This window comes from Pteropus vampyrus, unplaced genomic scaffold, assembly GCF_000151845.1.
Source record: "Pteropus vampyrus isolate Shadow unplaced genomic scaffold, Pvam_2.0 Scaffold470, whole genome shotgun sequence".
NCBI classification, from domain to species: domain Eukaryota; kingdom Metazoa; phylum Chordata; class Mammalia; order Chiroptera; family Pteropodidae; genus Pteropus; species Pteropus vampyrus.
Genome location: NW_011889251.1, coordinates 293,644 through 365,732, shown reverse-complemented (window position 1 = coordinate 365,732; position 72,089 = coordinate 293,644). Strand labels below are relative to the sequence as shown.

The following is a 72,089-nucleotide window of genomic DNA, read 5'->3' as shown; positions in this document are numbered from 1 at the left end:
CACTAAGCTTCTTTGGGTTAATTCCTTGGATGCTTTATGGGGCAAGAAGCACAGAAGTCAAAGTGGAAAAATGAAAAGAAAATCCTTCTCATTCTAAGCTGGGACCCTAAAGGGCTATACGCTCTGAATAAGGGTAAACCAAAAGTAGCCCCCCACTCTTCATCAAGCAAATCAAGAGAAAAAGGTGGGAGGGTCCCACTATGGATGAGAGGAATAAATTCTCATCACCTGGGAAATCCAGAACATCCCAAGCCGTGAACTGAGTATGAAGCAGTCCTGTATTGGTAGTGTCCCCAGTGCCTAGTAAAAGCAAATGTTAAATTCCTTGGGAGGAAAGCATCTACATTCTAGGCTTTAAGGACCTCCACAAATAAGTTTTCAAGGGCAATGAATAGTATATGATTAAAGATAACCAAACCCAGAAGGAAAAAACAAGACACAATGAGCAAGAAGCAGTACAATTTACAGAAAGTATAATCAGACCATACCAGACTTCGAAATTGGGATAATGTAACTAACACAGATTAAAAAAAGACAAAGCTCAAAAATATCTTTGGAGAACAGCAAAGTATAAAGAGTACACAGCAGATTTGAAAAAGAGACAAACAAAATTTCTACATATATAGAAATCACAACAAATAAAAATGTAATAGTTTTGGTAGTAGATTAGATACAATAAAAACTAGAAAATAAACATGACAGAAAATATCAAAGAAAAAAAGAGAGAAAATTACAAAAAAGAATTCCGGCAATGTAAGGGGCACAGTGAGAACGACCAAGTTCCAGAAGAAAAAAAATGAGGCAGATGCAGGATCTGGATATTCTAGATCTGATGAAAGACATCAAGCAACATGTTTAAGAAGCCTGAGAATCTCGAAATAAGATAAACAGATACAAATCAAGATACATTACAGTCAAACTGCAGAATATTAAAGAGAATTCTTAAAAGCAAAAACAAACCAACAAAAGGACATTTTTAGAAAAGTGATAAGAAAAATCAGCTGGTTTTCAACAATGAAAAGCAAAAGATTACAATGAAAGAAAATAACTGCAACCCCAGAATGCTAGACCCTTGCAGAAAATAGCTTTCGAACATAAATAAACAAGAAAATTTCCATCTTTATATTCAGGAATAGTTTGAATAACAGAAATTATGTGATTTGATTCCTGAAGGTAAATGAATCTAAACTTACATGGCTTGGTAATAGTTAAACTACTACATCTTTAACAAGCTTTAATTTTGTTTTTTCTTGTTATGATTGGCCTATTCAGGTTTTCTACCTCTTTGGTTAACTATAATAATTTATATTTCACTACAATTTTATTTTCTCCAGAATTTCAATTCTGTTACATATAATGACAAAGAATGTAATTTGCACAGAATGTAACTTCTAATTTCTTCTGTGCCATAGCTAATTTGACTTTATGTTCCTCTTTTTCTCTATTAGGCCTACCAGGGATTTATCTTAGGGAAAAAAAATTCCAGTTTTGCGATTTGCAGAACAGTGTGTAATAAATTCATATATGTAAAAGAGGGGGATCTGTGTGTGTGTTCATGGTTTACAAAGGCACAGAATCTGAAAACATATAAAAGAAACTAAGCAGCAAATCGTATGATTAGAAGAATATATCTAGAATGTATAAAGAACTAAAAAGACAACCCAATTTAAAATGGGCACAGAACTTAAATAGATGGTTCTCCAAAGGACATACAAATGGCCAATACACATACAGAGGAGCTCAACATCATCAACTGTTAGGGAAATGCAAATCAAAATCACAATGAGACATCACTTTATACTAGAATGGCTAGAAAATATATAACTACACAAAAACTTGTACTATAATAGCCAAAAAGTGAAAACGCAAAAGTCCCTCAGCTGATAAATGAATAAATACAATGTGGTATGACCATACAATGGAATAGTACTCAACAATAAAAAGAAATACTTGATATATCATGGATGAACAATGAAAAGGCAAGTGAGAGAAGTCAGTCACAAAGGACCACACATTGTATGAAAGCTAAGGGGTACATGCTTTCTTTTTTGGGGTAATGAAAACGTACTAAAATTAACTGTGGTGATGAGTGCACAACTGTGAATATACTAAAAAAGTACTGCACATCTTTAAATGGGTAAATTGCATGGTTTGTGAATTATAATTCAATAAGAGCCGTTAAAAAAAACTGAGAATACTGGATGCCTACAGGGAGAATGAGGTGACTAGAGATATTTTTGTCATATCTTATGTTTTGAATAAATTATCTATTAAAAAATTCAACTTTAATAAACAAAACCCCTGCTTTTGGTCTTACTGATCTTTTCTACTTATTTTTATTTTATTAATTTCAGTTTTCACACTTTACTTTTTCTACTTAATTTCAGCCAAGTTTTGCTTTTTCAAGTTGACAAACATGTTCATTTTCAAACTTTCACAGAAAATTTGTATGTATAAGTTTCTCCTATAAGTTTTTATATAGAATATAGGTCTTACCAATTTTAGGCAATTACCAATTATTTAATTTATATTGACCCATAGATTCGGCACAATATTTTCCTTTATTTCCATGTTTATGTTCAAGTTCTTTTGGTTACCTTCTGATGTCCTGATTTCTTTCTATTATGTTATAAAATGCCAGAAAAACCTTTACTTTTGGGGATTTATTACAGTTTTGATTGCAGACAACTATGATTGATTTTTCCAAAATGTTCCATGGGCCTAAAGGGAAAAATGTGTTATTTCTAAGGTACAAAAATAAATTCTAAAAGTGATATACTCAAGCTCTCTGTTGATTATTTGACCCAATCTGTCTCATAGGGGATTCACATTTTTGATAACTGATGTTTGGTTTTACGTTTTCCATCATAATTTCACGTTTAGTTTCTTTTTATACTCTATTCCTGTAATGTTTATTTTCCTTTCTTAAATGGGTTAAAATACTTTCTGTGACAAACTGAAGAATTATAGTGTTTTTTTCCAGTTTGAGATGATTGATGTCAGAGCACTGTTTAAGGTATACAGCATAATGATTTGACTTGCATCTACTGTGAAATTAAAGTGATTTAAATACTTTCCCTGTCAATTAAAAATATACTTATATAGTATAAGTATATTTACACTCCTAACCCATTCAAGACATTCAAATGCTTTTCCTCCTTCAGTGTATGCAACTGGGTCCCTGCTCCCAGACAAGGCAAGACCTTTAGAGTGATTTTATTATCAGCTTCCTCCCGCACTACTGGATCTATAGTATTAGGTTTTCCCTATCAGTATATATCTCTTTAAACAAGTCTTAAAATTTAACACTTACAATTCACATTATCATCTATTTGTTTTACAAGATTTATTGCTGACCAGTTTCTTTTATTCATCATCTTCCCCTAACTTGACATCTGTTTTAATAGTTCTTCTACATGTTACTTAAGGATATCTAAGGTACTGCATGTCTGAAAATGTCTTTTGCCTTTGTAGTTTAATAATTCAATGGGGACAGACTTAGACTTCTGTCAATAATCTACAAACACTCCAGCTTTCACTGGTGCACAAAACTAATTTTCTTTTTTTGGTAAACATCTTGTTTACTGAAAGCATAATATGAGTGTTTAACACTTAAATTCAGAAATTTCACTAGATTTTGGTTAGGTGAGAGACTTTTTTTCCTATTAATGCTGTCTGGCACTTTCAATCTACAAACTCTATGTTCAGCTGTTTTTTACCCTCTTGAAATGCCTCTTACACATACTGGTTTCCAGCAGTATCCATTTTATATTCTCTACAGAATTTTAAAATATAGATATCTTTTAAGTTTTAGAAACTTTCCCTCCAGTTTCACCTCTTAAGAATGAATTCTCGTTAAAATTCAAATAAAGGTTTCTTTGGTCTCTTTCATTAATCTGACTCCACAGAGATAACCACCTTTTCTTATTCCTTTGGATTCTACTTTGAATTATTATGACTCCTTCACATTTTTGCATATATATGTGTGTGTATATATATATATATACATGTTTTTAGCAAACTAGTTGATTCTTTAGAAGTTAATGAGAAAAGATAAAGAATTTTTTGCATTAGCTTGTTTTCCACTCAAAAGTTTGTGAGCAGCATTGAATTTTTTGTTTTAATGTTTGGCAATATAAAGTAATGATTTAATATGAGCTTTGGATCCCTGTGTCTCAGGTTCTCGAGCTGTAAAATGAATCAGAATAGTAGTACCTAGGCAGAGAGCCTGGCACATAGTGGTATTATCTATCTTGGTGCTTATTAAACATTTAGAGCAATTAAATGTTGCCACTGCAAGGTATTAGGTAAAAAATCACTATACAAAAACCTGTAGGAGTGAAACAATGTCATAGAAAAATCCCAAAGACTATAACCCTAACCTCAACTGCTATAACAAGGGTGATCAGGTGAGAGTAAGGATCGCTCAGCACTACCTATCATCACTTCTGAGAAAAACTCAAAGCACATCAGAAACACCATCCAATGTAGTAACCACTATCTACATGACCATTTAAATTTAAACGAATTAAAATTCAATGCAATTAAAAATTTAGTTCTTCAGTTGCACCTGCCACATTTCAAGTGCTCGATAGACACAGGTGCTTAGTAGCTACCTTACTGGGTAACAACTGCTTTAAACAATGAGAAAATTAGGGGGGAAAAGACTGAATTACTGAAACTGAACATTAGGCTGTATCAAATGCAAACTATTAAGGCACCTGTGCAACACAGTGGTCCAGATTACAAAGGGAATAACTTGGGTAATTTTAATCTTAGACTAGGTTCAAATCCTAGATATGCCAATAACCACCTACAGTATCCTGGATATGCCACTAAATCACAGGCAGCCTAATATAATGGTTAAGAGCACATAATCTCTGGACTACTAGGATTTGAATTCCAGCTCTTACTAGCTGTGTAACATTGGGCAAGTTACTTCACATATCTCACTTGTTATCTTTAGTAGGTAGTATTTACCACATATGGACATCAGAGATTAAATACTTGTAAAAGCACTTAGAACAATACTTGGCATTTCTAAGTGCCACAGAAGTATGTGCCTAATAAAACAAAAATAATTTCTCAAATTTGTTTCTTTAATTTCAAAATGGGCAAGAAAAAACTTGCTCTGCCTATTTCAAGGTTGTTATAATAATGAATGTGGAAACAGTTTGTAAATTATAAGAATATGTAAAAGCACAAAAAGAAAGGGGCAAGCACCTTATTTTCCATCTTCTTTTAATTTCCACAATATCCATGAAATTGCTGTGCTAACAGAAGACATTTTACAAATGTTTATATTTTTTATTAAAACTGGAACATCATCTATGGCCAAGCCACCCTGAACAAGCCTGATCCTGTCTGATCTTGGAAGCTAAGCAGGGCTGGGCCTGGTTAGTACTTGGATGGGAGACCACCTAGGAAGACCAGGTGCTGTAGGCGTAAAAAGTAAAAAAATAAATAAAATAAGGGATTGTAAACTGACAAGGTTCTCGTAATCTGAGGTCAACCAAGGGTTGCCTCGCTTAAAAAATAAAAAACTGGAACATCACTCTCTAGGGTCTTAAAGAGTAAAGCTGAATAAGGTGCAGAGTGCTTAATGAAAAAAATAAAATAAAAAGCCTACTATAAACTTATTCTGTCCCAAATAGGGTAGAAATTACCTACGTCAATTTGAGCTCTTTAAGGAACAATATGCAACATACTATAATAAAAACAGCCAAGCTTCCAAGCCTTTAACCATTACAGTGAGTCTCCATCACCTAATTCCCATCCCTTAAAGAAACAAATAGGCTATAATTTTTGTAGTTAACCTATTTTTGTCACAGACACTTATTTGTGAGAAAAAAATAAGTTTTGTTCAAGCTTACAATTAACAAGTAGCATAAACAGGGTAATATGCCCCAAATTTCCTCTTTCATAACTGGAAACAGAAGCACTGGGTGGAGTCTCATTAAAAATCCTTTTTGCTTATTTGTAAACATAACCTGCAACGGATGAAATTTCGAGGCTATTTAATGAAAATGCAAACCAACACCTGATCAACTGCTCAAATGCAATTTGTGAAAAATTATGCCACCCAGGTACAAGACAAAATTAGCCAGCACACGCAAAATGGGAATTTGTCATCTGTTAAATACCCAAAGCTGTCAGCTGTTAGATCTTCTCCCATGGCAAATTGGAAGCCAAATGCTTTCTAGAGTTTGCGGTTTCTGTGAGGTGACGGGGCTGCAAAAGCTGGGACAAGACAACAAAAGGAAGCAGAAAAGCTTCCTTTTTGGTCACCGGAAAACACTATTGCTGGCCTCTTCAACAAATGTCTTCAAAAACAAACTTAACTACAAGCCATATATATATTTTGGTGGTGGTGGGGAGTAAGCACAAAGTAGTAGACAGAAATTAAAAGTAAGGTGACCAGAATCAAAGAATGTGAATTGGATGGGCCCTTAAAAGTTCATCTGGCTCAAAACCCTCCCGGGGAGTAGGGATTTCCAGTAACCCAAAGGCTCTCCGCTCTGGAGCATGGGATACAATACAACTAAAAATAAGGGGTAAGGGAGAAAGAAACAGGAAAAAGGGAATCACAAAGGTACAGGCCCGTGGTTAGTGGCAGAAAGCTCCCCGAGAACTCTCGTCAGCCCGACAGTCCCTCCGCCCCTTTCTCTTCCCCGGTCCCAGCTTCGGGAGAAGCGCGCACGCGCAGCAAGTAGAGGCTGCGCGTGGCGACGCGCAGGCGTAAAGTGGGGAGAAACAATGAGCTTTGTTGCCGAGGCGGCCGTGGGGGGCAGGGGAAAAGGGTACCGGAGGGGTGCGTGTGTGAAGGGACTGGAGAGAGGTGGGGACGCGAGAACGTGCCATCCCGGCAACCCTCGCGCGCCACCGAAGACCCGGATAAAGTCCTGCGAGATCCAAATCATAAATAATAATGACAATGAGAAAAAAGCGACGGCCATTTCTTAGAGAATAAAGAAACTAAAAAGGTCCATGATCATCTTTCAGACTCAGCTGAAAGAGGCAAGGAATAAAGAAGACCATATGGGGCTAAGTGGCCAACAACCCAGGGGACCCTCTAGGCCCCTCAGCCATCGCCGAGGTGCTGTCCCTCAACCGCCAGGGCCTTCACACCCTTCTTGCCGTTCCTCCCGGGGGAACCCCTCACCCAGTGCACGGCAGCGGGGACGGCAGCCAACGAATCCGGTCGGCCTCCGCGGATCTCCACAGGCAGCGCCGCTCCCCCGCTCGACGCGCGCTTCGCCCGCCGCCTCCCTTCTCCAGTCCAAACAAACACCCAGCCCGGAAGTGACTTCACTTCCGCCGTTGTCGGCCCCGCCCTCTCGTTCTGCGATGCTCTCCGAGGCCACTAGAGAGCGCGCGAGAGAACGTGCGACCTCAAAGTTCTCGTCTCCCAGGTGGCACAAGTGTGCATGCGCAACGGCCTTTTCAGCGTACCCGGGCGTCCGCGGATTATACTGGGAGTCCTATCGCGTTCTCTCTGGGAGACTTGAGCGGGGCTGAGCCAGTGTCTCTACACTCGCTCATTTTTCAAGAATGATGGGATGCAACGAGTTGGCAAGCTGGGAACTGAATAAGTCCCTGACAAGATACACGGACTTAGACTCAAAGACAGCAACGGTTTCTTCAAACACCCTGACACCAAGTAGGAACGTCTAGATAACGACAGCGCACTCAAACACCCACATACCAAACGTAATACAGGGTCACATTAACAGTGACATGCACTGAATCACATTCAGAGATCCTGACACAAACATAAACACAAACAACAAATTAATACAAATTCACAGAAGCATATTGATCTACAAGACCCGCAGTCTGACACGTGCAGGCACATTCATACTTTTTGAAGCTAGGTCTTTATACAGATGCAAATTATGAATACATGGGTCCCAAGCAGCCTGTGGAACTTTTCTGATGAGACGTCAGTGTCTAAGAATTTCCTAGTCCATGAACCTGGATGCATTGATCCCCAAACGCTACTCAATCCATGCTTTCTTGATATTATTGGCAAGCCCCAATATTTTTAGATACTAATCAAAGAACAGTGTACAGTATGTGTAAGAAATTGGATGTTTGAATATGTATATCTTATAGTTGAGACACACAGAAACTAGTAATTTCTGCCCTCTAAGGAAGGAAAATGACAAATTTACCCTTTTTAAAATTTTATTTAAAAAATGCTTTTGATATCTACTAAAAGTTAAAAAAAAAAAATTCTCTCCATGGGAAGCCTTGAATCCATGAAGGCTAGTCTTCTTTGAGGACATCTCATTCATTGTAAGTCTGTTTTGGTTCAATCCAAAGCTTCAAAAAAAATGACTAGTTTTTCTGCCATAGCCCGAATCAACCTCGTTAGCCACGTTTGCAGATCTGTATTCTAAACTGGGAGGGTCTGGCTTGTCTGCTGAAAAGACACCTCTGGGAAGACGACTGTGCTGTTTTACACATCTGGGGAGTGTAATTCATCCAAGGAACTTGGAAGATAAACTATCAACCTGAGGCTGGAAACCATGAAAACTAGGAACAAAATCAAAAATGGACTTTAGATAATCTGTAGTTGAGCTAGACATTTTTAGAAACTAATCATGAGATCAATTGAATTTGTTACTTAGTAACACAAACCACTTGATTCTATCAGTAATAATGAAAAATCTTTGATAAATCCTGGTTTACTTTAATCTGAACCATTTGAAAGATTATGGTTTCACATACACACACAAAGGGGTTAAAATTACAGATTCCAGCTCACAGTTAAGAGTTCACCACTGTAAATTAGGAAGTTTGATGGGCCCACAGTACTTCTTTGGTATTCTCTGGCTACCTTTACAAGGACCTTCTGCTCACTTGCAAAATGGGGTTCGTAATATGCCTAGATGGTGTTGGTGATGGTCTGTGAATGGAAAACGTTAGAGCAAAGGCTAAAAATGATCTGCCGATGAAGACAGACACTGCAAAGGGACCATCAGAAGTCCAGATTAAAGATGCTGCAGAAATTCATGTTTGGTTCAGGTAGTAATCCTAACTTGAAATGGAGGTTGACGTAGGAATCAGAAGAGGATGGTAATGAGGACACAAGATAGCTGTGAACAGGCTTCCCCTCTAAATTACCACCTTCCTGCAGACCTGAGTTGTCATAATGTAAAATGTGTGTCTGACCAAAGACACTGGACATATGTAAAGATGTAAGAATATTAACAGCTACGTTATAAACCATTAAAAAACCCCAAAGCCTATCAATAGGGAATTGGTTAAAAGAATTGCAAAGTTATTAAAAAGATGACATATTCATTGGTGTGGAATACCCTTTTGTAAAAGCAGGCTGCAAAACAGGACATATAATCTTCTAAACTCATACATGTAAACATTGGTATGTGAGTATAAATGCAACTATCTGATAGAGTAGCAATATCTGTAACATCTCTAGGTGATCAGATTTTGAAGGATTTGGGGTCTTGTTTTTTGTCTGAATCTCTATGAAAGCTTGAATTGCATTTATAAACAGGAACGAAATCATACCTGAAATGAAGCCTGACATACGTTTCTATAGTTTAGTAATGGCCTTGTCCCTATGCTCACTTGTATCATGTGGAAATTGCAGAATCTGTAAAACTTAGCATTACTGTCTTGGGTAAACATCTAGCTAGCACTGTGGAGGTAAGAGGTGGTGTCTGCTCTAAATGTTTTTAATTCAAGTGAGACAGCATCATTCAACAAACCTCAAATGCCTATGTACCAACACTGTTATAGACAATAAGACACAAAGCAGTAACTGGCACCTTTTCCTAGAAATTATTTCAGTGAATTTTAAATACTTCACTCATTAGGGTGGCTATCAAATAAAAACGTTGGCAAGAATGTGAAATTGGAACCCCTGTGCACTGTTGGTGGGAATATAAAATGGTATAACCGATATGGAAAACAGTATGGGGTTTGTAAGAAAATTAAAAGTAGAATCACCATATGATCCAGCAATTCTACTTCTGGGTACATATCCAAAAGAACTGGAAATAGGGAATCAAAAGAGGTCATTTGTACACCCACGTTCATAACAGCATTACTGACAAAAAATGGAAGAGCCAAGTATTCAGCAATAGCTGCATGGATAAGCAAACTGTGGCATATACATACAATGGAGTATTAATCAGCCTTTGAGGAAATTCTGCAACATGCGACATATATGAAATGAGTATTAAATAAGCGCGTTACAAAAGGCAAATATTGACTTCACTTACATGAGGTAGGCAAAATCATAAGCATATAATGGTGGTTGTGAGGGGCTGAAGAGAATGAATGATGCTTAATATAGTTCACAAGATAACTTGTGGGGATGGGTAATAGTGATGGTTGCACGATTGTAATACTGTTGAACATACACTGAAAAAACGGTTGTGTATTTTACCAAACAAAAAACCCTAGCCTGACTTAAAAGGTGGGTCAGATTTGTGTAGGCAAGATTTAGAAAATAAGTAGATGAGGAATAGGCAATTTCTGCAGAAAAGTAGTGTACGCCTACATGTGTGGAACACCGAAGGGCAGAAGCAATTCCATTTCTCCAGCCTGGGCCAAGAACTTTTTTGGTTTTGTGCAGCTCAGCTGCTGCTTAGAGAAATGGGTCAGAAACACATTCTACTTGTGAGAAGCAGCCACAACCAGGAAAATGAATTAGGTGGTCTCTAATACTAGTTTCACCTTTTGTTTTATCAAGAATCATTTAAACTGCAATCCCTTTCCACGGGCTCTCAGGACACTACAAAATAAATCAGAAGGCAGTTTCTATGGGAAAACCTTTAAGAGTCAAAGAAATGGCATCCAAGATTATAAAATATTAGACATTCTGCTACTGAGTTGGGCATGTTCGACTTTTGTCTACTGTACCCAATAGATTGTCTTTCTTTTCACATACCCTATAGTACACTTGGTTTTTACAGAACTTTTAAATTGTATGGAAATCATAAAACTTTTTAAGGCTGTAACTATTAAGTTCCAGAAAAGGTCAGAGCTAAAAATTTTGACATTCTTTAATGTTTTTAAAAATTACTCACATAGTACCTTCTCACTCAGAATTTTCAGTCTAATCTCATTTTGGCATGTCATGTATTTAATTAGTACTTTTGAGCTCTAGCCAACTAGTTTATCAGCAGTGATGATAGATATTTCCACTTTTGCTATTTACTTGAAATTTCAACCGTTATCAAGCCGTTTCATTAGTTCCTATGTTGTGATTAAGAATGGTAACAGTAAAAAGAAACATGGAAAAGAAAAAACTCTCTGGCAAAATAAATTCCAAAGACTGTTTCTGCTCCACTAACCTTCCTTAAAACATCTGATTGCACCAGGTCCCCAGAAAATTACAAGATTTTAATGTTCCGAGCAAAAAATACACTCGGGAAAGCAGTTTTCTAGGGTTCTGAAATGAGGTGTCTCTCACTAAAAACAAAACAAAACAAAACAAAACAAAACAGCTTTGCACAGGCCCCCAAATGGTGATTATTTACCAGCGTTTCCCTCACTTTTAGGTTTTGAACAGTAGCAAAACTTGCAGTACTCCAAAAAATATCTAATCCATGCATCTGATTACAATTATCTAGCAAAAACACTTCCTCAGCTACAAGTAATCTTTCTCAAATATCGTCTCCACACTTGACATCACTACCACCCGATTTGTTAGAAATGCAAAAGACTTAACCAAAGCTCAGCACATCATAAAAATCTAGGAGGGCCCAGCAATGTTTCAACTCAATCTCCAGGTAATTTTGATGCATGTAAACATTTGAGAACCACTAATCTAAAGGAAAAGTATCTTGGCCTTACCTCTGACATTCATTGAACTTGTATCAGAGTGAAGTGGCACTTTAAGCCCAGGTTCAATAAACAGCTAAGGGTCTCTGCCAGGGACTACAATCTCAAACTCGTTGCCATTCAATATTTGAGCTTTCAGCTATACTGTTATATTCTATGGAGAGCAAGAGAGTTCACAAAGCTGCTTGGAGCATTATTGCAAATTATCTTAAACAGCCCACAGACCCTACCAATTGTTACTGATTTTTAAAAAATGTTCTGCAGTGTTCCTGCAAGATTTCTCCTACACACCATGAACCTCTCATTTTTACGTGGTAATGTATTTTACTGTTCAAAGACACCAAAAATTTGTGGTGAACTAAGCCAGGCAAAAAATGTGTATTCTTAATACCTGCCGTAATATTTAGTAGTGCATTATTTCCTTTTGTCCCCATCACCGTTAAAAAAAAAAAATTTCAGAAGATATAATCTTAAAAAGTTCCTTAGAATCATACCGCTTAAAATCTTTACAGGAGATAGTATTATATTCTATGGGTAGAAATCCTTCTTTATAAATAAATTTTAAATGAAATTATACATAGGATACCCCAATACGCTGATCCTAAATTTTTCAGTAATGTTTAAAAAAGAAAAAAGGCTGCAAAACAAACTCAAGGTGTTTATAAAGTTTCCCCCACAGGATGAATGTAAGATTAAACTAAAGGCTAAAATGGAGGTGAGAAAAATGTTAAAACTTTACAGCAGGTTTAAGTAGAAACATTCTTACTAAATAAAGGTTTGCCATAATCTGGGAATAAGCTGTTACAGGTTTATTTATGAGAATTTCTGCTTTCTAAATGCTATCGGATGAAGCTATATCTTTTCTACAGCTTGGTACATCCAACAAAGTAGGGCCTATGGGAAAAAAGCTATCATTGACATGAAACAATTAGGAATTCCATTATACACATAATGCTTTGTGTAGTTGTTGTTAGTTAAAAGTTGGAATTAAACAAAAGTGGGTAATTAGTATAGGCCAAAATTAAACTGAAGAAACTGGCAAAATTTTTTTGTTCATGTTACATTAAAAAATATCATGACCTGCAGAGGTATACCATAAAATTTTATTGAAATATTTGAAATATCCTTTAATACACTTGGAACTAAGAGTTTCAAAAAGAATTCCTGTAAGTTCTTATTAAATTAAAAAAAATTTGAGAACTGATACTCCCTTATACTAAGACCCCCAACATTTTGAAAGGCTGCTAGAATTCTTACTATTCCACCATGTTACTTTCAATTTTACTGTTAACTACTTCGACATGTCTAAACATTAGCATTTGCTATTTGTCTTTAGCATTTATAACTCCTGAGGTTTAAAAAAACCAATAGTCCCACTTTTGTTATGTAACAGGAACAAGAAATCCACCAGCACCAAAAACTTTAAAATTCATATCTTTAGTAGCAATCTTCAGAACACTCTAGATTGAAAATGTAAAAATTTGTTAAAGCATGCAAAAGTGTAACAGTGAATAAAAACCACAACTGACAATATATTGGTTAACATTCCAAACATGTATAACCAATGAACATGGCCTAGGTTTTTTTTTTATTGGTATTCACTTCAGAAACTTGAATCCACAGATATAAGCAGTATATAACCAGAAAGTTACAAGTAAACACAGATTATACATGCAAATTTCTGTTCACAAAGATCACATGTGCAGGTATATGAATTAGAAGCGTGCGTCTAGCTTATGGCCAAACTTTTTAAAATGCAGAAATGTAAAATTACATCTTGAAAATATGAAGAGATGGTCTACGCACTTCAAAAATCAAACGTTGCTTATACCAGATGTATGACAGCTATAGGATTCAAGTGACAAGCAATAAGGTTTCAAGAAATTAATACTGGTCAAAGAGAATGGGAGTATTTTTACATTTCACTGAAAATACATTGACTACTAGAATACGAAATCTAGCAGGAACTTAGGGGAAAAAATTACAAAATCTAAAGCCAATTACTTAATATTTCTTATTACCTAAGCAACAGCATAACATTAAAAGAAAACTGCACCTGCATTTTAATTGCTAATCACACATTAATGAAGTTCTCCGAAAATGAAATGTAACCAAAAAAGCTTCAAACTCCAAATGAGAAGTCTACAAGGCTCAGATTAAAATGTGGAATGTTTCAGATGAAAGTAATAAAAATACAATTGGTTTTGTTCTTTATTGAATGGAATCAAAAGTTGTGACATTTCTTTGAAGCTTAGAACTACTAAATTTCATTTCTTTGAATAGTTCTATGTATCTTTTTCTTAGTGGTGCAAGTTGTCTTAAGTAGTTTACGAAGTCAGTCTCTACAAGTACTTCTGTCTGTTACCATTTCGATAAAACAAAAACAATTTTTCATTAACTTAACCGTATATGCATTTTTGCTATAACACTTAACACATGAACAGACATCTATTATTTTTCCACTAAAACAAAAGAGTACAATAGTTTTCTTCTAACTATCAGTATTGTATTTTAAAAAAGTTAACATTAAAAACAAAGAACCATTATTTTCTTTTGAAATCATTAAGATTCTTGTACATCTTAAGCTTCCTTCTTCTGCCTGCGTTCTTCTGCCAATTTATTCAGAAATTTCTGAAAAAAAAAAAAAATTACAGGAATTGTTACTTAAGAAAAACATAAATGGATATTAACTCTAAAATAAAATATTTTATTCATGTTTGACGACTGGAGTGCAATTTAACTATATAACCTTACCACTATTTTAAAGATTCAGTTATTCCTATTAAGGTACAAAACTAAACCGGTTCAGGACACAATAACGCATTGGAAGAAAATGGTCAAATGTGAAAAATGGTTATTTGAATGTGCAATTAACCCTAACTTATATAGATAAGAAAATAAGACCAGTCACAGAGAGGAACTGCCACTACTCTTTAAGAATGTATGATTAAAATGACATGCAATTATTGGATGCTTTTTCTACTAAAAGAGGGCAAAATTTTCTTCAAGAGCTTATAGTAAATATTTGAGGTTTGTGGGCCATTTAGTCTTTATTTACACTCCTCAATTCTGTTATAGCAATAAAAGTAGCCATAGGCAATACTTAACCCATTTCCTGTATAGGGGAAAAAAGTACAGCTCACTGCCAGCATTAATTTAATTTTACATAAACACGTTCTTTGAGGCTGAAGCAAACCTGACTGGTTTTCCATGAGAAAGTAAAATATAAAAACTGTTCTTGGAGTTATTTCTAAACAGAACTTGTCTCTAATTCTAATGTGACAGAAGCATACACAGAAATCAGATTCATCAAATGAATCTTCAGCTAACTGTCCGAGAACAATGTTAACATCATGTATAGGAATGCTACGTTTTCTAAGATTTGACATTTTTGTGATCAAGAATTATTATATTTTGTAAATGGTAATACCACTACTAATAACAGAATGCTATAAACAGACTGTCATTTGTTTCCAAAGACTATTAATATACTCAAGTGGTGCGAAAACAATAGATATTTCATGGCAAACTTGGGGGATAAGGTTAGGACTGTAACTTGCGAGTTATCTTGGGGTAAATGCTGCAATGTCTTGGGGTAAATGCTGCAACCGCAAGCGCTGCTGGTGAGTATTCTCAGTGCAAACAGGAAATGGGTTAAATAAATAATCATGGCTGTGCTCCAAGAAAACTTTATTTACAGACGGCAGCAGCTGGGCCACAAGTGTAGCTTGCTGACCTTTGTATTAGACCTGTAACTTCTACAGTTCCTGGACACCAGAGATCTGTTAGGACCTTAATGAAAGCACCAAAAAATAAATAAATAAATAAATAAATAAATAAATAAATAAATAAATAAAAATAAAATAAAAAAAATAAAATTTAAATGTAATCTAAACATGAAAAGTTTCGTCGCTCTTGGTTGAAGTTTATCAACTGTATAGTTATTACAAATTAATGAGAATTAAAAGCCATCATATCCTTAAAAAGAAAAAAAACCTCCCAGTTAGAAAAACATTGCGTTACTATTAGGCAAGATATTGTACTACATTAATAATAAAGTTGACTAAGTTCCTTTAAAACAAGAATAGAGCCACTCCCAATGGAACAAATATCTAGAAAATTAAAATAGCTAGAAAATCTTAGCTAATACTCTCTATGAAGTATATCAAGCACCCAGAGACCACTTTTATATTTATCTAAGTAATAGACATAGTTTCTGCCTGGCACCAAACAGCTTGATATCAAATCAAATCAGATCTATTAAATTGTTTCTACCTCTGAGAATAACTACCATTCCTTTTCCATATCCATGATGGTTAAGATAGGTATAAGCAGCAAACACTTATATTTAAAACAAATGATTCAGCTAAGTATTGGATTTCCTAAATTCAATGCTATCTTTATCTAGTCAATGCAAAGAACATGTTTGAATATTTTGTATTATAAAGCAGTGTGGAAAACCAAGTTATCTACAATTATGAGGTTTTTAACTCAAATCTTTCAAGTTTTCCCCCATTATTTATTTCAATGCTTAGTCCTTAAAGAAGCCACTAACTAAAATACGGAATTTTAAAATATCCAAAAAGGAATTTGTTATTGTTATGCTTTATTCATTTATCCCAATATTTTTATTTGCTGTTGGTCATAAGACTTACTAAAGTGTCATTCCTAATAAATAATAATTTAAAGTCAATGCAAAAATGATGAGACATGGCACTTTACAAAGTTGGAAAAGCTCTATATTATGCCGCTTGGTCTTCAGGCCTCCAGTATTTTCCAAATTAGAGAAATTACAGTCTAATACTCATTTGAGAACACTTTCATTTTATCACAGAATTTATAACATGGTTGGAAATTACCAAATTATCATTTAACTAGAGTGTACTTTAGAAAGAGGCTGAACAGATGTTTCTAGAATTGATTTAACTGCATTAGGCTCACCAAAAGAAAACTGTTATCTCTCAGTCCACAGACAGTATTACACACATTTTACTCTCTATAAACTTACATGATTTGTTAGTTTTCACAAAAGAACTCTTCCTCTTTAGGATTTAGCCTTACCTTTAATTTCTGATAATGAGGAAGGCTGCTGCAATGAGTATTCTTTGCAACTTCTTCATTTGTATAAAAGAGTGAACACAGCTTACAGTAAAACCCTGTTTTAGGTATCACATAGTCTATACCTAGAACACAAACATACATTCTTACAAATTAAGTAAACTGAGTATTTTAATTAGTGTTCTCAAATCTTTTTTTCCTGTCAGTATAATCTGAATGAGATAACATTTATGAGAAGTCCAGTATAGCCTAAGGTAAAACAAAATCAAACAAAAAAACAGCATTAGTTAACAGAATTGTGTTTAATTGTTGTGTAAGGTTCCACCTATTTTATAGTCTTAAAAAGGCAGAAATATAACAGATAAACAAAATAAAAGGCAATGTGAAATTCTCAGAAACCTTTATGAGGGAAAAAGAGAACATATTGTGTAATGATAAAAGATAATACAAAATCAGGAGACTTGGGTAAGAAAAGAGAATGCATCACTCAAGATTTACAAATTGTTTTGTACAGAAATAAATTTAAAACACTATCAGAACTCATGTTAAGACCAATTTAAAAATCTTATTTAATAAGAGTTTGGGGAGGGTGCGAGGGGAAGAACAAAGCCTTAAAGCTCACCAACAGGAACATTGGGCTGATACGGTCCAATTCTATACTCATCTGGGATTGTATAGTCCTCCTTGTTTTCGTCACTTTGGCCATCTGCATTTTCACTTGTATCTTTGTTGGGATCATCAGCATTCTCAGCAGATTCAGCGCCTGGTTCTGTATTTTCCTCATTTTTAATTCCATTTTCCAACGCTGCTTCATTTTCTTGATCAAGTTCCTCGATCTTGTCCACCTTAATTTCAACCAAACCATCATCATTTCTGTCACCAGATTTAAATGCCATGCCCGATTTACGAAGTTTCTGAAGTTCCGAATCTTCCTCATCACCAACCTCATCTAGAGTGACAAAACCTTCCATACTCCCTGGGAAACGACGCTGTTAAGAAAGACAAATTTACTCTGCAACAATTATCCTGCAGCATCCCTTCCATTTGCTTTACTTGAAGGGAAAGGGATAGCGTCTTTGTCTTTATTCATTTTCTCGAAATACTTTTTCCTCCCCCCCGCCAAATTTACTGACTTTTTTAAAACAAGCTTGTTTTAAAACTAAAGGCTTGCCTCACACAAAGAACAGAAAATAAATGATATGAGGATACTCATATTCAAATGTCTACACTTTCTTAGAATTTTATGCTTCTAGGGAATGTATCAAAGAACTGACTTAAAATAATTGAGTGATGTCCTTTGGAAAACAGTATCTTATAATACAACTGTTGTTTAGAGAACACTTAGTCTAGAACAGTATAGCAGTTAAAAAAAAAAAATCAAGTACTGGAGCACCACTACCTAGGTTTAAATTTTGGCTCTGCCACTTATAAGCACCATGACCATGGACAATTGAATTTCCAATGCCTCAATTTCCTCATTTCATGAAATGGGAATAACAAAGGTATCTACCGCACATCGTTATCATGAGGATTAAGTTAATTATCACACAGAGCTCAGAAAAATTTCGTTTTCTCATAGTTGAATGTTTCTTAAAAGAAACAAATAGAATAAAAATTTCATTTCAAAAGCCGTTTTAATGCTCTAATCCTTAATGTAATCATTAAGAGCTGGTATACCATGGCTCTTTTACTTTTCTTTATACTATGAATGTATTTTTATATTCATATTCACCTGACATGCTCTTATTTATAACATATGTTCTAGAAAAAATGTTTTTAAAAGCTATTAAAATATATGATCACGCTTAATATTTCTCAAATAAAAAAAATTCTTCAAGTTCAATAATACTGGAATGATTGGCAAAATATTTTAAGTATCTTCGGTCAGTTAACTTATTGCAAACTCATACCCCATCTTTTTACAAACAAGCTCAACTATACAGCTTCCTACAAGTACTTAAGTACTTATATACTACCACTACAATATAGAATTATGTAATAGTTGTAAGTATTTCTCCTTCATTACTAAAAAGTTCTTTGGGAGTTGATTTTTGCCAACTATAATAAGAGTCCTATTTAATGTTTATTGCAGAGTTTAGATTTAAATGTTTATATTATGGTTCATATCTGATTTTTTCTAATATAAATGACTAATTCTCTCTGATCTGACCCTGCTATGGTAATTAATTTGAAAACTTTTATTTGATCTAGTTTTCTATTAAAACAGGCCAATATACAATCTTTCTTTACCTTTTTAAGCTTTTTCTTCGCAGCTGCTGAAGCACTTGCATCTTTTTTCACAGCTTTGTCTGAAGGTTCCTTTTTCCCATCAGAAGTCACATCGCCTAAATTAGCAAGATCTGTTTCATCTCCCACTGAACTGCCACTTTCTAGCAGTGCTGCTGCTTCTTCTTCATCTACGAGTAATTCATCTTCGGATTCAAGAAGCATGCTAGGTTCTTGTTCTGTCTGGTCATCCTTTGTATCTTTTTCACCATCTTCACCTGACTTCTCTTCTTGTTCTTTACCTTCATTTGTACTTTCAGTCTTCTGAGAACCATCAGTTTTGGATTTCTTATCACTAGGAGATTCTTTGCCATCTGGAGAATAAGATCTTTTTCTGAAATCAAAAAGATATACCTCATTAACTCTCTTGAGTTGGAAAACAAGTTTAATATACCAGTGTGTTTTCTCTCTTTCTCTTTCTCTCTCTCTCTTTCTCTCTCTCTCTCTCTCTCTCTCTCTCTCTCTCTCTCTCTCACACACACACACACACACACACACACACACACACACAACATTACCGGGATTTATCTTTTTTCAGTAAGTCAATGCCTCTGTTGGGAATCTAAAAGACAAAATTTTGCATTAGTTAAATAAATGTATTAAAATATTTACAGAATATGTAACTGCCCAATTAATAATTGATAATCATCTTTTATATAATCAACTAATGAGCTTATTAATCCCTATAACCATACCTAAGATTTTAAGCTGCCTATAGGCAGCAGTTCATCACAATATTTTGATGGAAGAGTGGATAATTAATATTTTGGTAGAACACTGTTCAAATAAAATCTAAAATATAGTAGATAAAAGCAATAAAGATGCTTTTACAGAACACCAGATAAAAAACTTCTTCTGAGGAAAACCAGAAAAAGAAAAAAGGTTGCTGTCTTTCAGTAACTAAACCTTTCAATAAGAATGTGGTGACTTGAATTATGTGGAAATAAGCTTTACAATGACTGCAAATGAAGTACTACATACCCTTAGTACCAATTTTTTATATTTTTCAGACAGGTCAACTTTCACACATCTCCCCTGGAACCAAAGGGCCTTTTTCAAACAGTGGTCAACCATTGCCATTGCATCTTCTCTGGTCTCCATCTCTATAAATGCCTTAGGGGGAAAAAAAAAAAGTTAGAAAGGACATTATTTTTCTGAGAACTGTATAGAATTCTTGTGCTTATTATTTTTTCTAAAAAGTTATTAAGAGTTAAAAATTCATTGAATAAAATAAGGAGTACCTGTCAGATTTACAAAGTAGTACCAATTAAACTACCTATATGTAAGGCTTTCTGCCAAAAAAAAAAAAAAAAAAAAAAAACCTTAGAAGATATTACTCAAAATACCCTAAAAACAAAAAATTAATAATTTAAAAAAATCTGGAACAGACAAAATCTCAGAATGCTGTTAAAGCAAATTGCATTAAAAAAAAAAAATCACGTATAATGTGGAAAGCAATACAATAATCCCAGTTGAAGCAAGAATAAATAACAACTATATACATACACATAGGAAGATCTTGGAAGCAAACCCTGGAAACAAAACTGTCACTATCCTGAGCAAGAGACGACACTTTTATTTCCCACTTTAAACTTTTCAGTATTTATTCAATGCTTTACTTGGATCATCTATGACAACATAAAATTATTGCTTGGCTAAGAAATTTATCTATGAGAAGATAAAAAAACACATTCCTGCTTTCTTTACTAAAAATTATGCACAAAAAAGTCTTAAAGCACTTAATCCTTTTTACAACCTCTACATGTATATTACCTGACTTTTCATCCTCATCAGTATATAATTCTTTATTTTCCCATAAGGCTCAGCAAGCTTAAGGACAGCACTGTCAGAATATCCAGAATGAGGTAAATTGCTGAGATGTATCACTCGTCCAAGCTCTTGCTTTTGATCAAACTTCTGATCTGGCTTCCCTTCAGGTTTCTTTAATAACACGGGAAAAAAAGGCGCAAGTCAAATGTTGGTAGGTATGCTATAATTATTAGTTAATAGTATTATCCTAGTTATTAGCAGCAATTTTAAATATCTAAAGTTAATAAATATTAAAATGATGTATTAAATGACAATACAAATTTGGAAAAATAAATATTACCTTTATTCTTTTATACTTCTGGGATAAATGAACTCTCACTGGCTTGCCAAATACTAATGCCGGTGTGGTTGTATAGTAATCCACTGCAGCCTGAGCATCTTCTGTGGTTGCCATTTCAATAAATGCCTGAAATCGCACACAAAAAAACTATTTCAAACAAACAAACATTGCTCAGTCTTTCCAGACATATTTAATCATTAAATAAAAAGCACTTCGAAAACTCAACATTGCCAACTTGCTGTTTTATTAAAGGTCATCATAGATTTTTTATTATCTTCACACTACTAAAGCTATCATTTATGCCCACTAGATTAGAAATGATTTGGTACCATTTTGGTAAAAGTCTGAAATGGTTTTCCAAGGATCTTTTACAGCCTTTCTCGTAATATAGTGATAATGACAATTTACTACTTAAGAACCAATTTATAGTTACTAATTATTCGTTAGCACCAGAATTTAGTTATTATAGCAAGTCCTTAAATAACATCTTTTCATTATAAAGTTTATGAAATGCCGAATCAACTTTAATTTACAATTAGCACGTGGCAAAAATGGTTTCATCATACATTGTTTTATTTAAAAAATCTATTGACAACATAAGTGAGGACTCATATATTATCACACTTCAACTACTGGCTTTTCTCCTATACTTCATTCCATATGGATGACTTAAGATTACATTGAGTGGTTTTTCTATACAAAGCCATGTAATCCCTCTAGGAAATAAAAGGAATTACATCACTAAAGAAAATAAATCCCTTTAGTGATGAATAAATACTATACTTATTTCAACTCATACCTCATTGATTTTATTTAAAATCAGATGATTGGAAATTACTCCAAATGGTTCCACCAGCTGTAATAATTGATATCTTAAGTTTTTCCCTCGCTGAAAATCCATGATGTGAACAACTCGGCTAGTTTCCTATACATTAGGAAAAAATTCATGTCAGTAAGGCTCTTTAAAAGCAATATGAAACAGGTTATACATTAAAACTTTTATAGTCTAATAGTAACCAGAGAACATTTTAAGTATTTAAAATAACAACTCATAACAAACATTCTAGAGAATTTAAAAACTACACAGGAAATATAATGTCGGTAGGGTAAATCTCGAGTTTCAAAAAAACAGTCTGCACTGAATTTAAAATTGAATACTGTGTACATTACTGGATAGCAAAGTTCTTAAGACTCTGAATCAAGGTGAGAGATATATTGACTATGGGCAAATGAAAATTAAAGTTTTAACGCTTATCAAAGTCACAGGAAATACTGATGGCTTTCAAACTATAGTGGTCTTCCTATAGAAAAGACTGATGCAGATTCGATCAGTAAAGATTTAAGTCAAACCGCATTCCCCCAAAACAGCAGAGAGTAAAAACAAGAGCCGCATTACTGACCACTCTGCCTTTCTGCATGTGTCTTGGTCCTTGCAGGTTCCCATTTCCAGCACCTTTATGCGGGGAAAACATACTTTTTCAGTACTGTAATAACTATATTTGCTATAATAGGTATTTCAACTGAAGAATGAACACCTTTCAAACACTAATAAAAGGATATTATAAATATCATGAGTACCATGTTGTCTCATGCAAAATGTATATAGTACCATGTTATTTTCAAATAATATTTTAATGAGCCTTCTTTTGCCCATAATCACTGCGTTTTATATTTACATAAATTTTATAATCACCTAGATTTCCTCTTGGTCCAACTGCTGGTCCCCCAAGATGAAACGAGGGAGGTGGAGGTCCCAGAATTCCTGGTGCTGGGTTTGTAGACTGCTGCAACATGAACGGATCACCCCTAGTAATGTGAGAACATAAAACATGAGCATCATAAAGATATCCATCAGAAATAATTAAGATTCATTGTTAAAGCACCCCTTATATGACTATGATTTTAATCTTTGGGGGCATTTATGTGTGAAGCAATTAGGAAAACATCTATGATAATAGCATTAAAGCAAAAATTACTGCATAAGCCCCCCCCAATTCTTTCAACCCAATGACTTTTTACCGAACCCTCAGATTCAATAAAAATGAATTCAGAAACTACTTTATGAAATGTTGAAAGTTTAACCTGAATTCCTTACATTGATCTCCTTTACAAACAGCAGCTTAAAATTTTTAACTTACATTGTGTGTCCTGTATCATTGTCAGGATTCCATTCTGGGTAGCTTTAAAAAGACCAGAAAATTAACTTTAAAATAAAACTGTCCTTTTCACAAATTAGCTTTGTTTGGCCCTTAAAATAGAGATTATTAGTAAAATTATTTAAGAGTCTAAGTGTTAGAAATATTAGTTTAAAACATGTCATCTGAATTTTTCCAAAGAAAAATTTCAGAACTCCAAATCAATCCAAACAAATGAAAAACAACTTGTTCTGCACAGTTTGAAAATGTAGGTAATGTTGAAAATAATTTTTTTTTCTGTATTTGTTAAGTCATAGGAAAAGTGCTGCACAAGGGATTGGAAATATGGGCTATACAGGGAAACAAGGACAATAGGTTTTCTTTCTCCAATATTAAGTACCAAGAGGATAGCTGAGTTGTAGACTAGAAAGCAAAGGCAGCACCAATAGAGCAATTGCCATTCCAGTGAAAAATGGGGATTATGTGTTCAATTTCATTCTGGCAGCTTAAACTCAGAACCAAAAGTATCTCAAAAGCAAAAAATTACATCCCGAAGGATATTGCTTGACAGCTAATTTGTAACTTCTAACGACTTTCCCCCTTTTCTGTATACTCAATATTTTTGGAGCATGTATTGAAAATGTTCTTATAAATCTATTCTATGTATCAAAAGCTATCTTTAAGTCTATTAAAAATTCTTGTAATTTGTATAAAAAGCCAATGTTTATTTACCCTAAAAATATCAAATAACAAAGTACCACTATCATTGAATCTAATATTCCATGTAAGATTCCAGATCTAAACATTTTATTTGTAATTAGTATGAACTATGCAGCAATAACAGTGGATATTACGAGTAAATGATGAACTCCCCAAAACCAATCAATGGCTGTTTGATTCACGATAAGGATGCTTTAGAGGTATTTCAAACTCCTACATTTCAAGAAGAAGCTGGCATCGACGACTGTGACTTGCTCCATTGATATGTTGACTCCACTCCTGCAGCAAAGTAAATTAGTAGAATTAACAAAAACAAAATGAAAATATTTTAATTTGAACCATTCAAACTCTAGGATGTTAATCTATATATGCAATATCATAGGGTGTACAAACACCTGCCATTCACTGATACTGAATTAATTTTAAAACCATTTCTCTAAATCCTTGTAGCTTGATCCTGCCCTCAAATACTCCATGCACATTCTTGGAAAAACTGGACAAAACTTGGTTAACATACTAATAGACCTGACAGGGAAAAGATATAGAGTTAATAAAGATCAAGAATAGTAACTGACTTTGAGATCAGCTAGACATTAATTTCTGTTGTAGACCAAACTAAATTATTCATGTTATATTATTAGCATTGCTTTTTTGTAGTACTCTAAATATGACAAAATATCCATGCTTACCTACTTTTCTAGAAAAATATATGCTATAAATGTGAACAATTAGTTAAAAATAGACTCTTTAAGTAATCCAGCCTTTTGAGGTATGCTCCAAATATACTACAGACATAAAAAGCTAAGCTGATTCAACAGGAATGGCTTTTCTAGAAAATGTTCCCCATTTATCAAAAAATTAAGCTCCCATTATACTTCCCCAAAATAAGCCAATTTCAGGATGCCTGTTTCCAACTTTCAAGGGAGAAAAACATTTCATTTGGTCAATACTTGCTCCGTGATTATTTTAAATTTGAAGGAATTAACTTTTTTCTATTTTGTGCAAATAAAATTTCCTTTCTTTACTTGAAAATCCACATATAAATGATTGATGTTTTAGGTAATATAAGAAAGTTGTTAGGAAAAGTAGGCTCTGCCACACTGCCTGGGTTCCATTCTCAAAGTGCCACTTACTAGACGTGAATCTCTGGTAGAAAATATTTAAATTCACTGTGAGTCAATATTATCCTAGGGTTTTGTGAAAAGTAAATGAATAAAGGTAGACTGCTTATCATAACATTGCCCGGCACATAGTAAGTGCTCAAAAAAAAAAAAAAAAAAAAGTGATTATTACACTGCTTATAAAGTTATCTTGTTTTACAATTCCCGCTTTACAAGTATTATTCTTTTACAAATTCCCACAAAATGAGGCAACTTTTGTGACATCCACACTACCTAACAATTATATTTGGAATATGAAACATGGTCAGGCAATGTTGTTAAAAGGGTCTCACTTCAAGCTGAACTAAAACAAGCAAATTACAAGAGATACCTTTTTAAAATGTTTTAGATTTATATTTTATAAATGGGACCCTAATTTTTAAAAACTGCTTTATAGTACAAGTTTACATACATTCCTATGCCATAATAGAATTAATTAAAACCCCATAAGAGAATTAAGATGGAACACATCCAAACAGAATGGCACTTCTCAGAACTTGAAGAGCGCTCTCTTAAAGCTAGATTGTCTTTTGAAAATAATGGCTAATAGCTAAGGAACTCAAAGAGATCTCTCCAGCTGGCTCTACAATCAGATATCTGGGATATAAAAAGGTTTTACTTGCAAAGCAACAGACCATTGACTTGTTGAAGGCCACTTTTAAAATGGCTGTAAGCAAGAGGCGCCATAGGTAAAGTTCACAAAATCCAGAAGACGGATTAAACAATTAACTCAGAATTTTCTGAACTAAAAATATTCTCAGATTTTATTTATAAAATATCCTTGAGAAGCAGTGTGTTGGGAGAGAACACTATATAGTAAGTTACCTTATTAGGAATGCTTCTAATTTACAGGCGATGAAAAGGGTATCTACTTGAACGGAAATTATTTATATCCAATTCCTATGCCCTTTAAAAGTTCAAACTTATGGTAAAACTGTAGCTGATCTTTCAAAGTACTAGAAGGAAGGCTAAGATCAAAGAATCATTTACAAACCTCCCAAGCTCACCCATTACTAATTTGTACTACCACGCCTAACCTTTTACTGTTTGGTGTAAGGTGAGAATTAAGAGTCAAAGGTTTTTTTTAAAAAACTATATCCTTGGAGTCTACACTGAGGTAACTCTAACATCAGAATAAAGAAAAAGAATTCAGCTTTTGAATTTAGAAATTCTGTAGGAAAACTACATTCACCTTGACGTCTTTGAAATACCTAAGTTATATTAAGAAAGGATAATTTGGAGAAATAATTCTAGAATGGCAGAATAAAGAATAACATAAGGGCCTCTAGAATAATACTAAAAGGAAAAATATGAACTCAAGTGACAAGACAACAAAAGGGCAGTTTTCTCTAGTGAAAGGAATTTGAAGTTGTATAGAAAAGCAACCTGACATTCAAAAGTGACCTAGAAAGAAAAGCAACACCACTGAAAGTCACTTAAAATGTCAAAAATAATGATGACAAATTAGATGTTTTTCACTTAAAAGTTCCTTAAGAAGTTTTGATCATGTAGGTTATTTAATGTTACCACTAAGTGAAAAGAACAGATTTTCCAAGTTATGCAGCAATACCAGAGAGCAGGATGAAATGTTTTAAAAAATTTTCATTACCTACTTGCACCACAGAAATTTTCTCTGAAGTCACTGTATCTACATCAACTACAAAATGAGTAAGGACCACTACTAAACATGAATATCTCTTCCCCCCTCCCCCAATAATGCAGGTACCTGGAAAACATCAGCTATGTTAAAGAAATGAAGCCAGGTACTTAAACTTAAAATTGGTCCAATTTACAAATAGAAATTTTGTAAATTAAACAAAGGGCCTCTAAAATAGTTCTTAAATGTTCCCAACATTCTGACAGAACACCAACACTAGCTAGGTACCTCACTCTTGAATCCAGTTTCATTGAATATTTTTAAATTGTTTTAATTTAGATCCATTTACTATCATTATTTATTAATATTGTTCAGAATCTCGAAGGTAACAAAATTTGGAGAAAAAATAATCATACATAAAATAAAAACTTTTCTGATTAAAGTCCTCTCAGTTTCCTTTTATGTTCCTTTACTCAATGATTTTTCTATGTGCAAACAACAAGGTTAAATTACTGCTCAAAGTCAGGATAAAGAGACTTCCAAAAGGTTTTGATTCATAATGACTGCAGTAATAAAGATTTTAAGTTCCTTACAATCACTTTCACTTGAGACACTGTAACTAGCGATTTTCCTTGGAATTCAGAGACCTTTTCTGAGAACACTGATCAATATTGCCATTACTGCAAATAGGCAAGAAGTAACAGAAAAAATGGAGCCACTAAAGTTTAATGGACCTTTTCAGTACTGAACAAAAACTAACTTCCATGATATACTTGGTATATCCAACAAATATGAAAAAAGACAACCCCAAAAATACCAAACAAAATTTTCTAATTTCTACGAGTTTGGGGTTCTATGTCTTAAATGGAAATTAATTTATGAATTTAAATTTAGCATTTGCTGTTTATTTTGGTATGGATTAAAGATTAAAATATTCCTTGTTTGTATACTTAAATTATGTTTACATTAATTCAAAAGGTTTTTGTATTATAGAAATACATATTTAGCTAAGAATTACTTTTTAAAGACATTTTTCAAAATACTCTTAATTCAAATAACAAGCCTTTTCTCTTAATCATGAGATCCAAACAGATTAAAAAACAAAATCTAACAATCTGATTTAGTTTATTTAAAAATTAACTCACTAAAAAATGCATTTAAAAGGGATAAATATGAAAAGAAAATGACCTTTCCAGGTGTTACTGCAAATAAAAAACCCTGTAACATTAACCATCAAGTCAATTTCATGGCAGCAACAGGTTCCAGTTAAACAGAATTAACTACACAGCACATCAGGAAAAATGGATGGTCATAGATTATAGATCCAAACTAGCAGAGTGCTATAATGTTGACTTTAAGTCAACTGCACTGTTTTTTTTTGGGGGTGGGGGTGGGGGGCGGAATCAGAGAATGAGTAAAATTGAAACACTAAAAGAGAAAGGACAACATATTTAAAAGAACTTTTTGATAAAGTTCCCATTTTGCCAGATGTGATAATTAAAGCAAAGGAGAATTCACTACATCTTTGTTTTGTTTTGTTGCTCAAATGACTATACCAGAAGTCTAAGCCTAAGTCAGAAAAAGAATATGCTTATGAGGAAACACAGAGCAGGATACTGCAGTAGTTGATTTTTCCAAGTCTCTAAAGGGATAGATGTAATATGGGACAATAAAAAGTGAGTTCTGAAGTATGTTTAAGAAAGTTGTGGAAAAGGAGAAAAAAAATGATGAAAAATTTCAGTCACAGTATGAGAGTTTGTGTTAAAGGGAAATCAAAAAAGGAAGAATGAACTAATCTAAAATATGAAACATACTGAAACAAACACCAGGGCTCTACATTAACTCTTTCCCTGTAGCCACAGATAAGGAAAAAAAAAGAGAATTGTTCAAGAATCCATCTTTACTACATACAAATCAGCAATCAAGACAGATGGAGATCTGAAATCTAGCATCCTGAATAGCACATTGACTGAAAAAATAAAAATAAAAAAAATGCTTAATTCAACAAAGCAGACAAAAAACTGCTTAAATATGATTAAGAAGAACATATTGATGCCAAAAACCAACAAGAAATCCCAGTGGATGACAGCTTTGTGGCCAGAAGCAATCTAGGCAGATTGTATTAATGTAAAGCCCTGGTTTAAAATGCTCAAAAAACAATTACCTTCCAAATAAAGTGTTCTCAAAGCATAAAAATTCTTGATCAACTCAGTGTCATCAGACTACAGAATCAGAGTAAAAGATAGGTAAATACAGAATAGACACTACAATGTAAAAGAAATTAGAAGCATCTGTTGCATTAACTCACCTTATTAGAATGAACTGGCAAATCACATATAGAGCACAGATGGGGATAACCCTTCGGTAAGAGTCCATGGAAGTCTTCAATATTGCTACTTGGAGGAGCGCCCCTCTTTTTCTCAAAGAGAGATCTCTCTTGTAAGGGGCCAGGACCACGTCCCATTCTCTCATACTCACTGTCAAATTTATGATAGTTATGCGAGGTCTCACCAAAAAAAGAATCATCCCTACACCTTTCTCCATCTCTTAATCTGTCATCTTCATAATCCATTCTGTCATAATAACCAGATTCTTGAGAACGACTTCCATGGTCATAATCAAGCACTGGGTTGAGACTAGGACCACGATCATCAAAACTATCTCTTCTAAAGTGCCTTTTTTCTTCCCAATCATCCCTAGGTACTCTGTATGGTGGCTCCCGTGTAGCAGATCTGCCATCTCTACCATAACTCAATGTAGGGCCTTCTTCAGTTCTCCTCCTTTTAAGCTGTAGAAGGATTTGGGGCAAATTCTCAGGAGTAATCTTGTCCTCTGGATAACGACTCAGTTCATCTAAGTCTCTAGCAGACAGACCAAAGCTGGCCAAAATGTTACTGGCCTGGTCTGCATCTCCACGGTGTTGAGAAGACAAAGGGAGTGGACCTCTACTTCCAATGTTAAATATAGACTGCAAATTATGGGAAGAAGTACTAGCAGAAGACAGTGCACTATGAGCTCCTTGTTGATTCAATGAAGAACTCATTCCAAGATTCATTAAACTAGCAAGGCGTGCAGTACCCTGGTTCATCCTTCCAAGAGATGCTGGCATACTTAAAGACTGGGTAGCAGCAGCAAGAAGGCCTATTCCTGCTGCAGACAGGTCACGCCCATGACCCTGCGAGTCCCTACCGAGAGATGACTGCTGGAATGACTTGGACATTGTAGAACTATCTCTTGGCTAATTTATAGATTACCAAAAAAATTTTCTTAAAAGATGGCCAAAAAGAAAGCTCAAACTACAAAACTAGGTCAACTTTGCTTCAAAAAAATGGTAACGCCAAGAAAAAGGATCAATAAGGACTGTAGAATCTTCTTCAAGCTGAGAACCAGCAGACAACTCTGTAGAAAAATAAGCAATTTTAGTCATAAATCCCTTTAAGTAGATGCCGTTTTTTTAAAGAAAAAAAACTTATGCATCATGTTGATTAAAAAAAAAAAAACATTTAAGATCTCAAACTTACAAGGAATTTATTATATATCTTAAACAGATTCCAGATGTATGCAGAGCCTGCATATAGATATTTAAAAAGTGGTCTTTCATGCTAAAGTTTTAACTGTTAAAGGGAATTTCATACTAAATTTAAAAACATTTCAATTGAAGGGTTGGATGTCTGAGTACATCAAAATTTCAGTAAAAATATAGATGGGTCTTTTCTTTCAGAAGAATAAAAATACACCCTATAGTATGATGCTTAAGTTCCAGAAGACTAAAAACAAAACAAAACAAAAAATCAATGTCAGCAAGTCAAAGATGAATCAGTTGTATTCTGCTTTAGAAAATGAGACCTATTATAACTATCAGAAAGAACCAAGTAAAATAACAAATGAAGTTTAGGTGTCAAGTACCTACTGTAAGATCTAAGACCAAACACAATAGCTGAGATCTTTATGTAGCAAAATCATAAGGTGAAGACAGATGTGAAGAAAAACAAGTGACTTCTGACAGTTTAAGGATTTCTGCACAAATTTAAGCCATATAACTAACTGCTTTCTTACTGTCCACCTTCTATCAGGCAGTGCTTATTCCATTTCTAGTATTATAAAGTAAGGAGAACTAAATATGGTCAGTATAGAAATAAGAGACCTCCCAAGAAAAAACCCAGGTACAGGAAGTGTAGGTGATTTAAAGAAGTGAAACTCCCCAAGTTAGCATCCACCAACACTCATCTAATTTCAGGGCTTCAGAACCTCTAAAACTCAAGTAAGGTAAAAATGAAAATGAGATCTTGTATAGATTTGTGTAAACTTTTCACAAGAATAGCCACAATCACTTGGAAAATTTTGGTTTTGAATACAATTACCCAAGATGTGTTTCTAGATGAAATTATTTTTTCTTTCAAGTTGTTTTACCTCAGAAATGGTTATGTAAGAATTTCCAAAGCATTTACATATGATTCTCACAAAATATTAAATGATGTACATAACAAATGTCCTTGATGAAAACACCTTTTTATAATCACGACGACATAGGGAAGTCTTAAATTGTTTGTTACAGAATTCTATTTGGAGGCTTTGCTAAGTCTTATACGTTTGATCACCCATACATACACCTAGGCATTGATGATAGTTCAACACATTAAACTTTATTACAGTAAAAACCAGGCAATATTCAATAGTTACAAGTCTATTATGGGACCAAGCCCACCAAGGACAGGATAAAGCAAGGGAACATTGGACGAATATAGTGGCAGAGGAAGTATTAAAAAAAAAACCACAGGCAGGACTAGATTTTACAAAAAGATGTGACAAAGTTAAAAAGACACAGAAATGCCATCAGAGGTGACTGGAATTATAGATGTTTTTGCACACCAAGAAAGATGAATTTGAGAAAAGACACCAAAGAAACTAGTTCTGGATCACATCCACTATATAAACTACTTAGACTTTAAGATTAATAAAATAAAGACGAGAGTCAGGTGGACTTTGGATGAGTTTCTTTGATATCTTATAAATGTTATACAGAATGGCAGCTGAAATACTGTGTATAAACACTGGCAGGACCCTCTAAATTTTCATGTATACTTTATATTTTAAAAGACAAAAACTTTGAGGGTTTTTCAAAATCAGTATTTCAAACTACCAAAGTTATTATTAATTGCAGTTTTGCTCTTCATGTAATAGCCAAAGCTCAGTATTATTGAAAAACCAGTTTTTTGAAAGAACTACTCTTTTCCTTCAGGGAAATTATACAACAGTATTATGTATAAAATCTTTATTGATCATATTTTAAGGAAATGATTATCACATTGCAGAGATCTCAATTATTTTCTTTGTATGGTACAATGAAAACGGTGTATCTGCAAAAAGAAAGGTTAAGAGAAGTAAAGGTAAGATGATAACCTTAAGACAAAACAAAAAATGAACTTCAGAAAAAGGGCAAGACAATGTTTATATCTCATGACGACTTGTAATTTAATTAAAAATAACCTTAATATTCTTGACCCAGTTTCAACTTAAATGCAGCCAGATCGACACAAGAATTTGAGAGTAATATTACTGAATAGGAACTTAAGTCAGACCTTTGAAATACAAACAAAATTCTTACAAAAAATTTTAAATTAAAATGAATTGAAAAATCTGACGTGACACCACCATTTAAAGAGCATTTATGAATACAATTCCTTTAGTATCTTTGGTAATTGGTAAACATAAGACAAATAAGCCATTTGTTAAAAGGCTCATTTAAGTGAGACTTACTGCCTATTAAAGTTAAGCACAATACTGAAACGTTTACTAAATTATTAGATTTTTAAAAGATTAATAGCTTATTTTGTTTTACTTCCATAATTATAAAGTTGCTTTTTCGCAATACATTATACTAGAGGTTTAATAAAATTTGAAAATAGTTCCTTTGACATTAACCTAAAATGTAACATCAAAATCTAATTTACCCACTTAAAACCTTTATGAAGCAAATTCTAAATGCCCATCAACACAGAACCTTTCACTTTCAAAAAAGTACCTCCATCTCTCCCAATCAGAAAAATAAAAGAACGACTAACATTATCCATAACTGGGCTTCACAAATGCATTTATAACTTGATAAGCAAATTCTTAACAGGCATTTTTACAGACAATTCTACTAAACAATTTACCTAGAATTAAAGCTGGTTTATGATCTAATTGCAAATGCTACTAAATGTAAAACCTTACAAACAGCTAGAAAACTGTAGTTTATAAAATTCTCTTCTGAATTAAAAACAAACAGGGCAAGAAATTTTCAGATTTTCCAAATGTTCTATCAAGGTCAAACTTGTGACTTGTTAGCTTCCCAAATATGTGTAAGGTAGCAACCAACGATACCAACACAGTAAAAATGTCCTAATTATACATCAATAGATGGCACGTATAGCTCACTACTAATTTCAAAGTGTCGTCATTTGGAAAGGCAGTTCCTTAATTTTTGTCATTGTCACACAAAAGCATTGACTTCTGTGATCAGATCTTTTAAACTAAGCACCAACTCATTTCTAATTAAAGTATGAAGTTAGGTTAATAAGTCCCTATTTAAAAACTTCTCATTTATTAATTTGATAATGGTTTTCCAAATAACTTATCAACATAGCTTTATATTTTTTTATATATTTATATATTATATACTTTAATATTTTTTAACTTGTATTTCATTTAAGGGTTTGATTTTTTAAAATGATTATATCTCAGGAACTACTCAATTTTTCATACAGAGCTTGAGCCATTTTGAAACCTTATACTTTAAAAAAGTGAAGGAATTAAGTACAAAGTGGTAGTTATCAAATAGTCATGGGAATGTAAAGCATAGGAAATACAGTCAATATGGTAATAACAATGTATAGTGCCAGGTGGGTACTAGACTAGCCAGGGGGATTACTTTGTAAATTATATAAATGTCTAACCACTATGCTGTACACCTGAAACTAATATAGTATTGAATGTCAACTGTAATTGAAAAAATCAAAAGGAGCGGGGGAGGTAAAGGGGAACAAGAGGCTGAAATTTCCACGCATAAAACAAGTCAGTCATGGGGATGTGATGTACAGCATAAGGAATATAGTCAATAATATTGTGATAGTGTTATACAGTGTCAGATGGTCGCTGGACTTATCGTGATCACTTCCTTAGGTATATAAAGGTTGAATAATTATGATGTATATCAAAAACTAATACAAGTGTATATTAACTATATTTTGATAAAAATCTTTTAAAAATAAAAAAATCCTTATACTTTAATGTGTATTCTTCAGTATCATGATCTCATCTCACTTTGGCATACCTATAAGGGGCTTAAAAGGCTTTTGAAAATAAACTACTGATTCTCGGAAGCTAAGCAAGGTCGGGCCTGGTTAGTACTTGGATGGGAGACTAGGAATATCAGGTGCTGTAAGCATTTAAAAAAATTTTTTTCCTGGCTACTTTCAATTAGACGTTAAACATTTTTCAAATTAAAGCAGCACAGGAATGATAAGCCCGTACTACAGGATAGCAACTTATTCCATTTACTCAACAATTTGGACTCTTGATTTTAATCTATGATACTAACTTTGCTCTTTTCTCTACTTTAAAGCAAAAGCAGTGGTTTTTATCAATGCCCCATTCTGCACCTTAAGATTTCCCCCTCAACTCATTTTATGTTCTACTCTTGGCTTCCACAAACTTATACAACTTTGATTTGGTATATACTGAAATTTTTGGAGCCCAAATGCCTTGACTTGTATCCTGTTTCTATTACACAGTAGCTGTAGGACCTTGGGCAAATTACTTAACATCTGTTTGTTTCCTCATATGTAAAATGGGAATAAAAGCGAAACCTATTTCATGAGGTTGTAAAGACTTAATAAAATGACACATATAAAACACTTAGACTGGTGTCCAGCACATGGTAAGAAACAGTAAACTACTTTTATGTAATCTGATCCTCACAATGAGAAAGCAAACTTTAGAGATAAAATGACTGATCCAGAGACTTATGCATATAAACCTTTCACTGTACTGTACACCCTTATTTCATACATCAACTTCAATGTCCCATCCGCTTCTATTCATAGCCAGAATTCATATTTAAATTGTTACCAAACCAGAAGTCAGCTTTAAAAGACTAGTAGTAACCTAGACAACTAAAATTGAAGAAAAGAAGTGGATCTTAGTGAAAGTGGACAAATTAAACCTCTTCTTTCTTCACTCTCTATTGCTGGTCTACCTTTAAGTTACCTTCTTATCCTCCAGAACAAAAAGTCTTTACCTCTCTATTTCCTCTGCCATAGTCTTACCAGAGATCTTAAGTTCTCCAGCCTTTTGGCTGGTTTCCTTGCATCCACGTTTGCAGATTCCAATATAGATGTCCTAAAACATCACCCATCTTACATTCTACTGCTCCAAAACATACTACTCACTAAATAAAGTCCACACTATGGTTTTCAATATCTTTCATATGTTAGTTGTATCCTACTTATCTAAACCCACTTTCCACTATACACCAACACCTTATGAGAGAGATCATTTTATAATAAGTTGAGACTGCTCAGCACTTGAGCAAATTAGCTGAAATGTCTCTTCTCCTCTCTTCATTTAATACTAACATTTCTCTTAAGGCCCAGCACACCCCCACTTCATATAATGTATACAAACCAGTGTGTGTACATTCAAGTTTAGAAATAAAACAAGACCTTAAATACTTTCTACCTACCAATTTCTAATGCATCTCTTCTGCAGTTCCTTATCTTCAAGTTTTACCTATTCATATCCTCAAAAACACATTAATTTTGCACATCTAATTTTTTTTACAAATTGACAATATGTACATATCATTATTTGCTTTAAAAAACTGATTTATACAGGAATTAAACCTACATTTTAACTGCAATATAGATACCATTATGGCACATACACTTATCTATTCTGCATATGATGAACATTTAGGCTGTTTTAAATCTCTTGCGTTATCAAGAATGCGGCTACGAATATTTCTTGGTGTCTCCTGATGCTTAAGTGTAAAACTCCCTCCTCCATGGTGCCTTTCCAGAATACCATCATCCACACAAGGGTCCACAGTTAAGCATTAAATTGTTCTGATGTCTCACACCTCACAGCAAGATCATTTTAAGCACAAATGTTTGTATTTCTTCTATATTGCTTTTCCGTTCTCAATTACTGCATGAGTCAGGTGCTCAACCACTTCACTTTCAAATTTCAAATATGGTATTGGTGGTTCTCCTGTAAGTTACTATACCAAATGAAGATGTTTAATAGCATAGTAATCCCCACAAATGGGGGAAAAAAACATACAAAACTTAAAAGATCAGAAAGTTCTGTATCTTCATTAGCAACCTATGATACGGCAAATCAAAGATCCTTTTAAGACCCTAATATCAATCACTTTGTAACTTGCTGCATTTACTGCTTGCCCCCTATGACGTCTACCATAGGCGTTTTTCCCCTTTGCTCTTATCCAGCACATCCAAAAGGGATTCTGCCATAAGATATGTACCAACAACCATAAGCTACAAGGACTCTAGATCGGCCAATGTCAAAGATATGTCATTTAAAAATTTTTCTAGAAAAGAGCAAGTATTTTATATAAATTAGCTTTTAAACTTTAGCCTCTTAAATTTTTAATTGAGCTAACAAATAAGCTCACTACATACCTAAGAATTATAAATTACAGCGTTTTATATCCCTGACAGTGAAGACATTGTAATAACCACATATATACATATATAAAAACAAAACTACACTGTCTACAAACCTTCCACCCCACATCCAGTGAACTTGGTATTGTCTATTCCAAAGTTAAGTCAGTTGAGTGCACTAAGAACTGTTGCAGCAAATGTGGGACAGTTTTAATGCAATTCTAACTAAAATAGGTATATTTAAACAAAGTACTTTTACCTAAAAGATGTGCTAAGAACATCAAATAAACCATTATCCAATTCTTTGGTTTTGCTTATTCTTGAAATAGTTAATGACTGCAGTTCATATGGTAACCTAGTTAGCATTAGTCTTGATAATGGCAAACTTAAGATTTTTACATAAGACTGTGTTCAGATCCCTATGTTTGTCTACATATAACAAGTGACAACTTTTTGTCACTTTCGGAAAAAACTGCACTTCAGACCTCAAGAAGGGCTCACTTCTACCTCAATTCCTCTAAAAAAACAACATGCATGAGATTCTGGTTTTTTAAGCGGCCCTAACATTTACAAAAAAGTCTCTCTCCATTACAAAAGTAAATATAATTTCTTGTGGAAATCTCAGAAAAACACGAGGAAAGAAATGCAAATAATCCATTAACTCCAACATCTATACTTTTTTTGGTATGTTTCTATTTTTATGCTTATTTACACGTTCCTTTAAACGAAATATTAAAATTGGCACCAGCAGTTTTTTACATTCTTTCCAATACTATATTCTATTGTCATTTTCCCATCATCACTCTCTTCTTAAAACACTGTTTTAAGAAGCTGTAGATTTCCATTTGATGGCCGCACCAAATTTGTGAACCACCAAATGTTGATTGAACCTTTTAGACTTTTAATATGCTTAATAACCCAGATTAACATACACGTAGACAAATTTTTTTGGCACAGAAATCTTTAACACACTATTCCCTTAAGATGAATTCTTGTAAGAGAGTTCTACCACTTTTAAGTCTATTTATTAAAATATGAAGAGTCTAAATGAAGTATCCAATCAAGACGTAAGCATTCTAGAACGCCACTGGTTAACCAGATAATCATCACCTCCTTGGGCTTTAATCTTCTCTTCTATAAAATAGAGATTTGAACTACATTTTATTTCTAAAATTATGTAAGACATTTTCTTTGTATTCCTCAGTTGTTAAAATTTGTTACCTACCATTAACTGACTTGTAATATTAGTTAACATTTCCCTAAAAGCGTTCAAAAAATTAGTACGTTTAAAGACTCCTTTAATATATACAACGTTCAGATCAAGAGTAGTTAAATCCTTCCCAATTAGTTTAAAATGCTATGTAAAAGCAGCACCGCTTACACGGCTGGGAAGGGAGATATGTAATGATAAACTGAAAACTTCCCCCGGGTAGAGTATACACTTGTTATAATCATATAATGTTAAATGGAAAGGAAGAAATGTAAATATAAAGCACTTCAACACAAACATCTTCTGGCTAAGGAGCGTTTTTCCAAATCTTACGTAACAAGCCAGAAAAATCTTAAATGTAGTATGTAAATTGTGTTTGATTTCAAGTTTGCAAAAACATACCACGGAGCGTTTTTGCAACAAAAACCTGTCCTTCCTCGCCTTCTAGATTACTAAAATTCTAATGCTGAAAAATTATTTTGACTGTGTAGATGACTGAATCACTGAGTTTTTAAAAAGAAATCTTATTTTGAAAATTTAAGCCTAAAATATTATTTTTGCCCGCAGAGAACTGTTAACTGAGAAGAAAACTGTGTCTTATTACTTAAAAATCTTAAACCAAGCTCTCTGTTCAATAAGCAAAACGCAACATCAATACAAAAATCTCATGACTACGACATGGGAAATCAACGATTCTCATTATTTCAGCGCGCTTCAAAGACTAGAAATTTCGGAAACGCCATAACCGTTCTAGAAATATCTAGCTGGAAAACTAACTGATCCAATAGGAATATTATACAGAATAGTGCGACAGAGCAGTATAAACATCTGCGAGATATTCCTCCACAGTAAGCAGAGAAAGTCCCTGTGTAACACAGAACATGGCACAGAGCTAGCAATAAAAAGAACAACGATGCGACTACATCACGGTACTCCAAACCCTTTGTTTGGAAACCGGAAGGTCCCACATCACACGATCCTCTCTGGAGGAACCTACTGACAATATTTTAATAAAGGGAAAAGGAATGTGAGGTGACTCTTTAAACAGAAACTAATCTCCTGCCTAGCAGCATACTGTAGAAGGCTTTATCCACGACGCAATACGAAAAACAAGCGTTAACGTTTCATTTTCGGCCATTTTTAAGCGACGGGGGGGTGGGGGTGGGGAGGAATTGTTTCTGAGGTCCGGCTAAAATCGCGCGCGCGTGTGGGCGGGGGACGGGGGAGTCTTAGAGGGCGCTATGAAGCGATGGGCGAGGAGCAGAGCGAAGGCCTTGACACCAAGAAATTCTGCTCAAGCGGCAAAGCTTTTGAGTCTGCGAAATCCTCCATTTTAGGGCACATTTTCAAGCGCAAAGGGGAAAAAAAAAAGCCAACAAGTATGTGGGACTGGCACTATCCAAGAACTTCGCTAACTTAACTATCCTCCCCAAACGGCAGGCCCCCTATGGACAGTCGGTCCCTCAGGCCTCCGGCGCTCCTCCCTTCCTTTCAGCGCGGCAGCTCGCGTGTAACGGGTTCATCGTCCCGCCCCCGCCCGCAGCAAGCCCAGGACGCGGGAAGCTCGGCTCATCGGCTGCCCTCAGAGCCCCCCGACTCTCTCGCCGCACCCCAGGCTCTTGGCTGACCGAGTGTCTCCCTCCGGGACCGCTCACCTCCAACGCCCGAGGAGGCTGGCTGCGCCGCCACTGCGCTCCTAACATGGCGGCCGCCGATCAGGCGGCTCACATACGCAGCGCGGAGGGAGGCAGAGCGGACGAGCGGGAGCGAGCAAGAGAGGCGCGCCGCCGGCTCCCTACAGCCCCTGTCGCCATCGCTGCCTCCTCCCGGCGGACGCAGAGAGCCCCCGACCACCCCACCCCGATTCTTACCCGCTTCACGCCTACCTTAAGGAAAGGGAAAGGGAAAAGGAGAGGTACCTCTCTCCTAGCGAACAGGACGCGAAGGATCCCACAATCCCCCGCAGCAACGGCGCTGGTAAGAGGTGGCAGCAGCGGCTGCAGACCAAGAACAAACCCACTCTCGCGAGAGAGCCTGCCCCCACCCACCTCGGTTCTTGTTTCTGCGCGCGCCAGGCCCCTCCCCCTACTCCGAGCGCGCACTTTGCTCGCGTCCTCGGCGGCGATCGTTGTTCTCTAACCCGGGAGCCCGCGTGTGGCGGGAAATGGAGAGAGCAAGAGCCTATGAGTTCGAGTCCCACTCCCCCAAAAGCTTTTTCCCCGACCCCTAAATTGCCTGGTGTAAAATTTAAATAGAGTATGCGTTGGAAGTGAGTCGCGGGAATCCCTGGCTTAAACCGGATTTCTATCCTCTCAGACTATTCTCTGATTATTTGCCGAGGCGTGGTAGGAAGCGCCAGGAAGTGGGAACCGATACGATTTCGGTTATTTTTTAATCTCAGGAATTGTGTTTAGGAAGGTCATTGAGGCGGAAGACAGCAAACCTATCCAACCGAAAAGACCACTTCCGCCATTTGGCGAATTTGAATGTAAAACTCTTGAGACTGGTACAGGTTCTATATGAGCAAAGCAATAGCACGTGTGAAAAACCTGAGGCGGACTTTGATAAATTGGAGATAAGGCTGGAGAAAATGGCCATTTCCCTGGGGTTGCAAATGCAGAAGGACAGGCAGTCACCTGAAGTCTGAGGTACATCAGCGAATACAAATCCTGATTAATAGCACGCAAATTTTTAGAATAAGTGTGCTGAATCGGATTCGCATCTTTAAAAATTATTCTGAGTCCACTGTGAAGATAGTGGAGGGGGCAAAGATGAAGACGACTAGAGACCAATAGAAAACTGAAGAGATCATTTAAGAAAAATCCTAATTTGATTGAATATGGAAGATAAGACGTATCATAGGTGAATGACAACTCTAAGGTTAACAGTGCTATTAAGGAGCACTGGATGATGTTTCGGCTGGAGAGACAAAGCCAGTTCAGTTTAGCATCAACTTTAAAGAAGTATTTATGGGTCTTGAGCTCGGGGCGGCGGGTGGGAGAGGCGGGTGTGCGTCAGTGGCAACTTTGAGTTGATATAAATGAAGCAATAGGAGTTGAAAGTATAGTGAATAGGAATGCCTTAGAACCAAGCCTTGGGAAACTACTCAAAGCCGAATGGCAAAGGAAACTGAATATGGAGGTGAGGGGCGGGCACGGGGGTATTAAGGGGATGAGGGAGTAGGGGGAAGCAAAAAAAAAAAAAATGATATGGGAAAAGGGAGGCACAGAAATTGTGCTGCCTTGATAGCCAGAATATTTAAAGGAAAAAATAATTAACTGGGTTAAATGCTATTAAGGTCATGACTAGGACTAAAACCATCTACAAAAGATTTAGCAACATGGACATTATTAATATTGAATTGCACCTTTCCTTGTATGCTATATAATTTTCTATAGGTTCTGAGAAGGAATTTAGTAGAATTCAAGGCCTAGGCCTCCCTTGAATAAGTGATGTTTAAACCTACTTTGGAATGAAATTTTGAGGATCCTAATTCTTCTGTGAATCTTAGTTCTTCCTTCCGTTCAAAACCACGTCTGCCTTCTACTCTGTGAGCCTTTGATTCCAACTGATCTTGGCTAAGACTTCCCATTATGTTGTCCCCAGTTCTTAGATGACACAAGTGGCTCAGCTCCTCTGGAGACAGAAACATGAATGCATCTTAGTTCAGATATGCACTTACCCATGCTTTTGTATAAAGCTGTAATGCCACCTGGTGATCATAAGGATAAGAAAAGTCAAACTTTTTCAATTGAGTAATTAATTATTGAGGATCTGCTTGATGGCTTATCAACAAAAATACACACTGGAAATCAAAGTTAATACAAGATTTCAGTCATCAAATGCCTATTTCTTGATGGATAATATAGAAGGGTGGGGGTGAGAGGTGGGGGACATAATGAGCAGTAAGGTAAATCACCAGCCTAAAGGTGGGCCTGGCTGTGAACAGAGATGGGGTTGCTCGGGAGTCAGTATGGTGTACACCAGGTATGTTAAAGAATGGGGCTATGAAACAATGTCTGCTGAGACTTGAAAGGTCTAAGTTAGTGGTCCCCCACCATTTTAGCACCAGGGACCAGTGCTCCTATGAGAATATAATGCCTGATGATCTGAAGTGGAGCTGAGGCGGCAATGCTAGCTCTGGGAAGCAGATGCAAATACAGATGAAGCTTCCTTTGCTCACTCACCTCCTGCTGTGTGGCCCGGTTCCTAACAGGCCACGGCCCAGGGGTTGGGCACCCCTGCTTTAGACTATTAAAAACCAGAAAGTTGTAAAACAGTGGCTCTTTTACCGGTGGCATGGGGGTGGAGGTGGGGAAGGAGGCTTAAAAGGTTTTCCCCAACTTCTATTTCCATACGTAAAGGCAACCACTACCAACTATTTCTTGTGTATTCTAGGATTTTCTAAAAATAAATATTTTATATGTGTGAGCACATACATCTACTTGTGGTGAATTAAAGATAACCACAAATTCTACTCTTCTCATAGAAGAGTGGAACCAATTTCCCCTCTATCTGCATTTGGAAGGGCCTCATAACACACTTTGACCAACAGAATGCAGAAATGGCTTTTAAGATCTGCTTTCCTCCACTTAGAACCCAGTTGCCATGCTGTGAGAATCCCAACCAATATGAAAGGCCACATCAAAATAAACAAGGCCCATCAGTCTGCAACCCCAGTGGAGCTCCTAGGTAACAGCCAGGGCCAAATGCCAGCCAAAGCGAAGCCTCCAGATAGCTGTAGCCCTAGCCAAGCCCATGTGGAATGCAACCACCCAGCTAAGCCCAATCAACCCACAGAATGTTAATACTTGTTTGAACCAGTACTGAGTTTTAAGGAGATTTGTTATGCAGTAATATAAAACAAAGCCTTAAGATTATACATCGTTCTTGTTTTACTTCTTTGGGATATCTTCCAATAACACTGAGTAGTATTCTATTTACATGGATGGTACAAAATGTAACTGATATTCTTCCAATTTACAATTTAGGTATTTTCCTATTTTCTGCTCTTCAAAACACTGATATAAAAAACTTCAGTACATATTACTTCATACATGTAAAAGCATATATGTAATTTAAAATAAACCCCGTTTTCTAGAGCTACACTGTCCACTATCTAATAGCCATAAGCTACACTCACTTTCTGAACCTTACTATATACATCTAGCTAGTGGACAGCTGGGAGAACATTTCTGCCATTGCAGAAATTTTTATTATAAAGTGCTGTTCTAGAGCCAGGATCAGGCAAAATTTCTGTAGAGGGACAAATGATATTTTAGGCTGTGGGCCATATGGTCTCTGTCAGAAATATTCTGCAATTATAGTGCAAAAGCAGTAACAACCAATAAATGAGCATGACTGTATTCTTAACATTAAAATTGGAATATCATAATTTTCACGTCACAAAATATTCTTTTGGTTGCATTGGAATTGCTTAGTCAGAGTATACATCCTAAAATTTAAAAATTAGATTGTCCTCCTTAAAGATTATACCAATTTTCTCTGAACAAATGAGTGCCGGTTCCCTTGTTCCTTTGATAACTGTTATCCAAATCTATTTGAAAATCTGATTGCTAGAAAATGGAATCTCAACAATGGATTTTATTTGCTTTAACTGGGATTAAGCATCATGTTTCAACTGTTTGTATCTTTTGCCCACTTATCTATTGGGTTGTTGTTTTTACTTTTTGACTTATAAAAATTGTATTAAAGAAAAAATTAACCATTGGCAAACATCTTTTACCAGTTGGGGTTTTTGTTGTTGTTCACAGTGTTTTTCTATACAGAATTTAATCTAGTCACATCATCCATTCTTTTCAAGTATTCTTTTGTTTTTAACTTAGAAGGCAGAGCCACTACACAAAGAAAAACTACTTTTGTTTTTTCTTCTTGTATTTTTAAATTTTAATATAGTTCAGGATCCATATCTGGACTTAACTGTTCCATTCATTGAGTAATGTGCTAGTACAATCCTGTTTTATTCTTTTTGTAATATTTTAACACTGGTAGAGTTCGTTTTTCCCTTATGACTCTAATTTTTGCACAATATTATGGTTACTTATTTTCCGAAATGAATGTTAGAATCAACTTGTCTAGTTCCAAAAACAGTCCTGTTATTTTTATTCAGATTTTAAAGAACTTATTTTTCTTTAGAATTATTTTTATGCTCAATTTCTTAGTCGTGGTATAATTTACCATTTAAGGTCTCATTTGTGTCCTGTCAATATTTTAATAGTTTTCTTCATATATAACTTATACGTCTCCTTAAATATTCCTAGCTTTATTTTCCTTCCAATTTATCTTCAGACTTACTCGCTACTTCAATGAACCATCTTCAGTTGACATAGTATTTAAGTACACTTACCATCTACAAGTGATTTTTACCTCTTTCCTCACTTGTACATTTTTCTTCTCTTGCCTAATTGCCTTTAACGGTACCTTTGAACAAAGCTTTTTAATAAACACTTCTAGGGCTAATGTTTCCCTTTTAAACATCACATAGGTTTTGGGATTAAGATACATTTTACTAAGAATCTGGACTGTCAGCAGTTTTAGCAAATGCCATTTTAGCATGTAGGGAGATTATGTAATTTTTGAGATAAATTGCAAATATTCTCAATGTATTCTTAAATAAACTAAGAATAACTTGTATAATTGTTTATAATGTGTATCTACTAGTCTTTATCCCTTAATTTAGCAGGTATATATCACTATATATGTGACACCAAAAAGGGAACTCAACTTCACATGCATGTTCTAAAAAAGTAACCCTTAAGGAATTTTTAAATGTCTTAAAATTCTTATTCTGACTCTCACTGAACCCATAGTTTAGTAGGGCACACATTAAAGAGTTTTAATAGGATGTGATAAACCCTATCATAGGGCAAGACTAGGGATGGGGATGTGTGACCCATTCAGGCCATCCAGAGGGACACTGTAAAAAACCTGAGACTCATGGGTGGTATGAGAGAAGGGATGAAGTATATGGGACCTCTATTTAAAGGCTAACAGGTATGTATAAATATGTTCTGTATATTATGAGCAAAAGGAATCTTCCTCAAGCTACAGCAAGAGTGGTTAAGATACTGATGGCCTGAAACAAGGTATTTGGCATTTTTAAGACATCAGAAGAAGAGAGGCATTTCAGTAGTCCCTGAAAAATGTCTGAATGAGGTTGGTGATTGAAGACAAGTGGATATTTATGAGAATTAGTTGGAAAGACTTGGGGGCACTATGCATGGAAGCTCCAGACTAACCACTAGCTTTGGAGCCAGATTCAATGAATAACATAGTAGTTCCTGGACCCATTGTTGGGCAAACAATATGTATCCTGGACTGTTGAGAGGATTAAGAGATATGTAGAATGAAGTTAGCAGTTCTGGAACATGGTCAACATACAGTAAATGCTGTCAATATTCTACGATACCACACATTCTGCAGCATATTTAAAAAAATCTTTTTAAAAAACTACAGATTTATTCATTTTTTTAGGTCCCCAGATTAAACATGTTAAAATTATCCATTTAAATCTCATTCTAAACTTTATCCTGGCACCTACTTGTCAGTGCAGTGACTGCTGATTAAGATTCTGCAAGTTATAATTTAGAGATGTTTCACAAATGTCCTTATAGATTACCAAAAAGTAACAAAAGCCCATACATATAGCTAACAGGGGTCTCAAATTTTAACAAATCCTCTGCAAATCTCATTTCCATTACTTTTTCAAGTTAAATTTAGTTTTGAATTGTTGTGCACTGTTATATCTTCAGGGTCCATTAGCTAGTGATTTGGAAATCTGACACCTTTGTTTCCATGATGTTTCTAATTTTTTAAAAAAGAACAAAACCAGCACTCTCATTACTCTTACTGGGATATTGAAAAGCAGGATATGCCTATGGCCTTAACTCTATTTTGGGTAGATTATAAAACAGATATTAATATTTACCAGCTGAGTCTCTTTAGTTGTCAGAATTGAGGCTGCCTGGCTAAATGAGAGTGAGGTAAACCTTTAGAAGTTGGTCAATACCTTATCAAAGTACTCATATGGCATCTGTCTAGCTCTGTGGTAAAACATGGTGTAAAGACATATAATGGGTGCTCAGTCAGTCAGAGAAGGTGGTTTTTCCAACAGAAGTGCAGTCTGAGCTAAGATCTCAATGTAGATACAGTGAAGGAAGATGGAACCAGAAAGGGAAGGAAATAGCATGTGAAGAGACAGTAGCAAAAGGCTTATTAAAGACTGAAGGAAACCAGTTTGCCCAGAAGAGAATCTAAGGGTGGTAAAGATAAGGTGGGAGAGGTAAGGGACAGACTATGCAAGGCCTGACAGGCCATGCTAAGGTGAGCAGAGACTGTTTTATCATTTATCCCCAATGTCTAGCATAGAGTTCAGTTGATAAAAGCCCTAATAAAGGTTTAAGTTAAATGACCAGTCTTCTGACAAGATGAGCAATTAGCATAAACTATTGTCTCTTCCTCTCTCCCACCCACGGAGAAATTATACAAATAAGGCAGTGGTTAGAGATTGAGAAATTATGAAGAATCCCCTGGAGGAACAGATCATGACTGGGTCTTACTATAACAGGGGCAAGAAATGGAAACCCAGTATAGAAAAGGGCAGGGTGCCATAGGAGTCGGAGTACTATATAGGCTGGGACAAAATTTTTCTCATTCTGTCCTTTTCCCCTCCTGCTCATTGCCTCATATCCAATCCATCACTAGCTGGGGTGGCCAGCACATTACAACCTTATTTAGCCCCTGGAGTTCTCTAGAGAATTACAACTGAGGGGAAGGAGAGGAGGCTCTACCACTCTGAATCCCAGATTCTAACTCAGAGGCTCTGTACCTCCACTCTCCTTCAACTCATTAGGACACTAGGGCCTGGGCTTGGCTCCTCCCTTTTACCAGCAGCTGACACAAAATTCCCATCTTCTACTGTGAGCTCATCAGGTAAAAATAACCAGTCATCTGGCAACTACGGCATCTGCTATAAAAGACAAGTCTCAAAGACCATAGGATAAAATGTGTTGAATATTAAAAATAGAATGTTTACAGATGATAATGAACTATGGATCCTGGTTAGCACACATATATTTCATTGTTCTGCTGACAGGGCCTAGAAGCAATACCACCTCAGTATCAAGAACACATCTAGCATCCAGATCTTGGTTCTTTAATACCACTAAATAATAAAAGAACCAGGGCTCCTTGAGAAAATGGTTGACTCTGAGATTGGAGAGGAAAACTAGATGAGCCCAGAGCATCTTATAGTGCTATAAAATGAGAAATATTTAAAAACAATGATGGAGATGTATTGAAGACACAGGAGCCAACTGAGAGCTCCCAATGGCCAAAGATGGAACACTCTGAACAAAATTAAGTATTATTAGATTATTTTCCAAAGTATGAAATAAATATTCTTGAGTCCACAATGGTATAAATTGAATAGAGAAAAGATCAATTTATTTCTGAAAAATTCCAAGCAACTTATGTAGACATTCCACTTTTAAGGAGAGCACAACTCCTCTCTTAAGTGTGGGCTGTACATAGTGACTTCATTGCAAAGAGTACAATATTGAGTGGAAGAGAGTAACTTTACAATGGAGAAACCTGGCAAATAAGACCTTAGCCAGGTGATCAAAGCTAACATCAACAGTAATAAATCATATTGTTAGTATATACTCTTGATATGTGATGAGAACGGCACTTTACCTCTGTAGTCTTCCTTTCAAAATCCTTTAAGCCCAGCCTAATCATGAGAAAAACTCAATCCTATTGAGGAACTTTCTATAAAATACCCAACTCAAAACTCTAGGTCATCAAAAAAAAAAAAAAAAAAAAAAAAAAAAAAAAAAAAAAAAGAACATCTAAGAAGCTGTCACAGCCAGAATGAGCCCAATGAGACATGACTAAATGTAATATCCTCAATGGGATACTGGAACAAAGGACATTAGATAAAAACTATGGAAATCTGAATAAAGTATGGACTTTAGTTAATAATATTAACTAAATATTAGCCCATTAATTGTGACAAACGTACTATACTGTTAACATTAGGGGAAACTAGGTGTGGGGAACATGGGAATTCTTTGTATTACCTTCACGACTTTTCTGTAAATCTATAACTATTCTAAAATACAATAAACTTCGAGGTCTATTTTATCACCCCCTACCCAGGTAGTAGTATAGTTACCCTTAACATACTCATACCCCAAAAGGCCTTTACTGGAGAACAGGGAGGGCCAAAGTAACAAGGGCTCCTTTTTAACCAGGCCTTAAGATACTAAAATGACAAATATGTGACCCAGCAAGTTGGCTCATTAAGTGTTCCAAAATAGTAATAAAGAAAAAGATGTTTTTAAGCAGACATTATAAGTATTACAGTTGATTTGTTAATTCAGTGAAATTGTTTCCCAAGAGAGTATTGACAGGCCCATTAACTGGAGCTGTTCATTAAGTCCCAATTAAGCAACAAGATTAACAGGAATCCTTGTCACTTTTTAAAGTTCTTAATTAGTTGCTCTTACCATGTTGTTTTCTTTTGGGTGAATTCCTAGGCACTAAGCCTCCTTTTAGTGTCCCTTTGGGGCCTGCAGAATTTATTCCTGAGGTTTTGTTTTCCTGATTAAAATTTGAGATGTGATCCAAAATTTCAATGCAAAAATCCATTTTGCATTGAAAGAAAGACAATTTCTTTCAACCCTGAAAGGGAAATGAATTATTGACAGACAACAGGACAGCACTCAATGCTTGGGGCCCTCTACTGTACCCACTTTAGTTTTTCCTCTTAATATGATACAGAATTGTGGCCTGAAACTTGAGTAGACCAACGAAGAGGAGCACTTATGTTTACTAATTTCTACCTATGGTAGGAGGTGGTAGCTTGGATTTTTTTTTGGGGGGGGGGGGACAATTAATCATGCTATATTTAGCTCTAATTAGGCATAAAGACTTTTCCAATCACATCACCTAGAGATCACTTCACCCACTGCTCTGTTTGGCTGCCAGTCTCTTGTCTCTCTCTTCAGCAATGGTGAGGCGGATACCCTTGCCACGAGGAAGAGAAATCCATGGCTTGTTGCCTTTGCCAACAACGAAAATGTTGGAGAGCCGGGTGGCAAAGCTATTGCCATTGGCATCTTTCACATGAACCACATCAAAAGAGCCAGGGTGTTTCTCTCTGTTGGTGATCACACCAATTCTTCCCAAGTTAGCACCTCCGGTCACCATACACAGGTTACCAGTGTCAAACTTGATGAAATCAGTAATTTTGCCAGTCTCCAAATCAATCTGAATGGTGTCGTTAACTTTGATGAGGGGATCAGGGTAGCGGATGGTGCGAGCATCATGAGTCACCAGATGAGGGACTCCTTTTGTGCCCACAAAGATCTTTCTTACTTTGCACAACTTGTACTTGGCCTCCTCAGATGTAATACGATGAACAGCAAATCGACCTTTGGTGTCATAGATCAGACGGAAATTCTCTTCAGTCTTGTCAATGCTGATGACATCCATAAAGCCAGCAGGATAGGTTACATCAGTCCGGACCTTGCCATCAATCTTGATAAATCTCTGCATGCAGATCTTCTTTACTTCATCTCCTGTTAAGGCGTATTTCAATCTGTTCCTTAGGAAAATGATGAGTGGGAGACATTCTCTCAGTTTGTGGGGACCAGTAGATGGACGAGGAGCAAACACACCCGTCAGTTTATCCAGCATCCAATGCTTTGGAGCTGCTACGCGCTTCAGATGCTTCTTGGGACCACGAGCCATGGCTGCACTGGGCACAGAAAGAGTGGCAGCTTGGATATTTACAGACCAGTAACCCTGCTAGTCCAATTTCAGTTTCCATTGAAGTATGGGAAAAGGATGATAAAGAGAAAAAAATGAAAAAATTTTAAATAAATTATTCATTTATAAATGAATAAACTTTGAAATGTTTTACTTCACTTTCTTAGACTTACCAGGAAAATAAAAAAATCAAGCAAACAGGGAGTAGATGACTAATTAACTTCACTTATCAAGTAGGAGATCCCATTAAGTTATTTTACTGTGCATGATTAAGTCATTGAAACCTCTTAGGGTATTAAATACAGGCACGAATACCAAATGAATTATCCCTTTTCAAGTAGCAACACAGGGGCCTGTCTCTGCACCTGGGTAGCGTTATCATAGTCTGGAAGGCAATCTGTATGCTCAGAGGAACTTGAGATCCCATATTTTAAACTCTGGCTATTCATGATAAATATTTCCTCTTTCCTTAGAAGCCAATTCTATTTCACAACCTAGGACTGAGTCTGTGATCAGGCTCTGCTGGAAACTAAAGACTGCTGTTTTTTCTTAGGACCTCTTCCTTAGGTATACATTAAAAGAGAACCACTATGATAAAAGTAACCTACACAATTTTATACATAAATTCCAAACAGAAGTGATAAGGACTATTCTACTACTGGATAATTTACTAAAGTCACCCATGTCCTCTAAGAGATGAAGAGTTTAAGGGTGTATGGTAAAGACTTGCTATAAGGCAAAGGTATTGATAACATGGAATTTTTCACATGTTGGTACTGGCCCTGAATCTGTCGCTAATGAGCTGTCAACTCTCAAGGCCTGAATTTCATTATTTAGAACAAGGGTTGGTAAAGGCCGGAGGCTTGCCATCTGTTTTCAAAAGGCCCTTGAGCTTAGAATGGTTGGGGGGGGGGAAGTTTGTTGTGACACTGAAAATTTTACAAAATTCTAATTTCACTGTCCATAAATAAAGCTTTATTGGAACACAGTAATGCTCATTTGTTGCCATATTGTCTATGGCTGCTATTACACTGCAACTGCAGAGCGGAGTAGTTCCATCATAGACTATATGATGCACAAGCCTAAAATATTATCTAGCCCTTTACAGGAAGTTTGCCAATCTCTGTTCTAGAATAGCAGTGTACATAATAATACCTTCTGCATTGGTGGAAATGTTCTGAGCTGTCCAATATAGTAGTTACTAGATGCTGAGATGGAGAAACTGATTTTATTTCATTTTTGTGAATTTAAATAGCCATGTGTCGCACTGCAGAGCTGTAGGAAATGAGGGCTTACTTTTAACTTTGGACTTTTAATTTTTTAGAATTTTAAGTTTTCCAACTGTAAAGAAAACCTCATACCACTACTACACTTCTGATACCTTATGTGTGGGTTTTTTTTCCTACACCAAGCAAATCTGTCACCAGCTGGGTGTCCTACAATTTAACTCAATTCTGATACTATCTGTACCTACAGATAGCACAGGTTAAGGGTACATTCCTTAAGACTACCATCCCCATCTCCAAATCACAAGTCCAGGTTGTTACCTGGGCTTTTGATTAACAGGCTAAAAATCTGAGGTTCCCACAACCTCCTCTTCAGGCTTGCCTAATTTGCTAGAAGAGCTCACAGAGGCTCAGGAAAAAAATGTACTGTTTAACAATTTATTATAAAAAGATTTGATAAAGGATACAGATGAACATCCAGGTGGAAGAGATGCATAGGACAAGGTATATGGGAAGTGGTACCAAGCTTCCATGCCCTCTCCGGGTATACATCTCTCCCAGCACTTCCACATGTTCAACTACCTGAAAGTTCTCTGCACCCCATGCTATTGGGATTTTTATAGAGGCTTCATTACACAGGCATGATCAACTATTAACTCTATTTCCAGCCCCTTACTCCTCTCTGGAATAGGGCATGGCCTACATTACATACCTAGGTGTTACACAGGGCTGTCTGTCAGATATGAGGTCCTAAGGGACACAGGTTTCTCAGGTGAAGTCACCTAGGGTTCAAAGAGGAAAGGAATGACAAGATCTCAATGGGATCCTTTTCTCACAGAAAAAAAAAAATTGTTTGCACCCAGACTAGGACCAACTCCACAGGAGGAGTTACTCCACTCTCAGAGGTGCAAAACGCTACCCAAAGGTACTTGGCCACACCACCAAAACAGTGCTTGAGGCCAGACCTCAATAAAGGCAGCGCTTGCTCTTCCAACAGTGTAACACCATCCGAGGCATCACATTAGCCTGGATAGCTGACAACTGCTGGATGATTCCTGAAACATCTTATTTGTTTCAGATGCCCGCTCAGGCAGCCCAGGTAGAAGATATGGATACAGGTATCCCCAGGAATTAAATATTGAATGCAAAACAGAGGTCTGGAAGCACTGATTGCAGATCAATTATAAAGGGATATGATAAAGGATACTGATGAACATCCAGGTGGAAGAGATGCACAGGACAAGGTATATGGGACGGGATACCAAGCTTCCATGCTCTCTCTGGGTGCATCACTCTCCTAATACTTTCACGTGTTCACCAACCAGAAAGTTCTCTAAACTCCGTGCTATTGGGATTTTTAGAGGCTTCACCACACTGGCATGATCAATTATTAACTGCATTTCCAGTCCCTTACCCCTCTTGGTAGAGTGGGGGATGGGGCTGAAAATTCCAAGTTTCTCATTATTGCTTGGTCTTTCTGGTCACCAGCCTCCGCTAGAACAAGATTCCAAATCCTTTAAACACATAGGAAACAAGAATCTTTTCCCCATGCCTTTAGTCATTTTATTCAACATTCAGAGAGTTCTTGCCATGTGCTGGGCACTGTGCTTGGGATCTAGCAGTGAACAAGGCAAAATACACTATCCTTTACCTCATGGAATTTGCAACCTCTCTATAAATTCCTCAGATGGAATGATACAGATAATCTCAACCTACATGCCTTCAAGACCATAACCATCAAAATCATACCCAACCCTTCAATGAGTGGCCAAATTTGTCGAGGGCAAATAAATACAGGTGGATTTTGCCTCCCATTTGTTTCCTGAAGGACTCCAACTAACACTATTTGACTGGCACATATTCAATTCAATGCTGGAATGAATAGGGACATTTACCTCAAAACTCCATACAGACTGTCCACCTGCCACTAATTTCCTCTTCGGGACGGACAAGGATGCACTACTTTCAAGTCACCCTAAAAAGAAAGATTTCACTGTTCAATACCTCAGACAATATAGCAGCTCCTAAGGCTGCTCTTCTGTAGAGATGGAAGCAGAATGCAGTCTGCCACTTATAATTTTTTTTTTTTAGGCGAGGCAACCCTTGGTTGACCTCACAGATTGCAAGGACCTTGTCATCTTACAGTCCCTTATTTTTTACACCTACAGCATCTGGTCTTCCTAGGTGGCCTCCCATCCAAGTATTAACCAGGCCTGACCCTGCTTAGCTTCTGAGATCAGACGGGATTGGGCTTGTTCAGGATGGCATGGCCGTAGACTGCCATTTATAATTTACCATATTTGTTATATCCTAAGGAATTATTTTATTTCCCATTATTTGTCTTTTTTTGCCTATGTTACCATTAAAGCTAACCATCCCCCAAGCCCTCTAGATTATCACTAGTCTTAAGACTTCATACGTAAAAGGTTATATTCACAATGAACATGAGGTATTCATACAAAGCACTCAAAATTTAGTTGAGAATCCTTTTAAGAGAAAGCAAATTGATAAAACAAAACCAGTTTTGATAAATAACTCCACCTCCCAACATCCTCACTAGTTCCTCCTACGGAAACTAAGATGTCACTTCACAGAAGCAGTCAGCCTTACTGGACAATCTCCAACATCACCCTGAGTGATAGTGTTTGCTTAAAACTGAGGAGCATCTCTTCTCAGAAAATTAGCATTCCAAAACAATATCACTACAAAGAGGACTCATGATTTACTGCTCCAAAAGGGCAACAACTCTACTCACTCCTGAAAATCAGTAAGAAACCAACACAAATATACTGTCAGCCTAAAACAGAACTTACTATGGTTCTAGCTAGGCCTAGGGTCTAGAGCCCCTCAATCAATTGCTATTTTTATATTTTAATGAACTAGAGAAGGATGCTCATAATTTTAAAGAAAATTCACATCAACATTTCACTATAAGGCATTCTCATAGGTAACTACAGCTATGAAATTCCTCTATGAAGGGATCATCCTGACTAGCTTTGTATGGTGGGAGAGTAGGAACCATGAACTTTGATTTCAGTGTAATTAGCAAAATCCCATCAGCTTTCTCTCTGTATAAGGCCTCTTTTCAGCACTTTGTAGGCACTCAAAATAAAAAAGCCTCTTCTCTATTTAAACATCCCTCCACAGCTTGATTGATTACCTTTGTCCTATTTCCAAAGTGTGATTCAATTAACTTCATACTAGCCAAACCTGTTGGACCAGAACTACTCAGAAAGGTTTGGAGTTTTCGATTTCTTCCTGCAAAGTTATGCTCTTGCAGATTTAACTTTAACAGACAAGCAACTATGCTGGCATCTGGGATAGTTAAACAACAGAGTTGGCATGAACCAGGCCCAGAATGCCAACCAGCTACTGGCTGCTGTTCTCCCAGCAGTTTAACACTTGCCCAGGTACAAGGCAACCTAGGCAGCTGCCTACAGCTGGGGCGAAAGGTTGGCAAATGGAATTGCACTTACCTGGCACTGTTATTTGTCCAAAGTCCACAACTGGCCCCTCTGTAATCAAAGCACTCTAGGTTAGAGTAGGCCACCAGTTAGTGAACACTTGTGTGTTGTTCAAGACCCGTCTTCAAAACCCTATAACAGTGAGGCCTGAGTCACAGAAACGATAGCAGGTAATAGTATCAGGAAGCTTGGCTCTACCACTTAACAGCCAAGAGTAGACTAACTGAACCTCTCTGTACTTCAGTCTCATTTGTAAAATGGGAAAATCATTAATAGTACTCTGTACACAAGGTGGTAGGTAGGATTAAACGGAATATAAATTATGCCCACAGGATAATATCTGGTATAGAGTGGGCACTCAATAAACACTTGCTATTATCAGCAGCTACATTCCAGGCAAGGAGATGGATAGGAATGAGAAGGAAATTACCCTGGGAGAGCAATGGGAAGTGAAATTGTAAATACTAGTTAAAACTAGGTAGAGGGCCTCAATTATGTGACCTCTTTAAAAAGCAGAACTTTAGAAAAATAATTGGATGCAGTAATGGACGTGAAAGGAACGGAGACAGGTCGCCAGTCTTGCCAAAGACCTCAACATTGGTTGAAAGCAGTAACTAAAATGTTTGCAAGAATGTTAATAAACATTCCTACCCACCCACCCACCCTTATAATTTGCCTTATTTATATAAGGTTAGGATTTCTAAGACCATATACCTTTTCCTAGTCATCCTCTAATTTCACTCCTAACCGCCTCCAAACAATTTAGAGGAAAAGGAAACTAGAGGGGGCGCATTGTCCAAGTCTAAAAACAAATCTAAAAATAGCCTGCCCGGTTCAGGGGCTTGGGTTGAAGAAACTAACCGAGCTCCCCTGGACACGTGTTCCTCACAGCCCTTCCAAAGTCCCAGGCCTTCGCGTCTGGGGAGCGAGGCTCTCCGAGACCAGCTCTGGGTGACTCCCCAGGGACAAGAGAGCTGGGAGAAAACGGAAGGCGACTCTAAGGCTACGGTCTCCCAGCGTCTCTTCAAAATGCCCTCCAAACCCGGAGTCGCGAGGAAACCAACCCCAGTTTCGTCCCGTGCCTCAGAAGGAGCCTCCCTACAGCTGCCTCTAATCCCGGGCTTGTAAACCTCCGAGTCTTCTCCCTACTTGGCCCTTACTTACTCGCACGTGTCCGGAGCTCCGCCGGCGTGCTCCAAACCCGGCAGGGGCAGCAAGGAAAAGGGAAGCTGGGAACTTAGTGGAGCCCCGCCTAGGCTACTGGGCGGGGCCTCGGTGTTCAGAGCCCGGAAGCCCGGCCCACGAAAGGGCGGGTTGGAAAAATGGGTGTGCGGTGGCATAAGTGATCACACTCCTCACAGGAGGTGGGCTTCAGAAGAGAAAGAGTAGGAATCTAAACAAGGGCTACATTTTTTTTTTTTCATTCCCACCCCCTTTGTTACTTCTGGATGGAACGGGCCCTGGGTTTGGAGTTGCTAAAGAGAAAACCTGGTATGTACTAGTGCAGCCATGCTTCCTGCCCGCCTACTCCTAGCGCCCCCTGGTACGCTGGTTCCTCTCACACGTGTGGCGCCTTTCTGTTCCTGTAGGCTCAGCCCACGCTTTTTCTACCTCCCAGGCAGATCCTCTTTCTGGCTTTCACCAGCAGCTCTCACTCAGCCAATGGATCGCTCCCTCACCGAGGTCACTTTGGTTTTCAGCATTTCTCCAGGAGGTTTTTGGGTACATTACTCTGGTCACTTCTGTAGGCTTAACCCTAGGGGATCAACCACATCCACGGTGCCTGCAGTGGGATCCTTAGTTACAGCAGCTAAAGAACACTGCCAGGCTTGCACCGTGACACAATCAGCCAAAGAGGCCACAACCTTGGTCTGGACAGATTGCTTGCCAAGTTACCAACATTTCTTTTGAATACTAAAATTTCCTACCCCCTCGAAGTAAATATAATCCCGCCCTGCTGAACAGCTGGAGAAGCTGGGGCCCAGATGGGCAAGGCTCAGCAGCAGTAATTTCTAAATCCATTCCCCAAATACTAGAACCCTTTCTTTCCTAGCCCCATCCCCGACATTCTACCAGCTCGCTGATCGATTGCACCTGGCACCTTTGCCAGGCGAGCCCCTGGGAATCAGCCTCTGCCATTGGCATCTGCCAACGTGTTTTATCATCTTTCTTCAGCTTTTTCATAATGAAAAAAATATATATATGTTTTCTGTGCACCCAACCCTCCCAGACCTCTGCTCAGAAAGTCCAGAACCCTAAATTGATTCCAGCAAGACACTCATCAGCAATAAGGCCAGAGAGCCACTGGAGAAGTGGCAAGCACATATCCTCTTCAGTTTTGATAGAGGTGGACGCAGGCTCTGGTTGGAAAAGACTTACATAAATACAGCAATTTAAAAAGTCACATGAACAGCACCGGCCTGGTAGGCAGGAGCTCTCCTTTGCAATTAAATAGGAATGTGGCTAACGACTGCTGCTATAATCAATGCCTTTATCCAGCTGTCACTGTGCGTTCATGAAGGAGGATTATGAGAGCTATAAAACCGAGTAGATTGGGTGGGTAATTGTCCTGTGGAGCTCTGCTAAAGGAGAAATTGCATTGGCATCTCATATATTTTGCTTTCTTTCCTTCCAAACACACGAAATGGAGAAAGCAGAGCTACTCTGAGGATTCATGAAAAGGAAAAATGAGGTTTGTGTGATCCTGTGCATATGTGCTTTCAGAGAAGAGACAGGAAGTAATTGAGGCTTGGGAGATACTAAAGCCTTTGGGGAGAGAGGGACCAATGACCCGGTGAGAACTGGATTCACAGATTAGTGGACCGGGTTCTCATGTCATATTGAAAATATAGATTTTTATTTTTTCAATATAGGCCATTCAGTGTCTTTGGGAGAAAACCTAGGTTATGATTTCTTTATTTCCTAGTTAAAATATCCTTCATAGTCAACATTCTTAACCTCCATCCTTTTAAATTCTGAATGCATTTTGGTGAGTTGATTTATGTGGTCTTTTACCATATTCTTGCAAAGACAAAATTGTTAGGAATAATACCAAAAAAGAAAAGGGGGAAAATCTCTAGAATAAAATACAGCCCGATGAAAGACAAAGGATTAGGGTAAGTCCATTAGCTCTGGGTTTGACCTCATAATTGAAAGGCTGGCCCTAAGGGACACTAGGTCCCCAACCTTCTTGCCTGCATTTCCCTTTCTATCCTCTACTTGCTTTTCTCCTTGATGCCCTTGGCCCCTGAGACTGTTCTTTTTCTCTCTTCCCTGGACAAGAACCACCACTAGAGAAATATTTAATTTGTTCAGTCAGTCAATCAACATTTACTAAACACCTACCATTTGCCATACTGTGTTCAGGCACTGCAGATAGAGCAACGGAGATCCCTGCCTGCCTAAAGCTTACAATCTAGTGGGAAAGGACAAATATAAGTGTCTCTGGGCATATGTCAGGGGGCAGCTAACCTAGCCCGGGGATTCAGGGAGAGTACTGAAGATAGCAGTATTCCCTCTGGATGATTCTAAGGGCTTAGAGTAGAAGAGGGATCCCTCCTTCATCCTGTCCTCCTGTTGCTGCTCTGTAATAGCTACCCAAGTTAGAGTGGGACCCTGCCACTGTCATTATTTCTCAAAAGCATAGTTGGATTAACAAGAATGCAGAGAAATTGGAACCCTCATACACTGCTGGTGGGAATGTAAAATGGTATAGCCACTTTGGAAAACAGTCTGGCAGTTCCTCAAATGATTAAATATAGAATTACTTTATGACTCAGTAGTTCTACTCCTAGGTATATTCACAAGAAAATGAAAATGTGTGTCCACACAAAAACTTGTACACAAATGTTTATAGTAGCATTATTCGCAATAGCTAAAATGTTGAAACAATTCAAATATTTGTTAACTGACAAATGGATATACAGATATGGCATATTCATACAGTGGAATATTATTTGGCCATGAAAAGGAATGAATGAACAATGAAAACATTACATTAAATTAAAGAAGACATATGATTCATATGATTCCATTCATATGAAAGTCCAGATTAGGAAAGTCTATAGAAACAGATAGTAAATTAGGAGTTGCTTAGGTCTGGGGTTTGAGGGGTTAGAGTGATAGCTAAAGGTTACATGGTTTCTTTTTGAGGTGATGGAAATGTTCTAGAATTGTGGTGATGGTTGCACATATCTGTGAATATAACAAAAACCATTGAATTGTACTCGTTAATTGGGTGAATTGTATGATATTGACGATATGTATGATATATCTCAATAAAGCTGTCAAAACAACAATGAAAAGTATATTTGAGGACCTGGAAGATCTGCAATTCTCTATAAATTGTTGGCTGCATGGTCATTGTCAATTTTAAGGACTAGAGAGGACTTTTTATTCGGGGTCCTGTGCCCTCTCAGAGCTCCTTCTCAGTAACAGAGAAACTTAATGCATTTGTGTGGGCAGCACAGATGCAAAGGGGTAGGCTGTGCATTCTCATACTACTTCCTCTCCCTCATAATGATTGACTCCTTCATAATGATTCAGTTCAACGTTTATATTGTACCTACTGTGTTGAAGGCCTATAGACCCGAAAGAGCCAAAGTCTCTTTGTTCCCTCCAATGGTTGAAATTAAATTATTAATATAATGCCCTCCATATAAACAAATAAAGCTCTTTAGAAGATAGGCGAAATGTACAAAGAATAGTTGCAAGGCATCCTGGGATTCTGGGCTCCCTTTGTGACATTTAGGGAAATATCATGGTGACATTAACTAGAGTAAGACCAATTCCCAGGCCTTCTTGATGTTGAGCAATTTCCAAGACTTGGCTCCCTCCTCACATGCCTCCAATCATCCCTTTGTTTGGTTTCTAGACTCAATTACTTAGTCTATTTCCATACCCCTCATTTTCTCACCAACCCTACCCCAAAGTGTCCAAATTGGCCCTCCCATACTGAAACCATTTGCCGGAAATTCATTAAGCTGAACACATGGGAAATTACAGAGGAGATTTCACTTGTCACTTAGGCTCAAATATAGAAAGTAATTTTAAAAGGACAGTGGTGAGAGACTATTTTTATCTTCCTTGTTTGTGCTGAATTTTATCTTACTGTCGTTCATTCTCTTCCTGGCTACCTCATTTCTTCCTTGCTTCTTTAAAATAAATGTTGGCCTTTTTAACTTTTGTCCTATGTTCTTTTATCTTACTTTATAGAGTCATCTCTTTCTGCCATTCGCTCATTCAACAAATATTGAGCATATCCCGTTTGCAGGCCCTTTGCTAGGCTCTAGGAGGGGTACAGTGATGAATAAGACAGATATGGTCCTTACAATTATGGAGATTACAGTCTGAGGAAAGAGGATATCAGGTAGAGTGGATTCAGATTCGATCACAGGAAATCCTTGAGGGAGTTATTTGCGCTTTTCTGATGCTACGTTTTCCCTGCAGTAGTAAATGGGCATGTGAAAATAGCCAGAATCTCAGCATGTTTGTGGAGTTAGGGAATAAACCAAATATATACTAGGAATGCAAGGAAACTAAAGACCTAGGTTTCTGTGTGATATATACAAGTCCCCCAGGTAGGGGGAACATAGATTTGGGAATCACATATGGATTTGATTCTGTCTCCACCACTTACATATTAGCTGTTTGACTTTAGGCAAGTGACCTCTGGACCTCAGTTTGCTCACTTATAAAATGGGAATTGCAATTTCTATGTTTTAGGTTTTGTGAAGACTAACTGAGATATCATATACAAGGGACCAGGCAGGTGCTCAACTTACGTCATTTTCTTTACTGTTACCTCCCTATTCTACTGTTGAATCCCACGATTAAAAAAAAAGAAAAGAAAAGAAAGAGAAAGAAAAGAAAGAAAGAAAAGAAAGGAAAAGAAAGAAAACAACCTAGTTTCCCAATTGGTGGGAAATGAGACTCTTCAAATAGTATCCACCAATCATATACCCAGAGAGGGTTGTTACTATATTGATTACTGTGAGTCGCACTATACATGCAACTTATGACAGTCAAATCACTCTCTTCTTCTGGGGCAAGGGAAAGGCAATAAAAATGAAATTATAGGAGAAAGACTGAAATGAGATGTAACAAAGGACTTCCTCACTATGAGGCCTGGAAATGTGAGTAAATGCCAGAGAGAGCTACAGAATCTCTCTTTTCTAAGAATATCTGTTTGGACTGGGCTGGGGCAGGCCTACGTGGAAGTGAAGAATAAACCTGTCAACCTCTTCATGTCCTAATTAGCCTAGGGAATCTTTGTGGGAGAAATTGCTGTTCCTCTTCCTTTTCCAAGACAGGCATGCTCTGAGGAGATGAATGATACCAAGAAGGCATATTGCTCACAAGGAAAAATGGCAGCTGCCATTTTAGGCACTTAATAAGTACGCTATATTGAGAAGCTACTGATTTGGTTTACCTGATTTCTCCTACTTGATAAAGAAGAAATCTCTTCAATCAGAAGTTCTTTGAAGCTAAAAAGGAAGCCTGAGCTCCAACTGCAGAAATTGGCAGAGGCAACATTTAAAGAAATAAGCCAGCTCAGCGCACAGCACCAGGATTCCTGGATTCCCAACCTTGCCCTCACGCCTGGGAAATTTCAGTTCGCCTTTGTTCAGCAGAGTTCTTTTCAAGGAGGATGAGTCTAGTTGTCCTTTCCTCCCTTCGCCATCATTTTTCTTTCCTTGTTCTCAGTTTCCTTCTCTCCTCTTTTGTGCCTCCTTTTCTTTTTCTCCTCCTCCTCCCTCCTCCCAATTTCCGATTCAGCTGTTAGATCTCATTGCCTACCTCCACTTGGATTTCTGTTTCAAGAACTTTGTAATTCTTTCTTGATCTAAAGTACTATTTTGATAACAAAGGCAGTTCTCTTACCAGTGTTTCCCAAGTGTAGTCAGGTGCATTGGAGGAAGACCTTTCCTGCAGGATTTTCAGAGCCTTTCATGTGCTAATGTGAATTGTGAATGTCTGAGCAGTCATTAGAAATTGGAACTCACATTTCTCAAACCTCTTTGATCTTTTTTTTTTTCTCTCAGAGCTTATTTTGGGACATGGCCTTTGGAATACATTTCAGAAACCCATATTACGTATTAGGTTGTTAAAAAATACTGTGACATTCATCATCATTTGATTTCTACAAACACCCTATGGTAGAACATGGAAGTTATAATTACTTTACAGATGAGGAAAACTGAGGCTCAGAGAGGTTGTATGTCTGGCTAACAGTAATATAGTTAGGCAGCAAGCAACAAAGCCAGGTCTCATTTATGGCCCTAGTCTCTCTGTACTGCCTTGCACTGCATTTAAATATAATACATATATGACATGCTATGGCATATAATATGTGATATGGGATCTAGAAGACACATATAATTGGTGAATTGCAACATTTATTTTTTTCCTATTCACTAAGTGTGTATTGCACATCTATTATGTGCTTATCACTATTCCAGATGCTGAGGATAGAGCAGTGACCAAAACAGACAAAAACACAAATTCTTGCCTTTCATGGAGCTTACATTCTAGTGGGGGAGATAGAAATTATGAGATGATTATGTAACATATAATTAAATATGTTACATAATCATAAGGGCTAAGAATAAAAGTAGAGAAAGAAAAAACAAATGTGGGAGTTGCAGTTTAGGGGTGCAGGGGGATCAAGGAAGGCTATAGTGAAAAGGCTACATGTGAATAAAGACCCGAAGGAGATAAGGGAGTGACTATGCAGAGATTTAGGAGCAGCTAGGAGGAGGCTCCAGCAGAGAGAAAAGTAAATTCAAAGGGCCTGAGGCAGGAGTGGGCCTAGGATGAGGTTGAGCTGGGGAGAGGGTGAGGTGGTAAAAGATGAGGTTAGAGAGATTGAGGGGCTAGGGTCCAAATGCTAGATCTTATAAGGAAATGATATAATGCAGATGATATGCCATGATGTAATAATAATACCGTATGACAGTTTATGATACTATTGCATAACAAATTACCCCCAAATTTTAAACATTTATTTTAAGCAGTTTCTGAGAGTCAGGAACTGGGAGCAGCTGAGCTGAGCTGGCTCAGGGTCACTCGTGATGTTGCAGTCAGGCTTTCTGCTAGGGCTTCAGTCATCTGAAGGCTTGCCTGAGGCTGGAGGATCTGCTTCCAAGCTCACTCAGGTGGCTGTTGACAGTATTGGGTCTGTCCAGAGACAAAGACAAAGACATGGCCCTCTTGAGATTCTCTCCGACCTCAGGCCCAGCTTGGCCTTGGCTGCTAATCAGAGTGGGCCAGTTTCCCATGTTGAACAGCAGATGGCATCGCAGCCTCAGGAGCGAACAGCTGAGGCTGCAGACAAGAGCAGCTGCCCTATTAGGAACTCAGGCTCCTGCTGGGCGTCTGGGGGCTTCTGGGTGGTGGGGACCTGCCTTCCCTGCTCCCAAGGCAGGGAAGTTCCTGCGCTATGTCTGCAGATTGGGTACTGTGGGCCGGTATCTTAGAGAGCACAGCCTGGAGCCCCAGTTAGGAAACAGATGGCATACACAGGGTCTTTTCTGAGAAAGATGAAAATCAGAGGTTGCTATTCCCTGAGCGACTGTGTTTTTTCCAGCACTGCCTGTCGCTTGCTGGTGCTTGCTGGTAAGGGTCTTCATGAAATATATTCTATTTTGGGGGCTAGCAGATGCCTGGCAGAAGCCTCCTAGGGTGGAGAGATGGGGCCAGAGACAATTTCAGGGCTCAGAGGGCTCTGGAAACCATCTAAGGAATCTCAAGGGCTCAAAATTGAATCCCTTGCTGCCATGACTCAGATGAGGAGCTACATCACCCAGCAACACAGGCAGGGCTCAGTCCTACAGGCCTTCTGTTTGTGCCTCAGTCTCATTTCCTCTCCTTGTATTTCTGACTCCTCCTCTCTGTTCCATTTTTTTTCCTCTCCTTCCTTTTCCCACTGTCATCCCTATCCATTTATGTCTTTCCCCCTGTGGATCTCTCTTTCTATGCTCCAGGGTGGAGAAGAAAGCCTGTCTTGGCCAATGGCTGCAACACCATTGCCTTTCTTTAGGGACTCAGACTCCTTCCATTTGACCCACCCTCTCCCTCAATCCCCTTTCTCGCTGTGGTTGCTGCTGCTTGATAGCCAGTCCTAGGAAGACTTGAACAAAGAGAGGTCCAGAGGTCACCAAGAAAATATGCTCTCCTCCCCCAGAGTCTGTGCTTCTTGCTTTGTAGCTCTGGAGAGGAAAGCTCACAGAGGCATCCCAGTAGGACTAAGATCCACAAAACCTCCTATTCACTAGACACCCATCTATGCCCTTAGAATGTGAGCTTTTTTATTTTTTAGAATATGAGCTTGACGGAAGTGCCCTTTCTACTTTGTTCAGTGCTGTATCCACAGTATCATAGTAAAAAAAATAACGAGAGATTGAATGGAAGGATGAATGTTGAGCTCTGTATTAGGCACTGGAGTACAAACATTAAAGGTGCCATCCCAGTCCATAAAGAGAGATGGACACCCGGAGAAGCAATCCCCTAGCATCCGGAATAGTAACTAAGAAGATGGTGGTGGTAGAAGATGCAGTGGGTGCCTAAGTCTGCACTGTGAAGACAGGAGAGGCTTTGTTCACTCACCACTTCAACAATTGTTCATAGGAAGCTACCAGTACTAGACTCTAGGTTATAGCAAGGAATAAGATAGGCTCCCAGCTGGGTGTAAGAGTAAACAAATAGGTAGTAACAAACAGGATAAACACTGTCCCGGGGAAAATAATTTTCAGTGGGGGCAGAAAGCAGAGGCAGCTTGCCTAGTCTGGAGTGTTCTGGAAGGCTCCGTGTTGAGTTGAGTTCAGGTTAAGTCCTGCCTGAAAGGTGAATAGAAATCATTTGGGAAAAGAGGAGGGAAAGAGAGTTGCAGGCCAAGGGAACATCATGTAGAATCAAGAGAGAACAGGCAAGTTTCAAGGAACTGAGTAAAAGTGTTTGGAAATCTTGCTGAAGTACCAGAAAGTGTGGTGGGCAGGGCCGAGAGATACAAGCAAGAAAAGCGGGTGGGGGTGGGATGCAAGAGCCACTAAAACCAGCTTAAGAAGTCATGACTTTACCTCGAGTGCATGGGAAACCACTGAAAAGCTTTAAGAAGGGAAGTGATAAGATCAAGTTTATATTTTAGAAAGATTACTCTGGGTGCAGTATGGGAAATGGATAAGGTAGGACTAGAGTGGCATCCTTGAGATCAGTGAGGAATTAGTCCAGGCAAGAAATGATGGCCTGAATGACGATGATATCAGTGGGGCTGGAGGTCATGTTTGAGGGAAGCCCGAGGATAATTAGGAGTCTTCCTGGTAGAAAACTTGGAGTAGAGGGGATATTGGCATCCAGAGAGAGAAAATGGATATGTGAAAGTTTCAAAACCTTGGCATGTTCTGGGAAGCACATATGGTTATGTATTTTTAGCTTGTGAGAGGGCAATGAGAAATGAGGTAAGGAGGAGCTAATCTTTGCTGAAGAGTCTTGGAAGTCCAGGGTGAGGCCCGACCCCCTTTGTTAGAGTTGGGGGAGTAGAGGGGAGGCCATCCTCTCCAGATACCTGAATTATCTGGAGGGTATCTAGAGGGTCCTGGTCCATCCAGGCATTTTTTGAGCAAATACATCACCCAGAAACCTGAAAAACAAAGGCAAACAGTATCCAAGGAGAAAGTAACTGAACCAAGACAAGGAGTGTGGGGAGATGGGAAGAGACTGCATGCCAAGCACAGACAGGTAAGCAAGGCTGTGTGAGATAGGCCCCATCAGAACTTGGAAATCCGCCTTTTAGAATTGTCCAGATCCTGCACTCACTCTTCTCTGTTCTGTCTCCAGACCTCAAAGACTCCCTACGGACATCTCTAGTTTACCCCAAAGAAGAGATTTGGAAAAGGGCAGAGGGCGTAAACAACTACTCTAATGGCTAAGAAACTGGGCTCTGCTTCTTTCTCGATTTGTGACTTAGGGCAAATCACTTACCGGAATCATTTTCCTCACCTATGAAATGAGGACAATAATAATGCCTATCTAATCAGTGCTAAAAAGTTGAAATGAAGTAATGTAAACAGAGAGCTTACCAGTAAAAGTTCTCAATAAATCTTTGGTGTTATTAAGATTTTGATATGAACCAAATAGAATGGGGGGTAGGGAAAGAGAGAGAGACAGGAAGGGATATAAATAAGAAAGCCTGGGTAGAAAGGCAGTGAGTTCCAACCTGTGCAGAATCTTTCAGTGGCTTCCACAGCCTATGGGGCAAAATTCTCCCTACGGCTCGTTCCTGCCCCTGTCCTCCTTCATCTGTCACTGCTCCCAACATTGCTTTACAGATTAAACATGACACTGACATCTGTGATTCCCAGAACATACCAGGTTCTTCATGCCTTTACATGAGCTGTTCTTCTGGAGAGAAAATGTCCCTTCAAACCTGTCTTCATATCGAATATCAGTCAGCTTTCAGAAACCTGGAGCAGATGTTGGGAAGGGATCCAGGGCAAATATATTGTGGGAGAGGGATGAGGGGTGAAGGGAAGGAGGAGCAGGGGAAGGATAACATGGCTCAAATAAATGGCATTTGAAATAGTACAGCAGGTCCTCGATTAACTAATTTAGTTCAATGTTGTTACATTATAACATTGATGAGATGCCTGAGGAACTTAACTCTTGTTTTTATCAATTAGCTTATAGTAAAATTGGTTTCATTATTTGTTGTTTCGCTTAAAGTTGCAGAACTTTACCATTGACATTACATGAGGACTTACTCTACTTAGATGAGACAGAGGGACAGGCAGGCCAATGGACATGCTTATATGGGTAGTGAGGCTGACTGAAGGAGAGGAGGGGAAGGGGATAGGTCTAGGGGAGTCCCAGCATGTACCTCCCTACACCCTCCCCTGTTTTTTCTCTTTTTTTCTCCTGTTAGGGTCCAAGTTCTCTGGGAGGGAATTGCAAGCCTGGGACTGTTGCACAGAGACTTAGTTGTTCCTTTTAGGATGTAGGGCCCCAGGATACAAAGGTTCCATTACTATACAGTGTGGCAAGTGACTTAGGCTAACCTGGCCCTGTTATGCCACAGGATTGTGGTGAGGATTATAGGAGTTAATAGATGGAAGTGCTTAGCACAGTGCCTGGCACAGAGAAAGTTCTCATTACTATTATTCTAGTGAGGGCGGAGCCTGTTTCTTGGAGAAAGTGTTTTTTACCTTTGTTAAATTGTGTTCTCATTGAAGGAAAAGACTATTAACTATCTTGTTTTCTGTTGTACAGACAATGCCATAGCCTACTGCCTGGTATACAATCAGTAAATATTGGTTGGATGGATGAATAAATTCCCATTTTGCCAATAGATAAAGATTGACAGCTTAGGGGATTAAAACCATCCGGCTAAGTTAGTGGCAGAGCAGAGACTGAAATCCAAGTCTCTGGATCAGAAAGACTTCAGGCCCAAGGATTCTTAGAGCTCAGTCCTGATGCCCCTGGAGTCCACCTGTTCCACGATACAGGCAGATGGAGTGGTGGGATGTGGTGGGAAGAGGTCCAGACAGGCCTCTGATAACACCTTAAGTGTACCTAAAATGAGCCCTTTGCCCTGTGATTCTCCTTATTCTCCTAGTCTCTACTGACCAGCTGTGAAGGTGAAAGACTGGCACCAACTCAAAAGATCTCTGGATCATTCTCACCCCACCACTGTGGGCTGCCCCGCAGCAGCCAGCTACACCTCATACAGAATTGTTTTATCTTTCATCACTAAATCTTTGACTGCTGAGACAGCTTTCCTTCCTTCATCTTTTCACCTTGCCTAAAGCTCTCCCTTTCTCCCTATCTCTTCCCCTCCCATTCATTCCTCTTTCCAGATGGCTGATCTTCCTCCTGATGCTTCTTTCCTTCCTTTCCTCCCTTCCTTCATAAGGTAATAGCTTTGCTCTTTCTTCCCTAAATTGAAGGGCAATAGTATAGTAAAACAAATCACTGTCAACAAAGAACATTTCCACTGTATTTACTTCCATGTAGAGAAGATTTATAGGGTCTCTCAACCTGCACTGTTATGTAAATGTGGTAATCCAGTGAAAATACATATCTGAGGAGTTTGAGGATAAAGTAACCATAAAAACTATCAATTACCCACTGGAGCTTGAGTTTGGTTAACTCACTCACTGCCTTGCCTGCCTCCCGTTTTTCCCCCTCTGAGGGGAAAGCTTGACAGGTGGTGACACTTATGAAAGATGCTTTCTGTCTCCTTGGGTCCTTGGAAGTCAGCTGGAAGATCCAATGCTTATAAAGTGCCTGAGGAAATTACAAAGTGTTACATAATTTAAGAGTATTATTATTTCTATTATCATCTGGGCCATCTCTGTGCCTCTTCAGTGTGATAGATGTCTGCTCTGTCTGCAAGCCTAGGCTAATGCCACACTCGGATGTCTTTACCTCCTTCTGTGGGCCTACACCTATAAGCAATGTTCTTTTCCTTCTTTCTTGGTAGCTCTTGGGCACCCCAGAATCACATTGATATTTGTTTGCCCTAGAAGTTTAATGGGAAGATAAGATTTTGAGAGGGCTTAAATCCTCTGAGTAGCCTTTTGGGAATGGAGAGTGGGGCAGGTCCACAAGAGCCAGGGGGAATAGTGGGGAGGCTCGGGCCAAAGCCCCTAGCTCCAGCCAGACCCCAGGGCTACTGTACCAAGGCCCCTAGATTACTCAAGAAGTTGTGCTCAAAGAAGCCTACATTGTCCTCCATTCCCAAGACAGGCAGGAATCCATCTGGGTTCTGGGTTTGAGCCCCAGTCTGCTACTTTCCAAATTATTTCCCAAAATGGAATTGGTAGTATCTGCCTCACAGAGTTGTTGGGATGAATAAATGAGACAAAGCTTGTGAAGCACTTAGTATGTAGTAAAATAATTTTGCTGTTATTTTAAGTATTGCTCAGAAGGCTTTCAACATCATGGGCCCTGCCCCTCAAAGGCCTGGCTATGGGGATATAGACCTTGCCTAGCCACCTCTCCCAGGAAAGGGCCACTAGGTCTGGGTTGTGCCTACTTCCCTTGGGATCAGGCTGTTTCAACCCAGCAGACCCCGGAGGCCAGAGTTAAGAGACCAGAGGAGGCAATGGAAAGACCAGGGGAGGTGGGTGTCTCTTACATAGATATGTCAAGAGTCAGAACTGGAAGTAAGGAAGGTGGCGGGGGTGGGGGGAGGAGGGAAGAAGATAGAATGTCTCTAAACTGCCAGAATCAGGATGGGGCTGCAGTTCTGGGGCCCTGGTACTTCCTGCCACCTCCAGTCTTGAGGATGAGTCACTAGAGGGAGGAGTGATGGAGGTGTCATGCTCTGCCCACAGAGCATCAGGCTGTTCCCCAAAAGAGGGCTGGTAGGAGGGAGAAGGAGATACAGAGGCTTAGGGGCAGAGAGGAGCTAGGAACAAGAGGAGACAGGAGGCACTCCTAAGGCTCTGCTCACCTACTGCCAGGCCGAGGAGGCCACCTCTTGTGCCAGCTTCACTGCTCATCTGGCCAAGAGTAATCAATCCTCAATTGCTCTTTTGACTTCTGCTGGGTTGACTTCTGTGCTGGGTTGACTCTATTCAATTTTCTCCACAGGGGGGTGCTTCACATACTTTTGGTTACCCACGATGGGAGAGGGGACAAGGGTTCACTTGTTCCTTTTCCACCTGGTCAACACCAAAAGTCTCCTCCCCTTTAAAAGCCTTTCTCTCTGCCCCTGAGCAACTTTTCTATAGCTCTATTGCAGTAGTTTTTTCTTTTTTTTTTTTTTCAGAACTGCTTAATTCCTCAGCCCTTCAGCTCCTCAAAGTCAGGAACTTCTTTACATCCCTAGATCCCAGCAAAAGGTTAGGCATAAATGTATGGATGTGTGGCCTTGGCCCACGAATACTGTTTCTTCTCTCCTCTAGTTACTACTGTTCCCTGACACTTTTTTTTTTAGTTTTCATTTAGTGAGCACCTACTATGTGCTAGGTGTCTTTACATGATTTATTTAATCCTCATGACAAACTAATGCACATTTCACAGATGAGAAAAATGAGCTCAGTGAGGTTAAGTAACATGTCCAAGATCAGAGTCAGCAGGTGCTAGAACTGAGATTTACAAGGGAAGACCTCAGAATTTGTTTTAAGAATATTTTTATTATTTTTTTAAAATACAATAATCAGACTTCTTAGTTGTAACAATTACATATAGAATTTTTAGTTAATTTTTGAGTTACCCATTGCTTTTCTTCACATATGTGTATATATATGTATATTATCTTTATTGAAATATAATTTAAATACTATATAATTCTTTTAAAGCACAATTCAATGGTTTTTAGTATATTACAAAATTGTGCAGCCATTACCACATTCAGTCCTAGAACATTTTCATCACCCCAAATGAAACACCATATCCATTTGAAGTCACTTTTCGTTTCTCCCTCAACACCCTTAGTCCTAGGCAACCACTAATCTACTTGTGTTTCTATAGATTTGCCTATTCTGGACATTTCATATAAATGGAATCATACGTTATGTGGTCTTTTATAATTGGCTTCTTTCATTTAGCATAATGTTCTTCTCAAGGTTCATCTGTGTTGTAGCATTTATCAATACTTCATTTCTTTCATTGCCAAGTACTATTCTATTAATATTAATAAAATGGAATAATAATATTCCATTTTATGGATATTGTATGGATATACCATACAATACCACATTGTACTTATCCATTTATCAGTTGATGGGAATTTGGATTGCTTCTACTTTATGGCTGTTATAAATGTTAGTATGAACATTCCTGTACAAATTTTTGTGTGAACACCTGTTTTCAATTCCCTTGGGTAAGTATCTAGGAGTGGAATTGCTGGGCCATATGGTAACTCTATGTTCAAACTTTTGAGGAACTGCCAGACTGTTTTCCAAAGCAGCTGTACCGTTTTACAATCCTACCAGCAGTGTATGAAGGTTCCTATTTCTCCACATTCTGTCTAATGCTTGTTATAATCTATCTTTTTTACTATAGTTATCCTAGTGGTATAAAGTTGTATCTCACTGTGGTTTTATTTTTCCTTTCTCTGATAACCATGTTGAACATCTTGTATGTGCTCATTGGCCATTTGCATATCTTCCTTGGTGAAATGTCTATTCAGATCTTTTGCCCATTTTTAAATTGGGTTATTCATTTTTTTTTATTGAGTTGCAAAGTTTCTTTAGATAATCTAGATTCAAGTCTCTTATCAGATATATGACTTGCAAACATTCTCTCTCATTCTATGGGTTGTCTTTTCACTTTCTTGATGGTGTCCTGTGAAGTATAAACATTTTTAATTTTGATGAAGTCCAATTTAGCTTTTTTTCCTGTAGTTTGTGTTTTTGTTGTCATACCTAAGAAGACTTTGCTTAACCCAAACATGAAATTTTACTTTTATATTTTCTCCTGAGAGTTTTATAGTTTTAGCTTTTACATTTAAGTCTATAATTCATTTTGAGTTAATTTTTATGAGGAAAGGGTCCAAGTTCACTCTTTTGCATGTGGATATCCAGTTTTGCCAGCATCATTTGTTAAAAAGACTGTTCTTTAACCACCGAATTATCTGACATCTTTGTTGAGAATCGACTGACCATAAATGTAGGGTTTACTCTGGAGTCTCAAGTCTATTCCACTGATTTACATGTCTATCCTTATGCCAGTAACACACTGTCTTAATTATTACAGATTTGTGGTAAGTTTTGAAATTGCAAAGTGTGAGTACTCCAACTTTGTTTTTCTTTTTTAAGATTGTTGTGCTATTCTGGGTCCCTTGCATTTCCATGTGATTTTTTTAAGATCAGCTTGTCAATTTCTGCAAAGAAGCCAGCTGGAATTTTGATAGGGATAGTGTTGAATCTAAAGAACCATTTGGAGGAGAAAGTACTCGCTCTTAATCAGGACATCGTACCATCTACCAATCCCAATGCTAAAGGAGACAGAAGGAGCATACTAGAGAAGAGAGAAAGAAAACAAAAGGAGGAGTTGGAGGAGAGGAAGGAGAATAAAGGAAAAGGAGTGGTCATTCACATAGAGCAAGCAGAAATGAATGCAGATGTGGGGAGGTCCCATATCAACCAAGAGGCAGAATCTTGGGAACAATCAATTCTACCTTACTAGATACATCTTCCATTAACTCAATTTCAGTCCATATGTCGGTAGGTGGTATAACTTTTTTCTTCCCAAGATTATTCTTTCTTTTCCCTCGGGTCTTTTCCAAATACCTGAAGATTATGAGAATGCCTTATATGTCTTGATTTATGGGATTTAATGAAAGCTCTCTGTTGAAAAGCCCCATGTCTCAACAATGGAAAGAAATGAATCTCATCCCCATCCTGCCTTCTGCAGTAGGAAGTGTTATGTCCCCTTCTTGGTGAGCAGCAGGAAAGTTGGCCTGCCCTGGGCCTCTGTTCTGGGGAGACTGGCATATGGAGGGTGTGCAAGGTGGGGAATGGAGTGCGACAGCTTCATCATCTGGTGAATTCAGTTGGACCCAAAGTGTCTTGTTACAATCTGTAGCTTCTGTACCTCACCCAGACCATTTTTCTTGCTAAAAGCTGGGGGAGTGAAGATATGGGAGGTGGGGGTATAGGCTATAGAAGTGAGTTTAACTCTCTCTTACTGAATGAGAAAGGGATGACTGAAATTGTTCATTTAGAAAATGATTTAACCTGCTGTAGAAAATCCTATTAAATGACAGTTCTTATCTCAGTCCCATGCTCCTGGGAAGAGCAGCTCTGGGCTTTGTGAAGACCAGGGCACAATCTCTTCTGAATCAGGTCAATTATCACCAATAGGAAGCTGAAAGCCACAGGCAGAGGAACTTCACCAGGTT

General features: G+C 37.5%; 3 protein-coding genes, 1 non-coding gene and 2 pseudogenes across 18 annotated transcripts in view; 1 reads left to right on the top strand and 5 right to left on the bottom strand.

Annotated features, from left to right (window-relative positions):
* Positions 1–7,313, bottom strand: part of PAIP2 (poly(A) binding protein interacting protein 2) — a 16,077-nt gene extending 8,764 nt beyond the window's left edge. The window contains exon 1 of the mRNA XM_011382259.1: positions 7,163–7,313. The gene's annotated coding sequence lies outside the window, so the exon portion shown is untranslated. The remainder of the gene's footprint in view (positions 1–7,162) is intronic.
* On the top strand, positions 5,327–5,445 carry LOC111732560 (annotated as a pseudogene).
* A 5,592-nt stretch (positions 7,314–12,905) lies between the features above and the next one.
* Positions 12,906–39,834, bottom strand: MATR3 (matrin 3). 6 transcript variants are annotated; one of them, XM_011382251.2, is made up of 15 exons: positions 39,648–39,803; positions 29,195–30,285; positions 24,347–24,408; positions 23,413–23,454; positions 22,968–23,080; positions 22,675–22,727; positions 22,074–22,199; positions 21,275–21,400; positions 20,938–21,105; positions 20,146–20,277; positions 19,683–19,726; positions 19,129–19,498; positions 17,501–17,867; positions 16,882–17,003; positions 12,906–14,451 (listed from the first exon to the last, which is right to left on the bottom strand). In XM_011382251.2, exons 2-15 carry the CDS (start codon positions 30,104–30,106, stop codon positions 14,401–14,403), a joined length of 2,688 nt encoding a protein of 895 aa, XP_011380553.1. In that variant the 5' UTR covers positions 30,107–30,285; positions 39,648–39,803; the 3' UTR covers positions 12,906–14,400. The 6 variants fall into 6 exon arrangements, with proteins under 6 accessions (XP_011380553.1, XP_011380554.1, XP_011380557.1 ...); XM_011382252.2 differs by having other exon boundaries at positions 12,910–14,451; positions 39,681–39,834; XM_011382255.2 differs by having other exon boundaries at positions 12,910–14,451; positions 17,501–17,723; positions 39,648–39,807.
* A 1,423-nt stretch (positions 39,835–41,257) lies between these two features.
* Positions 41,258–55,559, bottom strand: LOC105306948 (40S ribosomal protein S4-like). 10 transcript variants are annotated; one of them, XR_002777601.1, is made up of 5 exons: positions 55,409–55,520; positions 54,257–54,295; positions 52,676–52,755; positions 51,493–51,562; positions 41,258–41,397 (listed from the first exon to the last, which is right to left on the bottom strand). XR_002777601.1 is itself a non-coding variant. In XM_011382245.2 (5 exons), the coding sequence occupies exon 5, from the start codon at positions 49,534–49,536 to the stop codon at positions 48,745–48,747; it is 792 nt and encodes a 263-aa protein (XP_011380547.1). In that variant the 5' UTR covers positions 49,537–49,590; positions 51,493–51,562; positions 52,676–52,755; positions 54,257–54,376; positions 55,409–55,558; the 3' UTR covers positions 48,617–48,744. The 10 variants fall into 10 exon arrangements, 9 of the variants coding, with proteins under 9 accessions (XP_011380547.1, XP_011380548.1, XP_023380252.1 ...); XM_011382245.2 differs by lacking the exon at positions 41,258–41,397 and adding an exon at positions 48,617–49,590 and having other exon boundaries at positions 54,257–54,376; positions 55,409–55,558; XM_011382246.2 differs by lacking the exon at positions 41,258–41,397 and adding an exon at positions 48,617–49,593 and having other exon boundaries at positions 55,409–55,519.
* Positions 51,629–51,829, bottom strand: LOC111732579. The gene has a single exon (XR_002777609.1). It is a non-coding gene; the product is annotated as a small nucleolar RNA SNORA74 (small nucleolar RNA).
* Positions 52,940–53,058, bottom strand: LOC111732576 (annotated as a pseudogene).
* Positions 55,560–72,089: the final 16,530 nt, after the last annotated feature.

Bases quoted from the DNA above. Each gene is read 5' to 3' on its own strand.
- MATR3 (XM_011382252.2), bottom strand. From the start codon at position 30,106: ATGTCCAAGTCATTCCAGCAGTCATCTCTCGGTAGGGACTCGCAGGGT. The intron at 24,409-29,194 runs GTGAGTTAATGC...ACTTTGCTGCAG, and splicing joins TGCCAGTTCATTCTAATAAG to GAGTGGAGTCAACATATCAA. The intron at 21,401-22,073 runs GTATGAGTTGAA...GTGCGATTTCAG, and splicing joins TTTTAAATAAAATCAATGAG to GCATTTATTGAAATGGCAAC.
- LOC105306948 (XM_011382250.2), bottom strand. From the start codon at position 49,536: ATGGCTCGTGGTCCCAAGAAGCATCTGAAGCGCGTAGCAGCTCCAAAG.